Here is a 72,089-nt window from a genome sequence, read left to right as displayed (position 1 = left end):
AAGATAGAGTATTGATAGAATCACTTTAAAAAGTTACTACAGGACACAAAGCCACTGGATTGCATGGCTTACTTGAAATTGCGGTGCACTGAAGGACAGAGTATTTCACAATCCTGAAGAGCAAGTGCATTGTTAACATTTCCTTCTTTGCCTCTTCCTGCCATCACTGGTCTTGTGTTCTTGCTCAAAGCATACAGGGCACATGTTAACTGATATTTTTGTTTTAGCTTACACATGCAAAAAATGCAGAGATTTTTGTGGTTTGGATGTTTTCATGAGTGAGACAGACACTGCCAGTTTGGAAAATACTTTGTCCCTTCTTTGCTTTCTTCCTTTCATGTTATTTTGCTTGGGCTGCTACTCTTCCTGAGTAATTCACCTGCTTCTCTCTAGGGCAGAGATATTACCGATAATGATACAAAATATAAAACTCCAAAGCACCAGCAAGCAACTTTACATTTCTAAACACTGATAAGCACGAAGAGGAGAGTCTGGAAGGTAACCTTGAACTCACATGCCTCAGGTTTTCAGCTGCTCCTGAAATGTCCTATAAATCCCCCAACATCTAAGCAATGTTTTGATTAAGGCCTGACTTATTTCTCTTCCCTAATGGCTCTAATGAACATTATTCTGAAGTAACAGTAATTTCAATCACTTCTATCTAAGCAAGCATGTTTAGGAATGAAAATGTATTTAAAATCCTAATTGTATTGTACAATTGCTGAACTTAGTTGTAATATCTGGAGCAGGATCACCATACAAAGCTGCGTGATTTGTCATGCTAACTAGGGATGAGGACAGTTATTGTGTAACCCACTTGGTAGGCAATCACATGTTATTAACAAATTGTTCATGTTAGGCAATTGTTAAAACTACTGGAACCCCAGCAGGTCACTAGCACAGGTACTTGAAGTGATGTGAGACCTGGTTCAATAACATGTGGAATGCTGGAACAACTTAACCAATCCAGAGTGAAAAATGGTAGCAGAATCAAAGTGAAAAAGTACAAATGATTAAAAACTCTACCAGAGCTGGGCTGCAAAAATCAAGACGACAATTAGTTGGCTGCAGAGAGATACAGAAAACTCTAATCCATTATTACCATGTATTGATTGCCTGGATTTTTGCAGCCCAGACCTGATGGGTAATGGTGATAGGTTTCCTTCTTGGAACAAAACTGCTTATGTTCAGCAGATACAGCTTCTAGATCAAGTACTATGAGTCCAATAAAATAACAGATATAGAATGGGCAAGACCAACCAATAGGGATGTGGGAAAGAGACCATATTCCAAGAACCAACAGAAAATATTTATGCCTGATTTCATAGGCGGCTAGTCACAATTATGAAAATGTGATGACACACTGTAGTGACATCATAACACAAATGCCACTCTTTCATATTTACATCCCAAGATCAAACCCAAATATGTAAGCTACAGGACTTGTGTTGTAATGCACATTTCATCTTACACCTGTCCCTGATTTCTCAATCCACCCCTCCACATACCAAACTCAACTGCTGACCACCATAGATTCCCTTGGTGTGTTTCTGCTCATAAGAAAGGTCTTACATGTATACAGTATATTACTCATAAGTTGTGATTTGTGGATAAACATTCCACCAGGGCATGAACTGAGTGTACCTCTGCCCACTATGGCCATGTTCATATTCCCCACAAATATGATAAATAAATTGAAACTGACTTGTGGTCATTTCAGCTGACCAAGGACACACCTAATCCAACCAGTGCTTCTTCTAACTGACTAGTAGGAAAGTATGAAGAATGGTATTGGTCAGTGCCCCATCTCTTGAGCCACTGTAGGTTCCAGTTTAACAAAAATTACTTCACCCCCATTCAGTGTGAAAAAGTAGTAAATTTCTATGTTGCTATGATGGGAAGCTATTGGGGAAAAAAGAAAACATCCAACCTGCCTTATCACCATTCCTTTACTGCATATGGTTCATGGGGTCACGAAGAGTCGGACACGACTTAACGACTAAACAACAACAACAACAAAGGTGAAAAAGTAACTTATTGGAACCCAGGAGTCAATAGGAAAATATATTGCTCATCAGCACAGAAAAACTGTGGTGTTGTAAAAAAAGAAAGAAAGAAAACAAAAGCCAGTTTCATCCCAGTGGCAAGAAAATCATGAAGAATCAGAAAATCAAAAAGAAACTGCCAAAAGTATGCAATTGTACATTTCTGAGGATGGTCCTGAACAAGTGCCAAGCCATTCTGTAGAGATGCCCTATCTTTCCCAAGGCTGAAAAGTGACTAAGTTGGCATTTCTGTAACCAAGGAGATATTTTCTGCCACCTGTGGGAATGAGTCCCTCCTTTATGAGGACCCATCATTCCATCTCAAGATTTCTAGAAGTACTTTACTGTTCATAATTATATATTCTGGGGAGCTCTGGTTTTTCCTCCAAAGAGGGGTCCTCTAGGGGAGGGGAGCAGAACGCTGGTGGATAAATCCATTGAGATACACATTTTTTTCCCCCCTCTCTATCTCTCCAGCTTGTAACTCCCTCTTATTGATGCACGTTCAACCTTTAGGAGGCCCTGAATAGCCCTGCAGCATTAGGGGTTTCTGCAAAAGTTAAACATGATCTCTACAGGGCTGTGCTGTTGGGTCACATAATTGTATGCAGGTTTCAAAATATCCCTCAGAGGCATTCTGCTGAGCCTATGGTAACACATGCAGATGTTTATTACTTACAGCTTTGACTCTGCCGTCCCTTAAACTCAAGCCTCCCCATCTGAGCTCTCTAATCCCCTTTTAAACAATAAGACCAGGCTGCAAAATCTCTTCACATATGAATCTTAAGTGTCTGTGCTTAATCTTTCCTGTTTTCTTGATCTCTTATAAAAATAGCAATTTCCTAACAAACTGACACTTCTACTTCTTGCACCCAGAGAAACTGATTTAACAGCTGGTCCATTTAAAGAAAATATCATGAAGTATAACACTAATTCAACCGCCTCCCCCCTCCAAATAATCACGTGAATCTGTGTTATTTATTTTCAAATATAAACTTGGTTTAGAGTAAGTTCTGGATGAAGGTTTGGGTCAGTTCTTGCTTATTCACAAAAGTGTGTGTTTATGCACTGCACACATGTATTGTATGTGAGAAGAGAGAGTGGTTTTTTTCCCACCCGACTGAGGCTACAACTGGACTGAAAGATCTATCTGGAACACATATTAGAGAGAGAAAGTCATACTTTTGAACACTTTGATAACTAACATCTCCCTGCATCCTAAAGTACATTTGTGTGCCTGTATTCTAATTTGAGCCTCCTGTCTCCATTACTAAGCCTACTGCAGGATCATTACCCTTCCTTTAGAGCTACTAGTGAAGCCCAAATAAGTTCTGAGGTACCCTAATAGCTCTAAATGAAATGTAACGAAAACACTTTGGCAAACAAGGGCCACCAGTCTTCTTGCGTCTTATTTAGTTCTATACTATTTCTACAGACTGTTTTCAACTATTCACCATTCATTTGACCATTTTCCTACTCGTTACTAAAGATTCATCCTTATGTTCTCCCTAACCACAGCATGTACATGCATCATTTTTTATGCTACTGCCTTTGTCTCATCCCCAGCCCACATCTAAGGCGGCTTAAAGTCATCTAGCAGTTCCCATTTTGAAACAGTGTTTTCCACCTTTTACTGATAGAGTTTTGGCCATGGGTATGATCTAGCGTGCCTCATTAACAATGTGGTTACTGAAATGGTCAGGGAAGGGATCCTATAGGCATCTTTAGGCTCCTATAGACACACCCTTTCTCCGCTGGCACTTGTCATTGTCCTCCATGGCCCCTTAGAGGCTCAGGCTGTGGGAAAAATCAGGTGCCTGGTTTCCACAGAGACACATAATGCCCATGTAATGACTTACTGATACTTTCTGCAGCTTTTCTCAAGCATTATGTGAGCATCCTAGACACATATATTTAGTGCTGTTTTGAAAGAACACCTAACCTATGTTTAAAAATAGGTTTAAACACAGATCCATGTAGCACTGAGGGTTGATTTAAACCAGGAAAGAGAGTCAGATTCTGCCAGCTGTTCACTGCTGGTTCTATCTTCAATTAATTACAAATGTTTTGCCTCCTCTGCCAACGAAGGTGTTTTAACCATACTTTTAAGCCATTTTTACTACTTTGATGGGACAATGGCACTGTTTTGACTATTTCATGGCTACTTCCAGGTACGGCCAGACATAAGCACTCACTGAGAGCGCAATTATTCCTTTGCAGCACTGTGGAGCTTGCTTGTTGCCAATTGCTCTCTCTCCTGCTTCTCCCTATACCCTTCTTCCACACCTGTATCATGTCAGCGAGGCCATTTTGGGACACAGGGTGAATATTCTTACAGAACAGTGCTAGACCTGTGTTCAGAAATAGCCTGACAAATCACAGGTACGGAGCACATCTGTAAGCCAGACAGTTCGACAAGTAGCTAAACATGCTGGTACAAGCACCTACTTACATTTACTGAACCCCATCCCACTCCATGTTTGGGAGGTTGATTGGTGATTGTTTTCCTACTGACAAATGATGTTTGTGCTTGGGAGTGGGGACAAAGCTGGGAGAATCCAACAAGCTCCACATTAGAACAGGAAGGGGAGCACCAATCAACAGCTTTGTTACTTGGGGCAGAATTAGGCTTGCATTTGGGCAGCACATTTCATGCCCGCATTCTTTTCTGACAGCTCAAAGACTAGTGTGTGTGGGGGGGGGGCACTGTAATGCAGCCCTGGAGCTACGCCCATAGTGTCCTCTGGCATCATCCATCCATTTTGTGGCAATATCACAGTAATGAGGACAGGCTTCTTACTGCTTCAGCTATAGTTGGGTGATGTTTGAAGATGCTCTAAGTCCAGATTTTAAAAAATTAACTTGAACTAGTCCTGCCTCTTTCACAAATCTTGGGGTAGTACTGATGGTGTTGCCATCTTTCACTTAGAAAAAGTCCACTAAGAAGGAAATGTTTTTCATTGATTCCATCAGGGCTGAAGTGTGACAGCATTTTCACAATAGTGATTGATAGAGTCATCCAGCCATTGTAGTGGTACACCATCTACCTCATTAGTGCTATATCACCATGGCTGGATGATGGCATTAACTGTTAATGCATAAATAGGCAGGATCCCCACTAGTAACTTATTAGCATCTTTGAGAGCTGTCCAACCATTCTTGTGCTGACATTATAGTAATGAGGACAAGTTTCATAGTGCCTTGGTGATGGCTGGATGACATTAGAAGTTGCTATAATTGGGGAACTAGGAAAATAAAATGTCCATGAAATTCTCATACAGTGAAGGGTAATATTCTAGCAGATTTTGTTTTGATTTTAGTTAGTTATGAGGTAGTCAAGGAGTATATTTAAGTGTCCTTTATTACAATTTCTACTGCCATCCTTCTGGTTTCTCATGCTATAGGAACATCTTCAATGCAAAATAACATCAGAGAATTCCTGTCATAGACATTTTTCAGATTGTAAATTACAAGCCTCCAGGGACATTGTAGAATGATGGCACTTCCTTGCTGCACTCAATTTTACTCCCCAATGCTTCAAAAGCAGCTTAAATTTGGTCCATACTTATCTTCATCATTGCCAACCTTGAATGCTAATAAAACCAGAGCCAACTGTGACCCAATCACTGCCCTGGTCAATTGGTCAATTGGAGAATAGAAAAATGGCATTTAATCAGTGCCCTGTCCTTCAACATTTCATGCTGAGCTGTTACAGAAGAGGGCTGTGAAGCAGCTGAGGCACTACCCTACTGTATCTAAATTCATGTGAAATAATACTTGGGAATGCTCTGATGGCTGAGCCTACCCAGGGAAGGCTGGGTTGAGTCCATGAATGAAGAAAGAAGGTGACATGAGAGTTCCTGCCAGTGGGAACCCAGCCAACCCACAAGCTCTCCAGAGCTTCAATGTTGTGAAAAGGAAATTGCTTCAGCTGTGATTTGTGATGCACTGCAGCTGAGCTACACATAAATCCCCAATGGATGAGCAGAGATTATAGCATGGAATCACACAGGATGGTACCATGTGGGGAATGGTGCAAAAACTATGTATTGAAGTACCCAGTGCAACAACAGCAATAGTAAATTATCAGCACACTCTACCACCTTGCAATGAAAGCTCAAAAATGCCACCAGAATAAATTCTCAAATACTCTGAGAATGAGGCAGAAAAGCAGAAGCTGCTTTTCCTGAGGGCAAAATTAGAAGGCAGATGTTGGCAAATAGTATTTTTCTAATTTGCTTAATAATTGGCATTCCTTATTTCTAATATCTCTATTCTGTACTTCTTGGTAACAACGCCTGTCAGTACTAGCAAATTACAGTGGTGATGAACCCTTGGCACAGTATTACCCTTACTCTCAAAGATGTGTGCACAGAATTGCTGCCCAACACACTGAGACAGCAGAGATCTGTGATCAGAATGTCTACATTTTCTAATGTCTCTTCAAAGCAGCCACTGAAGATGAGGTGGAAAAGCTGAACCGGTTCAGGTGCTAGAGCAAGGAGAGCTGATTCTTTGTCTTGTGCTATATATATGCAAAGCTTTGCAGGGATGAGATAGATAGATAGATAGATAGATAGATAGATAGATAGATAGATAGATAGATAGATAGATATCCTTCTAATATCATCCCTGCAAAGCTACTGTATGACCAATCAGGGAAAATATCCAGATTTTATTTATTTATTTATTTATTTAATAGAAGGGCCTGAAGCACACCAATTCTGCCTGAATGTACTGGATGGGCAGAAACAATGGGAGAAAGGTGGTCCCTCAGGTAACAGAGGTCTAGCTGAACCAGAGAGAATCCATGTTTGAACAGAACGTAACTGTTTTGCAGGCTTGCCCTGCAAATAACCTTTTCTAGGGGTCATGGTGGATTTTGAATGTAATGAATTACATTGTAAATACTCGATCGAATGAAGTACATCCACTCCATCCAAACAGGTGCATAAAAGTTCACTAGCATGCTATGGTGGACTAAAACCATGATGTGTCAAAGACCAGGAGTAGATCAAAATATGACTGATGGGTGATGTTACCAAGGGTCAGGAAATGTACTTCTATGACTGAGAACTGCTGAAGAAGAACTAACCTGTCTTCTAAATTGTAAGAATATTCCATGACAAGACTAAAGAAAACCAGTAGGTCAGATTCCCATAGGAGGCAAAAAGGAACTCTAAAAGAGAAGTGTGTGAAGCTTGTGTGTAGAGTGTAAAAGCATCTCCATTCCATAGGTCGCATTTTATTTGCTGCTTTTCAACTACTATTTCTCCTGCTATCATTTTCATACAGGGAAATCTTTCTGGAATCAGAGGGCTACAAGACCACTGATTAGTAATTTAGATAATCTCTCTATTTACCACGGTTGAGAACTGTGTTGATCAGCACGGGGTATCTCTAATTAGTCAGTTCTCTAGAACTGAGAAACATATTAAAGAGAGAATTGTATTCAAGGTTTGACTAAATTAGCCTGTGCAATTTTTGTACAGTACTGTATACTGTTGTCTCCTATAGAGATTGTGCCCACTGGAACAAAAATCCTGAGAGGGAGGGAGTAAATTATCTATATTTTCCCTTTCCCAAGAGTGATGGAAAATTCAGGCAGTCACTAGCAAGGAGCGCAATGCACAACAAACATTGCATAGGAGGGAAAACTGATTTTATACTTCGGGAATTTTTTCTTTTGAAATTGAGATTAACTTTAGGACCCGGAGATATTGGAGATTTTGAATTTTGAAGCAATTTTGAGAGTTTTAGGGAACATTGAGCTTTTGTATTGCCAGCCTGATTCAGAGTTTGTATAGTTGTTTTTGGAGTGGGGAAAATATGCACGTATTTCAAGGATGTTATATGCTGTAAGCAGGGTGATGTGCCAATGGTTCAGGCAGAGAACATCTCTTCTGATCCTGGTTCCTAAAACTTTCTTAGTGATTTATGAGACTGTGGGACCCAATCCTTGGGCAAGAGAAGCTGTTGAGTGTTCTCATCAAGTTGGATCTATGAACGATATGCTTGAGAAGTGAAAAAAACTCACATCAAATGCAAACCACTTCAGTGATTAGAGGTGCAAGCTTTGGACTGTGTTACGAAGAAGTTTCACATAATTAAGAAAGCCATGGCTGAGGAGAAACAGAAATTCAAGAATATGGAGGCACTTGCAAGGAGATTGGATTGTGACTTGCAACAAGGCATACCACGTGACCTCCACCTAACCCAGCAACTTAATCAGATTTTATTTTGCAGAGTGAGATATGGGAAAAACAATCTCAGCATCTTCCCAGATCACCACTCAGAGGAGGAGTTAGAAAAGGTCAATAGCCTTCAGACTGCTGAAGGCTGAGGTTATGTATAAGCCAAAGAAATAGAAATATCCATAGGAACCTGCATGGACCAGGACAAAGTTATTGGGTTTTAATCTTTCTTCTCTCTTTCTCTCACCTCGCTTGTGTTTTATCTACTTTGTGAGATATTCCTATTATTAGCTGATATGGATAAATGGTAATCAACTCAAGTACATCCCTCCCTTGATTAATCAATGTTTTTGTACCATTGCTAATGTTAATGGATGGGATTTGGGTTATTGGATGCCTAACTAGTTGGTAATTCAGTTTTGAAGTTCCCCAGCTTTGTACCAACTTTTTTTCCACAGCCACATTGGGAATGAACTTGACTTTGCTCAACAAACTTCTGCTTCACTAGGAACCCACCAAGCATTGGGACATCTTGTAGAATAGGAAAATGAGACACGAATCAAAGTGCAACATGACCATCCAGATTTTCTGGCACTTTTCCATGAAATAGCAAGTATAGATTAATACCCTTTGTGGGACTCTCTTTTACAGTTTAGCCCTACTGCTGAGGAAGTAATACAACTGATGATTCATCCAACTGTGATAATAATGGGAATACACGTAATTGTCATAGGAGTTACTGTTTGGAGTGTGTTGGGGGAACAGACACTGGCCAATAAAACAATCCAGAAAAAATGTATTGCTGTTGTTACTATGAATATGCAGGAAAGAAAAAAATGTTGGTCTCATAATAGTGATGTGGGGAATAATTATGGCTACAGTACAATATTGCAAGCAACAAGTAAAGTATAGTATAGGTCACTGATCAGCATAGATTTCACTGGAACATGTGTGCAATATCACAGTTGTGTTTGACAATTGGCTATCCAGAGGGGAGGGGGCGGGGGGACTGTTGGAAGGCAGCTTTGAACATACAGAAACCAAGGGCTAGCTGATCCAGAGAAGCTCCATCTATGAACTGAATGAAATGTAACTTCTCTGAAAGCTTGCCCAGCAAATAAACTTTTCTAGGGATCATGTTAGATATGGAGCTTAATGAACTATATGATGAATGCAGTCTGCTGCAGTCTATACAGTCCATCAGAATGCACAGGTCCAAAGTCCCCTTCCAACAGTGGATGGTTGACAAAAATCATTAACCAATGACTACTGCTCAAGAGAAACTGAATTAAGGCTACTGTGATGCATGAAACGCTGTGCAATAATAAACTGCTTGGTTTCATGAGATACTTTGTTGTTTTGGTGCTTCTCAGTGTATAGCTGTGACAGAAACAGCCTTCTGAAATCAGAACATTAAAAATAAGGCAGTCAGGGCAAGTGAGATCAGGAAGACACACTGAAGGTGCAAGCCCAGAAATATGATTTTATTCTTAGCAAATCAGCAGCACCTGCATGAGAAACAAGAATATGCAATATGGAGCAAGAGAGAGAGATCCACTTCACATAGCAGCAGCAGCAGCAGCAGCAGCAGCAGTATTGGCACCTGTTCTTTCAAGCTGTATGGTAGACACATACAAACGTACCATGAAATATTCCCAAGCGAGACAGAAAAGGAAGCTTCTCTTTATTTTCCTTTTGAGTCTCACTCTCAACAGGAAGAATTTCAATCAGTGACCTTCTTCAACAGGAAGAATGTTAACTACTTTTGCCATCTCCTTAGGACATTTCAAGGCATCCTTCTTCCACATAGCTCCATAGAATATACAGAAAATATTCAGACATGATGCTAGTCAAGGTGGTTTGGCAATATCATCTCCATTTGTTTCTATTACATCTGACATACACACACCCATCAAGGTTTTCCATGAAGGATACCTTCTTCCATCATACAAGGATACCTAATTCAAAAGGCCAGGTAATCCTCTAAAAAGCTCAGAAAAAGTGACAAGCCATTTAACACATCTATCTGAGATAAGATGGATCAGTTTTCAATAACCTGGGGCTCCTCAAATTTGTGGATTGCAACTCCTATCATCATCAGTCACTATTGCAATTGTTAGCTTGAAGTGATGGGAAATCTGGAGTGAATAAGTTGGAAAAAACTGGAATAGGTAGCAAGATCTTTATCACATACATGTGGCTAGCCATTATCATAAGCAAGTAACAACAACATTCTAGGATTTGGTGAAATCATAGCATGCATTGAACCAATACCGCACTGCAAATGCCATAGAACATTTATGAGACCTGAACTATCATGGAAGTACCATGATATGCCCAAGTCCTTGGCAGTTAATGAAGACTTCAACTGACCTGAATAGTTAGCCACTGAGAATTTTTTAAACTAAATGTATGCATCCCTAACAAAGTTGCTAGAAATGTACTCCCTGATCATATTGAATGGATGTTTTCATAAATTTTCTTGTCTGCAAAATGGAAACAAAAAACCTACAAGCTAATGGTAAAACTTCTCTTCCTTTTCAAAAATATAAAGTCTATTTAGTTTCTTAGGTGACCCATCTTCCTTTTTCTTCCACTCTAATGGATAGAACTTTAGAATAGGAAGTATCTTAGAGTGAAGACTTTTATGTCTTAATGGTGCTAAGACATAGCTGGACATTTGTTGCTCCCTGAGCAGAGTGCTATCAGCAGGATGTAGGATGACAGGAGGCTTATAAAGTACTGAAACAATATCATAGCTAATGCTGAGATGCCTCTTCAGGCCTGGAGCTGGAAACTGGCCAGCCATGCTGCAGTATTCACAGTTGAGCAATAGTTTCAACTAAGTGTGTGCAAGTGTTTGAATTTTTTAGATTCTTTTTGTTGCTGTTGTTGTTCAGGTGAGGGGGTACAAAAAGCAAGTGGAAGAAGCAGAAATGTCCTAAAATTAGGCTAGGCATTGTAGCCCTGAAGTCAATGGTCTAAGAGTCCAGCTGAACAGGGAAACTGCAAACTGAATACATTAGTCATCACACCCTCATGGTGGTCTTTGGTTCTTCTCTAACTTTAGGTAGGCCTGCTGAGGTCAGAACTAGGAGCTGTTTGGGACTTCTAAACCATTCAAGGAAACAAGTGCTGGTCCTTATACAGAAGTGTCTGATGCAAGCCATATTGACACAAAGAATGACAAAACATGCATCATGACATCTCAGTCCAACCCCCTGATGCAAGTACATAAATCAAAGACATTGTACCAAGACATCATGCCACAGATTTCATCCCTTACCTCCATCCCCAGAGGAGGCAAAGATATTAAGCCTCACTAATTAAAGATGCTTCAGCAGAACAAAGATCAACATTTTTAACATGGAGAGTTATGAGCCATTAGCCATTTCCTGCTATTCATTCTACCCACCCCTCTAGGTTGGTGGACAGATAGTTGTTGCCAAGGATCTAGGAGTTCAGAAGACTTCATTGTTGATCCTGTGGATTCTTCTGCCTTTAGCAGCAGTCATTCATCTCATATAGGCTTCCCAAGAGGTTTCCTTCTTACTGTAAGTGGCACTAGTAATGCTCTGAATGGGAGCAGACCTGAACCTGGGCCTGACTCTAATCCATGCTGCCTATCTACCAAGCTCTGGGTAGTACATGTCTGGTAATACAACATGATGGGCAGGTGAGTGAAAGGTGCTGCTGAGACATGGTAGTATCAGCAGCACTGCAGATGTGGCTCTGCTTCTACCATGATCTGGGTCAGCCCAGTTTGTTGATAGGTGTGGAACCTCATTTTAATTTGAGAAGCCAGTGCTTCCCTTTATCACACACTTGGCAAGAGATTCCACTGAGTTTCATGGGGCCACAAAACCAGCCTACAGAGAACTGCAACCAATGTGCATTAGTCAACAGTTTGCTCATCCTGGAGGAATTTTTCCCAGATGGAAAGATTAGAGCTGATGAGAAAGATGTTCCAGTCAGATGAGAAAAGCTCATTGGGCCTTATTCTGAGTCATCCCTTGGAATTCTTTGGAGCTCCTGTTACCAGCAGAATCTTAGTGTGGGGCAGCGTCCTGAGGCTTGTACCCCTCTGAAATCATTTAAGCAAAAGGGCTGGGAGGATTCTCGCCATAACAGAGAATTGCTAAAGGAATGTTTGGTCTTTCTGGGGGAAAAAAATCATAGACGATGTTGCAAAATTATAGGAGGGAAAAAAACAAAAAAACAAAAAAACGTGGAGAACATAATAAACTAATAAATTGTCCAACAAATTTAATGGAAGCCTTCCTCAGAGATACAAAAATTCAAACTTCTCTCTCTTTCTCTCTTTTGATTTGGGTGTTGTTCTTCTTCTAGCTTCCAAGGGGGCAGAACTGAGCAAGTTTCAGGAGGGGGCTTAAACTGTTTTGAACCTGGTAGTATAAAAACTTACTTGGATTGTTCTGTGCTTATCTCTAACATTTTAAATAATTTTAAAAATAGAACTTTGGGGAACAATTGATGTTTTGGGAATACATAATTTTTCTTTTTCTTCAAAGGGGAATTCATCATGTGTTGTGCAATTATTTGTTATAGTATTTGACCAATCCAGATCCCCTGCTATTAGTAAAAAACACTGAAGGGACTCAAGATTAAGCTCTTAAGCTTCATTTCCTTTCCTTTCTTCAACCGAGCTTGTCACTAAAATGCCTCTACACCATGGCATGTGGGGCACAATTCAAATCATAGTTATTATTGTGGCAAGAGGCAGCAACACAAAACCCTAAAAGAAATCATAGTGAAGTTGTTGGTCCAAACAGTGCAGTGAAGAGTAGCCATGGTGGAAAACCAACGTTGCAGTTGCAGAAAAAGACATTGGCTTGGAGAAAAAGGATCATCTAAATCTTGGGTTAGCTGATAATATTGAGTGCATCAATTAATGAGTGGAGCTCATCCCGCACATTTGCCAGGGAATGACAGATCTTCTGTGGGTTGTCCAATTGCTCAATACTATATGTGTAAGGATCATATTTCACAGAAAAAGGTCGCTTGATATGTGCTGCATAGACCCTAAAAAGAAGAGGATAAACATCAAAGTCAGTAACATAGATGGACTACTGCAATATTAAGAGATAAGGAAGCAGTGAAAGGCATATTGGGTAAACCAGCTTTCCTTAGCCTGGACCTTGAAGAACAACAAGGCCATTGATTATCTAGGAGTATAGCAGCTGTGTATAGTGCTGTCTAGGATTATGGGAATGAATCTGGGAACAAAGGGTAAATATTGTCAGTAGTCACTAGATATATAAGGTTCAACTAAATTCAATTTTTAGTCTAAAAATATACAAAATTCAGCTAAACCATCCCTGCACTTTGCCTAAATTTAAATACATTCTAAGCAAGCTGATGTTTCCACCATACTGTATATAAAATAGAAACAAACTTTCCATTTTTCTTTCAATAAATTGCACTACACATTTTTATTTCTTTCTACATTTTTTTGATTATACCACAGGGTTGTTGTTGTTTTTTTAACCTACATTATGCTTTGGTAATTTAAACACACAACAGGTCCCTTGTTTGCTGAAGGTCAGCCAATATCATCTATGACTGTAATATATTTGAATAGAGCCAAAAGCTACAGTCCAAAGTAGCTGGCCATTATGTGACCAAGGATGGAAGCCACTGAACTGGTGAAGGATATGAAACTAATTGTAAATAGCAAAAAAGCTATGAGCTGGAAGCTAAGCAGGTGCAGACTTTTAAGTCACACAGAAGTGACCAGGCTGAACTGGAAAACTCCTTTCTCTGCTAATCGCACACATACATATAGTTACAATCACTCTTATTGTGAAAAAAAACACCATGTTTTAGTTGGGATGATATTATATATCCTTTTCCCCCTTCATCTGGTGGAGCTTTAGCTATAACTGTTGGAGTTGTAGCCCACAGAACCTAATGTGGCAAGAAGGAATCTCTATAGGAGTCTAATAATTCCATATTATTTATGTTGTGGCACCATCTAGTGGCACTGGGAAATCACATGAAGTTGCCCAAAACACCAAGCAAATGCTAATCCCTTCTCTTCTGTTACTATGCAAATGCCTTTGATCCCTAATTGCTACTGATAGTTAGATTTATCTTTGGATGCTATGTGTAAATATTCTTTGAGAAGAAATGATGAGAATAGTCTGTGAAAAGTCTGGCTCCAATTATAGTGTTCCTTCACAAAATTCAGGCAGAGAGAAGCTGTAAGACCATATTACTTCTTACATACTAGTATGTGCAATTATAGCCCATCTGACTTCTCACCTGTCCATACATTTCACACATATACACTTCTCATCCCCCTCTTTTAAAAACATTGGTGGAAATGAGAATATATGGAAAATCACTTTCTTCCCTAACAATAAACTTCCTTGGACCTTTAATGAGATTCAGTGTATAATTTGTAACAGCAACCTACTTACAGTAAAAGCAAGTTCCCCTGAATCATTTGAGAAAAGTGTATTATTTGGATAGATGTAATCCCATAGAAACCCTGGTTAATGGGGATACCAGAATGGGGATTAAAAAAAAAAAAGATGTTAATTAGATGGCAACCAAGAGTTTTCTGTGACTCTTTGCTGTCATTCACATTATTGCTGTCCAGTTCTGTGACCCATTATAATGTAACCAGCAACCATCCCTGATAAAATGTGATAACCATATTGTAAACGTTTGAATATCTAGAAGATCATATCATTACAGTGATGCATAATAAGTTGACTAATTTTCATGATTTCTTAAGCACCTTTTTTGCCACCAAGGCTATTTAAGTCACTAGTTAGATATTGCTAGGGTCCTCTCATCAGCTGTTTCTAAGTGGACCAGGAGTTATTTCGGCCCAACTGGAAAGAACATTTCTCTTTGGGGAAGTAATTAATTACAATCTTATGCATACATACCTGTAAATGTTATTGAATGAAATAGACATGTAATGGATGTCATCGTTGCAAATATTTTCAAGGTCTTTTTAATATTTGTGTATATATTTATATTATGTTTTAATGTTCTAATTCATTTATGTTTGCCATCTTGATTATTTTGTTGGATGGAAAAATGAGTGATGGTAAAATTAACAAGGAAATAAACTAACAAATCAATCCTAAATGCATGTATATGTGGCAGATTAAATTCCATTTATTCCATATTTAGCGATGTTGTAATTTAGATTTCATTTTAACAAGCAACACTAAAAACATCCTTTTAAAGATTTGGGGGGGGGGGATTTTTATCTAATTATTTGGCAATGACGGAAATCATTCATAAATTATCTGTAGCAACCAGAACTCAACACTGGTGTAACTAGACATATGGATCCTCACTGTTCGATGATATGGCCAGCGATGACTCTTACCTGAGTTTAGCTTTAGCATCATTAAAGCTCTCTGATACGAAATAAACAGGCTGATAGGTCTGATCTTGATAGGGTTGCACAGCGGTAGCATCAGGGTCAAAGTCCCGTAGTTCAGGTTCATCTGACAGAGAGTGCTAAATGAAAGAGGGGAGGGAGAGAAAGCAGGAGAACCCCGTAATGCGATGACTTCAACAAGAGTAACTGGTCCGCAGAACAGGATCACCCAAGCTCAGAAGCAGCTGCTGTACTCTTTAATTTAGCTCAGTAGGGGTAGAGGAGGGCACCACTTACTATCAGCTCTCCATAGGAAGAGAGGAGGCCGGCTCCATAGGCTTTAATGATTCCATTTTGCTTGCAGAGCCCAAACTCCACCGTGAACCAATAAAGCTGCAGAGAAAAGTGAGATTGAAAAGATCCCATTGATTCAAAATGGTTAGGATTTTCTCATCTAAATTAGACAGATAAATGTGGGATTTTTATTGCATCTGTCCCTTTTGCATTGCATTTGGGAAGTTAACTGGAGGCTTTTCTAGGAAAAATGCATTTTTGTTGTTGTTGTTCTTAAAAGTCAGTCTCTGTTTTCTATTTGTCATGTTTATGCTGGAGTTTTAGAATGTTCTACTAATAATACTATCTTCTGTTCATGCCAGTCCTTATAATGAAAACCTATACCAGATTTTTCTTTCCCAATCTGGGCCTTGCCAGCTGTATTGGCTACAATTCCCAGAATTCCTGATTAGCATAGCCAACTAGCATTTAATATCAACACTTACAATCAATAGCAAAATCTAACAGAGGCAATTATATCTCTATTTGTGTATCCTAGAATTAAGGACTTACTGTTGCAAGTTTTTCAATCTCCTCATCAGTTGCCCCTAATGATGCAAGCCCAATTTCCTAGGAGCAAAAGGAAAACTATCATGTAGTTATTGTGTGTTTTTCCCCCTGACCATTATATGTTTGGTGTGCACAGCTCAAATTTTATGGATCACACAATAGGTACCAGTAGATCAGGTCAAGACTCTGCATATTACAACTTTCTAACCTCATCTCCTCCAAAGACATAGTAGAAGTCCCATAATTCACAGCCAGACTGGCAAATGGCTTCTAATTATAGAGTGGCAGTCTTCCTGTATACTGGGTAGGAAATTATAACCATGGCTGGTCAGGAAACAGCTGGCTGTGCTGCAGCCTAATTGATGAGATCTTGTTTAATCTGTATTTGTAAAAGCCCATCGTCTATTGATATTAACTCATGGGAAGTCTATAAATCAAAGTAAACTGAATACAGATGGGATCACATAGTTGATTGCCTGCTTGCAATCTTGAAATAGGTTATTTAGAGGTATTCTACTGCATATATGCCAAACTGTATTTACTTTTACAATTCTTGTAGTTGTTATCTCTATTTTGACATTTAGGAACCTCTGGAGTGCTGAGATTCTACTTGGGGTGCCCTGGATGCATTCATGTGGCTTTCATATGGGCACTACATTTTAAAACAATACAAATTGGACTCCATCCAAAGAAGGGAAACCTTGCAGCAGATAGAGCAGATTCATTTTCTGCTCTTGGACAAGAACAAATGGGTAGAAATGGTAAGAAAGGAGACTTTGACTAAACATGAAGGGAAAAAACTACCCAAGGAATGTTTAGGACAGAAGTAGGCAACATTTGAGGGGTTGGGGCACAGCTCTGCCTTCTGAGCTTCCAGAAATGCCAAGAGGCCATTTGGTGATGTAGCGATATCCCCTACAATGGTGGGGACTATTAGCACCTTTTTTGGGGAGGAAGGGGTTGCTCAGTAGAAATGGGAATGGAAATGACTCCCATCTCCATCTTGTCCATGCCCCAAATCACTTTTTTCGAAGTTGATGTTGCACCTTTTTTTGGCGCAGGAGTTTTGGGGACAGATGGGAGCAGCTCACATCCTTGAGACCTTTTGTCCCCTCCCCCATCCTTAACATTCTGAAAAACAGCTCCCTTTCAGCTGAAATCAGCTGGAAAATCAGCTATTTGGAATCATTTGAGTGGCTATAATACTAAAATTTTGATGGGGGGGAAATCTGAAAACCATAACAAAATTTGGTCATTTGGACACTGACACTCAACAATAAGCTGTCAGGCATGGGTGGGGAGCCATGAGGTGCCAGAGGACACATGTGACCTATGGGTTGCCTACTCGTGCCACAGGACGTGATAGCTTATCTATTTGGGTAGACACTTAAATGAAGAACCATTTCTCAAGGATGCCGTCATTGAAAAGGAGGTGATGAGTAATCTGAGGCCCAAAGTGCTCTTTTTAAAACAGCCTTTCAGTATGAGAAATGAAAGGTAGTAGGTTCATCAAACCTCACCCATGCTTAACCCACTAGTTAACAGTAAAAATCAAAATCCCCTTAGCCAACCTTACCACAGGAAAAAAAAAATCTGAAAACCTCTCTTTGACAATGCTATGTCCCTTATGTGTTTTGGCTGCTGAAAAAGTCATTTTAGAAAAGGGTGCTTCTTTGATCTGGGAGTGCCTTCTGGTTGAGTTGCATTTCCATTCCATAATCCCACCCAGCATGGCCAATGGCTGCTGTACTGGTTTTCTAGCAAAGAAGAGATTGTACCTTCAGCACAAGGTGATCCACCCTTTGCTCACCTGAGAGAATTGTGCAAATGTCTTGTCGGCCAACATTGGTACATGTCCCAGAAGTTCATGGCAGCAGTCCCTTTGGAAAGAAAAACAACCAGTTCTCCTCTGACTCTGAAACAGCAAGCCAGGCATTAAAGAAGCCAATCTTATGAGGCAGTACTCACGGCTCTGGAGAGTGCATGGGAGAAGAAGCATGGCGGATGTACTGTGTACACTGAAACACTCTGAAGGCTAAACTGGCTAAGAAGTCCCGGGCTGAGAGAAGGCCAGCTACCGGTCGGAGTTGGAACCCAGTTCTCTCTGAAACAACCCAAACCACCTTTTATATTTGGTTGTATCATTTAAGAAAGGATGAACATTAGGAGCTCTACTGGGTCTTATCAAAATATGGCTGTATATGCTTCAAATATGATTTGGGAGAAGTGCTCTGGAACTTGTACAAGGCCTAAAAAAAGTTGTGGCTGCTTTAAAGGTCACATTAACTTTAATGATTTGATTCTTTAAAACAGCCACAACTTTTTTCAAGGTGGGGGCAGGCTCTCCAGGAAACCTGAAAATAGTCAAGCTGCTTTAAGGGATACCAGATGGTAATGGGTGTTGAAACATTTCTTCTTAATCATTTTCAAAGCATAGACAATGCTACTTTTTAGTGCTGTACTCTGTGGCCACTCAGGTACACCCAGAGCTGAATTTTTTGGAGCTGTACAACTGGCCACAATTTAAAAGCAAAACAAAACCACCAATTATTCTTAAGTAGTTTGGGGACTAACTTATTAAATAGCTCAACCACCATAGAAATGAACAAACATAAGCTCTAGCTTGTCCATTTTTTATAAATATGGAACAAATCATACAGTTTGATATCATGTCTATAATCAATGTACTTATAAATACCTTCTCCTTTTTAATGTAGAATTATGATTGTCTTGTTTTACAAAAGAATACTTGCATTTACCACACATATTTCCTGTGAGTCTATTTTTAAGTTGTTTCTGTAAAGTAGTCTGAATATTTTGCTGTCTTCACAAGTGATCCAAGTTACATCGTTAACTACAGGTTTCTGATTTTTGAAAATAGTTTTAGGAAAATGTGGAACTTTCTGTAAATAATCTCTGCAGTCCAGGAAGCTCTTGAAATCATTAAGATTTGCAGAAGCCACTGATCTCCTGCAGGCATCATATTTGAAATGAGTTAGTTTTGGTTACTACTTAGAAGATCTCTTGACGGGGGGATGGCCAGATTAGTCTTTTTCTACTCTACATTAATTTTGCACATATTCTTTTGAAAGTCTTTTCTTTCTATAACCATATTATTATTAGGAAATACAGTATATTTCTAATAACGGAATCCTGTAATGTCTTCTTGGAAATCAACTGCATTGACTTATGGTGATTTGGGTCACCATAAATGTTTTAAGGATTATAGCCTAAATGTTTATCTTTTAAATAACAGATTTCTACATTTCCTCCTGAAGTGCAGTTTTAATAACCTATTTTGATAGGGCTTCTTGAGCAAAATCTGCATTACAAAAATTTGCAGAAATGCAAAATCCCAATGGATAATTGTTTTGATCCATACATTAGTCCAGAAGAGGGAGAGTAGATTAATTCTTCTCAGAATGTGCAAAGAATGGATTCCTCAAGCATCCTTTTTCTTTACATGGACAATAATCTTATGGAAGTTCTCCTCTACTGAGCATCTTCTATAGAAGCTTCCTATTGAACTCCCTCTTGCAGAGACCATAATTACCTTTTGATGTTTTTATGAACAATGAACTTTGCCAAACCTTGGCAGACTGTTTTCTCTAACTGGCCAAGGAGATGTGACATAGAACATTCTAGGGCAATTTCTTCTGAGTGCAAAACTTAAATTTAATGCTTATAAAGGGATAAATATCAAGAATGTGATGATGATTTAAAGAACAGTGTTTTACACTGACTTATAGCTTTTGTCCTGATAAAGAGTTGAATTCAAAATGTACCTAGCTATTTTTATCTGCAAACTATCTGTCGTTCTCCAGTCACCAGCTCTCTGGTTCCAGGGAACAGTGCTTCTAAGTTTTAAATGTGGTCCTACATATCTAGATCAGGGATGGGCACTCTTTGACTTGCAGACCACAAAGGCCCTTCAACCTTTTGGGAGCCCCCTAGAAGTACTGCTGAAATTGGGCAGCAAGTCTACTAAACTACAGAAATGCAAAGCTTCAAGTAGGGTTAATACTATAAAAATGTTCCAGTTCTCTAAACGTGACCACATACTTACCTTTCAGGAAGCGGGAGACATCCTCCAGTTGTGGGATATTGTTTTCACTGTAGCCACTATACCTCTCCAGTAAATGGAAGGCATCCAGGTGTTCTTTGCAGGCATGAGTGGGATAAAGACTCTTCAGTGTACTATACACTTCCCTCCTTCAAAAAAAAATAGGTAACCAGAGTATGTCCAGAGTGTTTGCATGGAGAAGGATAGTTACCTTAGAATCCTGCAATTTCTTTAGGATTAAGTTGATTTTTTTATTTTTTTATTTTGGGGGGGGTGCCTTTGAGTCAGTCTTGATTCCTGCAGACTGCCTGGACACATCCCTGCAGTTTTCTTGGCAAGATTTCAGAAGTTGGCAAGATTGCCTCCTTCCTAGGGCTGAGAGAGAGTGACTGGCCCAAGGTCACCCAGCTGGCTTTGTGCCTAAGGCAGGACTAGAACTTACAGTCTTCTGGTTTCTAGCCTGGTGCCTCAACCACTACAGCATCTGGAATAATATGTGATGCTTAAAAACATATATAAACGTAAGTAAAATACAGTGCAAATGCCTGGGGGAGAATCTTCTTCTGACCCAGAGTGACTGTGAGTCATCTGATACCTTAAAAATTCAGATGGAAATGGTGGGGCAGATACCTTATTAGAAAATGTAATTTGACTTTCCCAGAAGGATCTAAGAAAAGTTCTAGGAAAGGTTCCTTCACACTTACCAAGTGGTAATCTCCTCTGCTGTGTATTCAACTCGAGGAATTGGGTCTCCACTATTAGAAGAATATAAGGAACAGATATACAAAAATAACAATGTAGCAAATAGTACAGATCAACCCTGCAATGTTTAACTAAGTCTGATCCTTACCCAGTCATGCCTGAAATGTGGCCCAGAGCTACCACAATCTAAAAGATAAAACTTGATTTAAACAGAAGAGATATATCATAGTTAGAATCACAAAACTAATCAATGAATTAAAAAAAAACTTAGTTTGGATCTAATATGAGTACAACAATCATATGTCCTTTATTATGAAGGACAATTCTTTATTTCAGAAAGCTTTTAGATTTATTTAATTATTTATTTTCTTGGTTTTGCTCTTGAATTTTCCTTTGTAAAGCAAAGTTATAAACATAAACAATTACTTTTTTTTTTTTAATTTTCATGAACCTCTTTCAGATTTGCCCTTTTTTCAGGTTTGTCCTTTATTTTTTCCAAGAAAGTATGGTCACTGTAAAGATGAGTACTCATGTACATGGTAGACCAAGCTTTATCTGTTAGATCAGGGTTCCTCAACCTCAGGAACTTTAAGATGGGTGGACTTCAACTCCCAGAATTCCCCAGCCAGCCATTTTGAAACTAACCCTTTGAAACTTATTTTTAAAAGGATGGTTTGAATCATCATGACTGAAAACATAAATTTAGGGGCATAAACATTGTGTGTATAAATATATAAAAATAAAAAATAGTAACAGTGAAAAAAATATACAGGATTTTTTAAACCCATGTCATACAGACTAACCTAGACCATTCAGATAGTATGGAACATCTAGGTTAACGAAAAAGAACTGAACTATGCCTTGATGCATTCAAACCAAAGTACTGGTTGATTTATTACCCATTTGCTAAAGTCAATATCATTGATTTAGAATCTTACTCTTATCATGATTTCAGATGTAACACTGAAGATACAGACTTTGTTCCAAAGAACCATGCAATGAAATCTATTATATGCTATGGGTCTTTTGATTCATTCAGGATTATACCTGAATCATTGTTCATGAATCTACAGCACTTTACTTATAAAACGTCAAACATGGCATGGAGGGAAGAATGAAGAGATGCTCCCCGAGGAATGGAGGCGGGGGGAGGGGGAGAGAAGCTAGGTCTGTGCATCTGTGTATACTGAACTGTCTTAGGTGTGTCTATAAGAACTCTTTGGAACATGGCCTATCTTACTGAGTTAACAGCTGCCCAGCTCTAAAACTCATCTATCTACACCACTGCACATAATTAAACATCATTGAAGAACCTTAGTCCCCTGCTCATATTAAGTCTCTAATGTGATCTCTGGAGTTGTTGCAATGACTCCAGCTTTTCCCAATTTTATGCTTTTGTGAAATGTGTTCCACAACAACTTCCATTATCATAACTGCTATTGATAAGGCTGACTAAGAATTATGGGAGACTTATGGAGGACTCAAGGTTGAGAAAGGTTGGTAGATAAGTACCCGAGTAGATAACTACTTTATTAAAGTGCTGGGAAAATAATTGTTCAGAAGATATATTCAACAAACAGCAAAAGTGAATGTGAAAAGACATCTCAGTTTAAAATTACAAAGGCAATATATGACCACATTATTCTTAACTGCATGTACTGAATTTTCAGAAAGAAGTTGATTTATTTCATTCCACATGAAATTTAGCCACAAATCTGAATTTCTTTCAGCTCCAAGAAGAGAGTAACCAACACTCTAATTCAAATTTGCAGGACTAGGTTGCGGTAATTTGATTCCAGTTTGAATGTGTGAATTGATTGGCAGAAATAGTATCACAGAGCTGGCAAACATGGAACACTGGAAGCAGGATGGAAGAGTGTAAAAGAGAAGAAGTGATGAAGCGGGAGAGGGGAAAAAAGTAAAACTATGTTTAGAGGTGCCCATAGGTAACAGTAGGCAATATGGCAAGTCTTACTGCTTATAGTGGAAAGCAATTTCTGCAATCATTTTCCTTCGCTCACGATATACTTGGTCAGAGAATCCCTTGGAGAAAAGAAAAAGATTATCTCAGTTTTTCACTGAACCGTACTATTGATGACAGTGCCAAATTCTTATTAAAGGTTGTTCAAGATGAAGAACCAAGAGTTCATTCCCTGTACCGTTTGTTTGCTTGCTTGTTTTTGCAAAGGTGTATTTCACATGCCTTATATTAGATCCCATACATTTTTAAAATTAATCCAGTGTCCCTTATGCAAAACACTTTAACGTATGGCACATACTGTACATTGGAGTCCTTGGGGTTCTCTGAGCTTGGTTCTTTTCTTGCAAACGTTTCGTTACCCAGTTAGGTAACATCTTCAGTGCTAGAATGGGATGGGGTTTGCTCTCTGTTATATACTGTGGCATGCCCTGCCAGTGTTGGGGAGGGGGGTTCTGGTAGTACCTTGATTAGGGTATTGTTTACCGCTCGGTTGTATATATATTACCCAGATAAGCAGAGATTAACACCAAGATTAACACCAGACAAACAATCAAGCAGTAAACAATACCCTAATCAAGGAACCACCAGAACCCCCCTCCCCCCAACACTGGCAGGGCATGCCACAGTATATAAGCAGAGAGCAAACCCCATCCCATTCTAGCACTGAAGATGTTACCTAGCCGGGTAACGAAATGTTTGCAAGGAAACAGCCAAGCTCAGAGAACCCCAAGGACTCCACAGTTCAACCCTGAGCTACACATATTCTCTTCTATTGATACTAGACATTAAAGTATGAACCTTGAATGAATGAATATGGATTATTCATTTAGGCTTTCAGTCTGTTATATTGAGTAAGACTATAACCATTAAAAGAAGCTAAGCAATATGCTAAATAAAAATAAATAAAATCAAGATTTTTGCTAGAAATACAATAAACATAAGAATATAAAAATAAACCTGCTGATCAGGCCAATGTCCATTTTAGTCCAACACTTTATTTCTTGTTGTGGCCAGCCAGATATATCTGAAGTTCTTGCAAGCAGGAAATTGAAACATATTCCTCTTCCATCATTGTTCCCTTGCATTTAGAGGCATTATGTTCCTAAGTCGGAGATAACACTAAATCTTCAGGACTTCAAGATTCAAGGATGTCTTCCATGAATTTGTCCAACCCACTTTTAAAGCCACCCAGATCATCATGTCTTGTGATACTGAATTCCATGGGTTAATTATGCACTGCTTTCTTTTGTCTGTTCTAAAACTCCTTCCAATCAGATACACTAAGTTACCCCTGGTTCTACTGTTTTAGAAAGGGAGAAAAACATCTGTCTAGTTTCTCCATCCCATGCATGATTGTATATATCTCAATTATGCTCCACTTAGTTGCCATTTTTCAAAGCAAAATGTCCAAAATATTCTAGAATTTTATCATAGGGAAGCTGTTCAAGATCACTGATCATTTTTGTTTACCTCTTTTGCACTTTTTCAACTGTGTCTACTAGAATTGATACAAAGGAATCCAGGGATGGAGGTACCATCTGTGTAAAAGCATTGCAATACTTGCAGTTTTATTTTTAGTCTCTTTGCTAGTGCTCCCTAGCATAGAATTTGCCTTTTTACCTTTGTCACAAACATACATGACCTCAAGGCAGACAATTTAGATCCCATCAGAGTACATATATGTGAAATTAGGATTTTTTTCTCAATTTGAATCACTTTACACTTACTTAAATTGCACTGCTGAGATCAATAAGAATGGGAATTTCTTATCTCATAAAATAGAATATTTAGGTTATCCTCACAAAGAAATAATTAAAATGGGTTCAGACAGAGAATTAAAGCATGTTTCAAGGAAGAAGATACATGAAAGCAAAATTGTTTACTTACTGGATGATCCAGATCCAAATCAGGGTCAAATTTGGTGACTAAATGGTGACATAGATCTAACTCCGAAATTTTTTTTGGAAACCAATGAACTGAAATCCAAAGGAAGAAAGAGGAAGTAAGGTGAAATTTAAGAAGAGGCTGGTTAATGCAAAGGCTACAAAGTGGTCTTAGTAAGATATGATGGGACTGAAGGGGTGGGGGAGTTTCCAATGTTACCTAAGGAGAGCAAAAGCAGAAATACAAAATAGTTGCTTCTGTTTATATGAGTGTTCCATGTACTGGATTTATCTGCTTTTAATGGTAATATCTCCTCTAGCATAACCTAATAACTATATGCAATTCTATAATCCTCTTTTATCCCCAATCCTTTACTGGAATGTAGATCAGACACAAATCTCTAGGTGAAAGGACCAATGTTTTTTATTGAATAATATGAAGAAACTCCAATGGAATAACAGAAGCTTTAATTTGGGCTTTTGTCACCTGCCCACCAGAAAGCAGACTGGGAATGGGTGGGCCTTGACCACTCCAATCCATCAGCATTGCTCAGTATTGGATGGTCTAGAATAACCTTCCCCAACTTGGTGCTATCCAGATGCATTTGATTTCAGATCTCATAATCCCAGCCAGCATAGACAAGACCATGCAGTTTTGGGGGTTAACAGAATTGCCATCCTTCAGGAAGTTCTGTAAGATCAGGGATGCAGTCCTCTGAATCTCAGTAAAATTAATACGATTTACCAGTTAAATTCACATGTCCAGAAATGTATGTGGAAAATTAGGTAACCCCTTGAAGAAAATAGATGTATATAGTTCTGAAAGTTTTGCTGAAGAATCAGAAGATTGCAATAAAGAAAGCACCTGAAAAGTGATCTATGAAATATCCCTTGCTCCTAATTCATTATCTAAACTACAAAGTCCTTCTTACACTTGTCTTCTTTTGTGCTCCTTACATCTTCTGACACCCTTTTAAGGGAACTGATAAGAGTGCTCAGCGCTGAGCAATGGAGTTCACATCGCACGAAGTATTCCAGATCAGGAGAACCCTCTTGCGCTTTCTTACAGGGCCTTGTTTCCAAATGATGAATTTTGGCTTCAAAGGTCTTTAGAGACAGAGAAAAGTAAAACAGTAACTGAGAAGAAAATAAGGGGATTTCCTCCCAGCTAAAACAAGGAATGACTATTGCATTAAAAACAAAAACAAAAAACTTTCAGTAAACTGGCTATTTCCCTTTTTTTAAAAAAATAGAATTTTTCAATACAATAGAAGTATTAAAAAATTAAAGGAAAAAAGAAGATAGAAGGAAAGAGAAGAAGGAAACAAGTGAAGAAAGAAAACAGAATTTTGACTTCAGCCCTTCTTTCTATCAAGTAATTGCCATCTTACTCTTTCCTCTCCCTCTTTCACCCTTTTTAATCCCCAAATCCATAAATCATCAGTTCAGTCCTTTCTTCTTTCAACAAAAGTCCATATAGGGCTTTTAGTCCTTTAAAAAGTCTCTATCATTTTTTCCCTGACAATGTAAATTGGCTATTCCAAATACAAAAGAGGAGTCTTATATAGCCACCCACCTCCAAAAAAGTAATGCAAAGAAATTTGCACTCATAGAATCTTAAAAATCAGATTTGAAATGAAACTACCATTCTTTGTATTAGGTATAATTACAGAATATAACAATTAAAATATCATAATTTATTAAGATACCTGCTCACAGCTGTGAGGACAAACTGCACAACATTAAAATAAAAACACACTGTAGTATCGACATCTGATAGGGAATTTAAACTTGGAGAATAAGCAGCAATGGCAAAACGAACAGTATAAATACATAATAGAAGTTTATCTAAATTCAAGTAAGAATGGCTTCCATATATACCATCACACAGCGAGGCAAATACAAACATTTCCAGTATGGTTTCTAAACTTTATTTTACTAAATACGGTAAATCGGTTGGAGTACAAAGGGGAAGTCAGAAATTAAATACTTATCTACACTAATTTAAGTAGGATTTTTTTTTCTTTTTCTCTTTTTTCTTTTAGCATTTATAAATAATACAGTGGAGATATTGGCACTAAGTTCAAAGAGACATACTTTTTTTATATCACAAAAACAAAGTAAAGTACTTTGTCTGGAACGGTTTATCTTTTATTAATGTTATACTGAACATTAATTGTATCACTTTAGTTTTCTTTGTCCATTTATTGATATTATCTCTTCCAAAACTATATCTTTGTTTAAATATTTTAAAAAAAGAAAAAAGAAAGGAGTCCTGAAAGGAAGTTTCCCCCTTATTATCCACTGATCATCAGCATGCATGCATTCGTACAGTGCTTCACACAACCTGTTAATGACCATATATGGAATGAGCTATAACATTTAACAAACTCCAAGAGCTCAAAGTGGTCTGCATAGAAAACTCCCTTGATTTTATCCTGAAACAGCAATGTTTTGAGGTAGGCTGGGCTGAGAGAGATTGGCCCCAAGCCACATAGTGATTTTGCATGACTAGGGTGGACGTGAACCTGAGTCTCCCAAGTCCCAGCCCTACACCCCTCAGCTTAACTTGGGGAAGAGAAGATTAAAGAGAGACAGGGCCACTGCCTTCAAAAAGTCACTAGAAGAGTTGCTGGGAGTTGAATGGCATATTATTATTATTATTATTATTATTATTATTATTATTATTATTATTATTCTGAAATCTGCCCCATAGAAGATGAAGCAGACATACAGTATCTCTTCTTAATCTTTAAAACAGGGCTACGTCCAATGGATGGGAATACCACAAAAGTGCATTTTGGCTAAATATTTAGAGAAATTTCAACATAATAGAGCTGCTATACAGTGGAGCAGACAATTGTAGGAAGTGGTGGCTCTCCTTCATTATAGGTAGTCCTTGCTGACCAATCATTCATTCAGCGACCATTCAAAGTTACGATGGTGCTGGAAAAGGAGATTTATGACTGATCCAGGAACTGATGTCATAAGTTGGGCATGGTCATGTGACATTTCACTTTACAATCACGTCACTTAGCAATAAAGTTGTCAGTCCTAATTGCAGTCGGTAAATGAGGACTACCTGTACGTGCATATAAATAAATGCTAGCCAGTCATCTGCCTGAAATACTGTAGTTAGACTCAATCAGATCACCTCTGAGGAATGTTCCAATTCTTAATGTGCTATGATTCTATCACACTCTTCTGTAGAAGGAGAAAATAGCAGGACAGTGCTTTCAGTCAACAGGTACACCATTTGTGCAAGCTATTGTTTCATGACAACTAGAAGCTATATGCTAAAAAGGTCCAGTTCAAAATGCAGTTCTGTCCTGAACACACTCAATAGCTTTAGCTCACCACTACCCTAGTTGCACTATAAGAGAATACAGATGTGCTAGACGAAGGATTTTTGTAACATTGGTGACGCAGCTTGAGAATAGCTAAAGCTATTAAATAATAATGAATGATACTTACTGTTACATCATATAATGAAATACTACTTTTATTAATATACTATTAATTCAATTATATCACATCATTACAAACATGTTAAGATTAATTAAAGTCTGGATATTTTCAAGACAGCTGCAACATTTTCCGTACAGTTTTTGAACAGCCTCAGCACTATGCTCTGGCCAAGGTGCTGAATGTAAAATGTCAAGAGAAGTGATTTGACGTCAAAGACAAATTCCTTTGGGAACTTCTGATTTGAACCTCTCAGCACTACTCCTGTGTAAGTATCGTTTTCCAGGAGAAGCACACTGGAAGGAAGGAATTAAACAGCCCCACAACCAGTTCTACAATCTTCTCATCCACAAAATCTTCACTAAGCCTAAGTTTACTGTCTGCGTAAAATGGATAAGGAAATAAGTAAGCTTTCTTATTTCCACTTTTTCATTCCTGAAAATCTATAAATCTGAATAGACAGAGTGTGATTTATTGATATTTCTTTGGATAGAATGGCAAGGAGTTCTAACTTCCAGTTATCTAACATACACACACACACACACACCAAATAACCCCCAGGTTACTGAAAAAAGACACTTAGGATGAAATCAGGCTTGACTTGTGTGAAAAGATTTATGAACTTGGTTCTATTTATTGATTACAATTCCTGGATTGAGAATGCCTCACCAAAATCCTTAATTCGTAGAATATGTCTTCCTACATGAATCTCTGTCCTGAATTCAGCTCTAATTGGTGTATCAGAATCTGAAGTCTTCCTGCTTCTGCCATAGATATTAAATTTCAGTGGTGCCAAATGTTTTAATTCATGCAAAATTCCTGCTCATACTCCCATATCTATGCTAATAAAAGGGTTTTTGCTGCTACTTCTTCAAGAGTTAAATTATCTCCTCCTTGGAGATTCAGTAGGGGAAAGGTTGGCATTTTTACTTAATCAGAGATAGACCAAGGGAACAGAAAGCAATGTCACAAATAAATTCAATTTAGCTCCATGTTTTGTAAATGCATTGTTTGAACGTGGGATGTAGAACAATCAATACCTCAGCATTAATCTGACAGATCTGATTGCATTACCGTTGCTTTAGTTGTATGTAATGTAAAACAGCAGAAGGAAACCAGCCTGCCCACTGCCTTTTTCATCAACAGGCAAATGTCATTACAACCGTCTGTTTTCATATCTTGTACCTGCAGTGCCAGAGGGATCGGAGAAATGAATCTTTCACTGTGGAAGCCTGGTGTGCATTGGTGTTTACTTTCCATATGCACCTTTTCATGATCAACCAAGAGAGCTTTTCAGCTCTGAAAATTTCTCTTGAAGGATCTCATTGCCCTTTAGAGAAATGTCCTTTAGTCTCGCAAACCTTTGCAAAATCAAATCTCTTTTGGAGGGTTATTATTAACTTTATTCAGTTGACTGTAAAATAATCTTAATGCACATCTGTGTGTGCACACACACACACACACGGAGTTCAATTATAAAAATACATACTGAAAGATAGGAGTCTTTCATAACAAATTACCTTTGGACCTTATCATAAGTACCTTCTGCAACATTTCTGAGCTTTTCATAAGAATTATGGAAACAGCAACTAAATTCTCCCCATCTCTGGTTTAGTTATGTTTGCCTTAAAGATACTGAGCTCACATTTTAGTACTTCAATTGTCTTTTCAGTTTGTTTAAACATTTTCCCACTTAAACCTGTGCTGTGTAATTATTTTTACATTTGGAATAGCCTGTTACAAAAAAATAGACAATGGTAATTTCTGGGCTACTGGCATTATTATTGTTGGTCGCACAGTCAGCCAGATGTTTAGACTGGATTTGGCATTTTTACCCACCTATCGAGTCCTTCCCAAGGACCTGGGATAGGCAGATGTTGTTTGATGATGTTAAAGGTATTGTCACAGGATGTAAGCTGTTCCAAGTAAACCTGCCTATTGCAATTGATTGATGGTCAGTCCGAAGACTAATTAAAGAAATTTTGACAAATTCTACCAGAACTGTGGCAGACTACTTAAAACAGGTTGTGCAGTTTAGGAACTGGATGTTCCATCAAAGTTTTCTAATTTCAAATCTTATCTTAAGTCATTCTCAGAACCTTAAGCTGGAATAATGTATCTTCTCTCTCTCTCTCTCTCTCTCTCTCTCTCTCTCTCTCTCTCTCTCTCTCTCTCTCTCTCTCTCTCTCTCTCTCTCTCTCTCTCTCTCTCACACACACACACACACACACACACACACAAGCATTATTGCTTTAGCTGCCAGCACTTGGTGGGGGAAATGTCTTTGTCCATCATGTCATAGTGCTATTCCTACCCACTTCTGTATCTTCAAGGTATTCCATATGGACCATTGTTCCTCCCAACTCACTGCAAACAGACATCTGTCCCCACTGAGCACCAAAGTCAAGGTCACCTCCTCACCTCAAAGATTTTAAGTGCACGAGATGGGAGTGAAGTCTTCCCTCCTTTGAGTGTGAAGAGAAGATTCAACATGGCTATCCCATCCTTCTCATCAAAGACAATCGTTTCAGTCAGTTCAGTAGCTTCAGCTGCAGCAGCTGCAGCAGCTTCTCTCTCCTTTCTGGCATCTTCAATAAGACTCTGTCGCCTACCAATGAATTGTGGAGACTGGACAAAGAGCACAAGAAAAGAAAATTTAACACAACCATGGAAAATGGTTCTTATCTGTACCCACTATAGGAATAATCAGCCAAATTCTGCTTCATCTAGCCCAAATATAATTATTTAATTAACCTTCTGGTATCCTTCTGGATAATATGCTAGGTTGGGAGTTGGGCACTGTGTTTCAGCAATGTCATTCCTATAGACATAATGTTTCAATCCCTGATGTGGGGGAGAAGAGGATAACCCCTGTCGGTCATACTCTCATCCCTACTTTTTAATATCTACATGAAGCCACTGGGCAATGTCATGAGGCAGCTTGAGGTGAAGAACTTCAACATGCTGATGATACCCAGATATGCATCACTACCTGAGGTTGGGCCAGAGAGGTTGTTGATGTCTTGACTCAGTGACTGGAGGTATTAAGGGACTGGGGATGGGGGGAACAAGTTATAATTAAATCCTGGCAAGACAGAGATGCTGTTTATCAGGAAGCCATCAGATTCTTGATTAACTGCAGTTATCATTGTGGATGGGATAGTATTCCCTCTGAAGGAGCAATTTTATATTTTGGGGTCATTCTAGACTCACATCTGCTACAAGATGGACAAGTGGAGGGCGCTGCTGGGGAGGGGTGGTTGTCCAACTTTGGTTAATGTGCCAGTTGCCACCCTATCCGGAGCAGGAGGCCCTGGCGACAATCACCCAGCCTAAACCATTGTTCTATGTAGGTCTGCCTTTGGAGACTACTAAGAAGCTACATTTGGCTTATAATCCAGCAGCCCATGTTCTAGCTGATTCATAGCATTGGTGTTGCAGGTACTGTCTTGGTAGCCAATGGACTTCCGAGTACATTTCAAATACTGGTCATCACCTATAAAGTCCAATGTATATATAATATATATTGGCACCTAGGAACCTACAGGACTGTCTACTTCAAGTAATGCCAACCCACCTAGTATGTGCCTCCTCATGAGGGATACTGAGGGTTCCCCCCATATGATATTCAGGGATGGGGAGCAGAAAACTATGTTTTCAGTATATGCTCCATCACAATGGAGAAGACCACTTTTTTATTGGGATGGCATCTTCCCTGATGCTTTTTAGGAAGGCAGTGAATAAATTGTTTTGAAGATAATTTAGTTCTTAATATTGCTGAGTTAGATGCTGGGGGAAGGGTGTATAATTTTTATCACAGCTTTAATATATTTGTATTGATTTTTTTTAATGTTTTTTAATGATTGTTGTGACTTTATGTGAACTGCCAAAAGCCTATACTGAGTTGGCAGAATACAAATGTTTCAACAGATAAACAAACAATACCTGTAATACACCATACATTGAAAACATTTTTGAAATATACAGAATGTTACATTATTTCAGGTTGTAAAATCTACAATGGCAATCAATTTCTTTAACATGCTGATGCTGATGTCAGAAGAAATAAATGGATTAGGATTAATAACTCTCAAATAATGGCAGTTAGGAAAGGGAAAAACTTTTTGGTGGGGTTGGTGGGGTTTCCTTTGTAATGCACTCTCCTATAATTTGCACTTCTCAGACTAAGGGATAAAGTTTGCTCCTGCACTTTTCCATATTTTAAAGCATTCTCTATTTTAAAAATGTCTTTTTGACATACAGAAAGAAAAGTGCTTCTTGAAATGCCCTGAAAAAAAAAATGAAACGAATGTATCAAATGTTTTATATTAGGTGAAATTACTTGAAATAAATAATCCATTGCCTACATACATTAGAAGGAACAAGCATGAAAATGTATATGAATTTTGGGGGCAGGAAGCAGAACAGAAATGGTCAGATTTACTCATCTCTATACACATAACCCCCCCCCCCCCCCGCCCCAATGCTGATTGCTGAGGACTTTGGATTTTCTTGCTGTTAAATACGGAGCACAGGAATTAGGGTTCTTTTCCTCAGTGGCACATAAGATGCTCACCTAGCCTCACCTCTGTTTAGCTTTTTTACCTTATACACAAATGCCATATGCAAGGCATTTACAAACTCTGAGGTTGTCTTTTGCGTCCTCAGACAAGGAAAGTTCTGGTCAGTGCTACTTAGATTAAGAAGAAACTAAGTATTCTCTTAGAACCACAATGTAATTATTTTTTCATTAAACAGAGTATGGGTTCAGTAAATCCCAACCTTAATAGGAGATATTACCTTAAATACATTTAAAAAAACAATACATTACTCTCTGTTTCTTAGAAATACACTGGGTGTTGTGCTTTAGATGGAGATTTCACACACGTTTACTCAAAAGTTTTTTAAAAATGTAAAAAGGAGTATGTATGCAGTTGTCTGTATTTTTATTTTAAAACGTGAGTGGAATTTTGCTCAGATTACTTCCATTGTCAGAAAAAAGGGAAGGCTTTAAAAAAAATAGCTGAATGCCCCCTCTCTTCTCAGTTCCCAATACTTCTTCTTGGCTTGGGGTACTGGAGAAAGTATTATTCATTTTATCCAGCTTTTGACATACACAACTGCAAGCTCTTTTTGCATGTTTCTATCTGCCGTTATTTTCCAAAGTGTGTTTGATCTTTTTGCTAATTGTTAACAAGTTTATAGCAGCAGCTTTGTAAGAGTTTGCCCCAAAGGGTGAGGTTGGCATCAATACAAGGAATATTCTCTTCTGACAAAGCAGCTCTTTTCCTAGTCATAAATCCCTGGATTGCACTGGTTCAGGGAGGCATAAGGAGTGAAAACCTCCATCTCAAATATAATCAGCCACCGCTGACATCAAGCAGCTTGCTGAGAAAGAGCCACCCGCTGGAAGAAAGGGCTACCCATCAATGCAACTCAGAAGGCTGCCTTTGGAAAGAGGACACTTTGCATTGGTCTTTTCACAGTGGACAGTGGCCTGTAAGACTCCCATCAGTAAGTTGAAATTTTCTTGGTTTATGTCTTTGCTTTTGGGAGTCACTTGGAAGAAAGGACAGAGCGGGGTTTTGAAATAGTTGCCTGGAAGCTTGCTCAGTAGTTTTCTCCCCCCCCCCCCCCGCCCCACCTCACCCCACCTCTCATCATCCAAATTTTTTTTAAAAATTCTGCACATCAGGGAGCAGCAATGATAGTGGAAGGAGAGTATAAATGCATAAAGAGCAGTTTTACCTGTTCAAAACCACATTCAACCCATGATTGTTGGTTTTCCAGCAAAATACCTTTGCCAAGCATACCACTAATATGATGTTATTTACTTACCATCTCTTCATTGTGCTAACTTTCAGAATGGGAAAATACATTTTGTGCAAGTTTAATATTCTGTAAAGAAGCAAATAAGCAGCTAACCCTAACATCGGCTTTCAAGCTTGGCTTTGTACTTGACTGTGGGGTTCAGTTCAACCCTATCCCCATTTCCATTTGCCACATCACCTTTCAATCATGATTTCATGCTGCTTCTTTGTAAAGATTTTCTCTAGCATGGAATGTTTTTTAAGAACTTCCACTTGTAACACAGGCAGCATTCAGCAGAACAGTACCCAAAGCCAGCTATATTTTTAGCCACAAGTTCTTGATAGCTCCTTATTCTCAAGCCAGCCATTTCCATTAGGCATTTTAAGAAGTGTAGACTTACCTAAAAGCATGAATGAATTGTCTATGCACCATTCCCATTTTCAAAGCCACATATGCAGAAGGGAATTTGTGATTTATAAAAGTATACTCTTGTTAGGCTCATCACTGTGTGTGGAATTGTTGTTAACATGCTGGAGTCAAAAGCAGGGCTAAAAGAAGGAAGGCCGAAGGCCGTTAGATGTTATTGAATAACAATGCCCAACAGCCTGAGCCCAGATGGTAATTAGAAAAGACTCCTCTGTTGGCCCTGGGATTTCTGCAGCCAACTCACATTGGGCTATAGACATTATAGTTGGATTACCATTTCTTCTTTCTTTCCTGCTTTGCAGCCCTATGAAAGGGTTTGTTTGCGGGCTGCATTTAAGCTGCCAGCGGAATCAAACCTATGACAGAGAGAGAGCCCTGGAGTTACCAGGTGTAGGTGTCATTTGCTTCCCTTGTAAATGGTAAACCACCACTGGCTGTACAGGGAAGTGCCCCACATTCTATGAAGTCATATGATGTCCTAGCCTTTGCCATGTCATGACTGATGGCTCCCTTGCAAGGATATCAAGGGGGCATCACCTGTTTCAAAAAGCATTAGAGTTGATACATCCTAGTGGAGTTGCCAAGAATGGTATGGAGGTGATTACTGAGGCTGATGTGTTTATTTCAATGTATATGGCTGCCCATCTCAAAACCATGACTCTGGGCAGCTAACAACACCATAAAAGGCACCATAAACAACAGCATAATAAATACATAACCAGTAGCTGAGACAAAAGCTCATAATGCTGACAAAATCAGCATTAACATAATAATTTCATGGGTTCTGCCATACATACCAACCCCCATGCATGGTGGCTGTTGTTTTATCACTACTACTTTGCCTTTCACTTAGCTGTTGGGACTCTCATGCAGCATTCACACAGCAGCTATCCACTTATGCATGTGCGAAGAAGCAGGCATAAGTCCACTAATCACTGGATGCAATTCTAGTAGCCACATTTTTATTCAATGTGTGAAGGGACCATGGACGCATATATATTTATCACTACCTTTAGGCCAAGCTTCCTGTTTCCATACTAATAAAACTAAAACATTTCACATACAATTATTAATACCAGTCCTCGGTATTGTGCATTTCTGCTTTCTTTAGCATTTGCAGAAATCAGAAGGTAAAGGATGCCACAAAATATTTCACTGTTTTTTTCTACCCTGATATGAGCTCTAATCTAAACAAAAAGGCTTTATGCAAGCCCAAGCAGGGTCTGTTAGAAGATTCATAACAAAAATGGCTAGCTTCATATTGACTCTTGATTTGCAAACTAGAGGTGTTAATTAGAAATCATGCCAAGTGGGTATCTGTGAGATATATTAAAAAGCAGATAGAGATCAAAATGCAGATATGAAGCATTTGAAAGAATTTCCATATGTTATGATAATATTAAATAGTGACTTAAAGGCTCACTCCCATGTTTATTTGCCTCTTTCCTATCATATAATACATCCTTACCCAACCTCATGCCTGATATATTTGATGGATTATAATCCCTATAATCCTCAACCAGCATCACTATTGGTTGATGAGCAGTCTGGGTTTGATAGTTGATAGCTGTAATTGATAGATGTAGACCAACTCAACTAGAAAGCATGAAGTTATGAAAGGTCAATGTGATAGAGCATGTCAAAGGAGAATGCTTATTATGTAGGGTCCTCACTATCCTCACACCAACATCTGCAGTTGCTGTAGAATGCATACAAAGAAACTGGTGAAGCACGATGTTAGAAACAATGGGAACATAGTTTTAGAAACCAATATATACCTACTTATCTGGAATAAATACTATTTATATAATTTACTTCTGAGTAAGCATATATAAGTGTGTTCATATGTTTATTGTGGTGCTGTTGTCTAATCTAAATCGTAATTCTGTAGTAAAAACTTCTGTTGATTTCTCTGTATAGTGCCTGCCATTCCCAAACTAATACCCTCCAAACTCCCAGGATCTTATTGGCCCTAAATGACTGGTTGTTCTGGGGATTGCAATCCTAAATTATCTAGAGGGTATTAGGTTGAGAAAAGCTGCTATATGGGGCTGTTGACTCATGGTTGATTTTTTGGTAACACTGCTACAGTTATTTAACTTGATGTGTTACAAGTCCAAGGCATAGGCAGAGTGAAATTTATTAACGTTAATGTTATTAGCAATAATGCAGATTATGTACAGGTGTTTTTTTTTTAAATGGAATAACCAACACATCTGTGGAGGAAGCCTTCAGTCACCAAAGGGAGGGAATGTTAGGGACAACTTTCAGGTCAAGGCTGCAGGATCCTTATGCAGACGCTCTTGCAGAATGATGTATTTCTTTTAAATTTTGGGAGAAGATCTCCTGTGAAAAACCTACTTTTTTCATCTATTAAGAATAAGATACACCTACCTTCTATCTCTCATTTTTTAAAATTTCCATCAGTGCTCAACAGCCAGTGATTTATCCATTGGTGACCATTTTTGCTAATGCAAACCAATTTCTGGAAGAGGAAAAAAAGGTCACTCTTCCATACTACACTACCTATCAGAAATAGTTTAATCTTGTTTGAAATGCAACTTGCTACATTAAATAACAAAGAGAGGATAATGAAAGCTGAAAGTGTTGGGTCTTGTTCCTAATAGTGCTTTTCTAGTTCATGATTTCAAGCTGATGTTTCATTATAGGTCATGCAATAGCCATCTGGGACCAAAAGACCTTTCCACCTGATTGTATAGCATTGCTTTCCTATTCAGCATTCAGGCAAAAGAAATTAAAGATAAATATGCTAACTTTAAGCCCCCCTCCTTTTTTTTTTTTTTTAGTGTGAGTTCAAGCAATGCCCTTGCGTCTACTGAATAAAAAAGCTGTGTTTTAAAAAGCAGTGAATCTAGAGTGCTTGGATCTAAGAGTTAGCTGGCTAGCTTCACATATGGATAAACCTTGGATCTTGCTGTCTCCTGAATGGTGGGACAGGCTTTATCGTTTTGCTTGTGCAGGCGAAGTGAAGTCCATTCTTTGCACAAAGGCAACAGTGAACATCACCAGTGGGATGGCAGTGTGGTATGCCTGGCACTTGACTGATCTTGCAAGATTTACTTCCTGACTGCAGACAGAGAAAGCAAAACAAAGTCAGGGCCACCCACGTCCCTAAAGCAAAGGAAGGCAATCTAGGATCCTTCTGATGTTTTGGACTACAGTTTCTACAGTTGCCTATGACTGGCTATACTAGCTGGGGTTAATGGAAGCTGAGATCCAGAATACTCTGAGGGTTCCACCTTGCTTATTCCTGCCCTAAACAAAATTTATTTGTTCTTTTGTCACATTTATATAGCCATCCATCTCACACGAAGTGACTCTGGGCTGCATACAAAATCATAAGGACTGTGCATTCAGCCAACACTGGTGCAAAGTTAGAATGAACAAATATTTTGCAGGACTAGAGACATTTTGAGAGCCAGTTTGGTGTAGTGATTAAGGCACCAGGCTAGAAACTGGGAGGCTGAGAGTTCTAGTCTCACCTTAGGCACAAAGCCAGCTGGGTGACTTTGGGCCAGTCACTCTCTCTCAGCCCTAGGAAGCAGGCAAGGGCAAACCACTTCCAAAAAACCTTGCCAAGAAAACTGCAGGGACTTGTCCAGGCAGTTGTCAGGAGTCATTCTGAAACTGACTCAAAGACACCCCCCAAAAAGAGAGAAAGACATTTTGAATTTAAGCTGAGTAAAACTGGCTAGCTGTGTCAGTTCAGTGAGTACAGTGAAATACAATTTCACCTCACAACAATTATTTCTCTAATTGAGACCTTGCATTAGAGAAGGGGACAGATTTTAAAAATCAAATCCACTTGCCTGACTTACTTCACAAGGTTGTTGTGAAGCTTGCATAAGGATAACCCATGTGCACCAACTGATCTCCTTGGAGGAACATCAGCAAAATCATTGATTTCTATTTCAGAATCTCTGGCAGAGATGGCTAATTGCTTTTCTTGACCCATTTTTCTTTTACCTTTCTATCTTTCTATGCTGGTGATAACAAAAAAGAAAAGTGATCTTAAAGTGTATGATTTTAAGATAAATAGCATTCATGATAACATAAAAAAAAAATATTCAGAGGCTGCATGAAATACAGAGAATTTCTCACCACCTGAAACTTAATTAGATATGCAGCTACACAGTTGCACTGACATAAGATTCAGCCTGGTTACTGAATTAAATCCATTTTGTGGATTTGCACAGCACATCTAGCCATAAACTAACTAAATGGGTTAGATTCATAGAACATGCTATGCCACAAAAAATAAAAACCTAACCAGGGTTAACATCAAGCTTAGCATGTTGTAGAAATGCATTTGCTGGAACTTCACTTGAACTATTTAAACTTCTGGTGGGAATACAGCCAGTATTTTACTGCAATGCCCTTGACTCCTGAAACAAATCCTCCCACCTTGGTGTTAACCCCTCCCTCATCCCTAAATATAGAATAATATGTGATCATGATTTTTCTTTGTATAATTTTTAAAGTAGCATGAAATCAAAACTGGAAGATGCTTTTTAAAGGGAGCGGCAGTAGAGAAACTGTCTAATCTTTTATTTAAATGTAACTAAAATGTTGTTTGCAATTTCTTTCCTACCATTCTCTTGTAAAAATCCTTTAAAAAGATATCTAAAGAGCTATTTCAGGATCATTTCTTTTAACCCAGTTTTGGATGTTTTGCAATGTTGACTCCCTGCCCCCTCCTGCCCGCCCCCCGAAATTACTTTGCTCTACTGAAAACTTGAAAACTTCTCTTAGATTTAAAAGCAAGCATTCCATTGTTTTTTTAAGGAAAACAAATCTAAAAATCCTTCCTCCTCAGGCATATTAATCTAGTTTCATAAATAATTTTGATTAAGGTCTTTTACTAATTAATTGAAAAAATGTAGGAGAATGAGTGATTTCGGTTGAAAGCTGAAAGCACTGTTACTTGAAGAACTTAATACATTGATACAATCAATGAACTTTTCTTCACTGAAGTGACTTTTCTACTCGGGATCAGTAGCAGTGTGGGTCTAGAGTAAGTGTGAAACTGTTAACTCAAAGAAAAATCCACTAGGGCCTTGTTTTGCCCACGGTCCACAGAATTGAGAGTTAAAACTCATATTCATTTCATTGGGAGCCATTCAGAATATATTCTATTGGAGGAAGTATAATAGTGATAGGGAATCAACTTTTATTTAAACAAACAGTTTCTCCTTCAGATTCTAACATCCAGTAGCCAAACTATATTATTTTTTGTGACTGTTTCTAAAGAATAACCATGATAAGTTCTTTGTTTCAGGACCATGAAGGGTGTTGCCTTCATCTTTTCTTCCTGCACAAATAATCCTCATAGCGAAACTCATATTTGCTGCACAGTGCAAGGTTCTGTTGGCATCAACCACAGGTTTCTTTCTGTGGTGAAATGCCATTTTTTGGGAGATGGGGCAATTGTTATTGGGTCTGTAATACAGCAACGAAGTATTCTCTGCTAAACATTGAAGCCCTGTAGAAATGTAACCAAGAAAGCAAGAAAAATGTAATCAGTGGTGTTTTATGCTCAAGCTGCAAAGTAGAATAGTTTATCTGACATCTTCACAGCTATTCCAGGTTAATCAACCAGAACACTCAGAAGGTTGGTTCACGAACTTGCACATATATGGAATACTTGATTCCTATATACTTGATGACGGGCAGCTAAAAATGTGAAGTAAATTAGAAATAAGAGATTTACCTTTGATGCTAGAAGTGCAGTGGTCACACATCCACAAAGTCATTGTTTAATTCAGTAGTTAACAAAGAATGTGCATGTTTTTTCTCTGGGAATCAGTTAATATATATAGCTAGCAATGTCTATAAAACTTTGATGCAGTCTGGTATAGTTACATCAAGTCTCGGGGGGAGTTATAACCTTCACTCTGGCATATCTACTAGTTGCAAAATGCAGACTTAACTCAGATGCTGCAGTAAGGAAAAATTCAGTTCAATATTGAATTCAGATTCAATGTTACAAAGCAGGTAGTAAGAATTTGCCGTTGGCTATGCATCACCATTCTCTCATGCAAAAACAAACAAACAAATAAACAAACAAAGCAAGGCACAGATTTGCACCAAATTTCTACTGAACTAAAGTATTATAAAACTCTAATGCTAGGCAATAAAAAGATCTGCAGAGCAACTCAGACTTAGGTAATATAGTAGTAAAAGAAAGCCCCTTGTCATCATTCTCGTTTTACCCTAGCTCTTACTGTGATCCCACATTTTTGCCATTTTATAATATTTTTGTTACCCCCCTCACTTTTTCTTCTATAAATGGCATGTTTTTTTCTAGGCAGCTGCATTCATCTTTGGTAATAACAATTAGCACCAACATTTCTAAGGACTGATCTGCCTAGCTTTGAAATGCTTCCGCAATAGAATGATGCTCATGATACGACGAAGTTAGGTTTCTCTTCCTTCCCTACATTTGTCTGTCTCTGCAAATCAACATCTCATCTTGGGGAAGGATGAAAGAGTCTTTGCTTACCATGATGGCCTCCGCTTGTTTAGAGTCCAGCTCAGATACTGCCCGCCGGAAGCCTTTGGCTGAAGAACTGGAAGTGTTTGGAGTTGGCATCCTTGCTGATGAACTGGCTTAGCTTCCAGCACTGCTTTCCCTTCTTATTCTGGGTTTTAATAGGGCAGGCCTGACGTCAAAGACCCTCTCTGATCCCCCTCTATCCACCTCCCTCCCTTCAGCCTCAGGGAGAGAAAAGAGGAGGAGGGAAGAGATGCGGAGGAAAAAAGCACTTGTGTCCCATTAAATGTAATTGCCACAAAGATGACAGGCACCAGCTCCTGCAAACTCACACTTGGCTCCCTGGCACCCCAAAGTATTTGCTCAGCTCAGTTATTTACCCTGGGTTTTTACTACCGCTTCCTCTAGCCGTATGCACACTGAGTATTCCCAATGAATTGCCTGTTTGTAAATGTGGCTGTATTATCCCTGCCAAACAATAAGTAATGAGGAGAAAATAAATAAGAGCAACATTTTGCTGGTTGCATGAGTCAGGTCATGCGGTTAAAGAAAGGGGATATAAAGAGGATTTGGGACTTGTGTCTGAAGTCATTATTAAGAGTTTGGTGGAGAACTTGGGGGAATTTTTGTCAGGTCAGAAGAGTGAGACATTTGTCCAAAACATATGGAGTAGACAGTTTCTGATCTTCCAGAGTTAGGTAGGAAACAGAGAAGGGCAACTGCTAGAGAGCTCACAAAAGGCAAACTTTCAAGCCTTTGGGAATACACACTTGGGGCTTACCTACATTCAGTCTATCCACAAACACTGAAATAGTGGCTTTATTCTGTGACTGTTCTCCTGCTGTACCACCCACATAATACTCAAGCATCATCTAAATAGAGAGACTGAGGCTCTATCAGAATATAGAGGCTTGACTTAAATTTCAAGGTTGACAAGCATTAATAAAGCAACTCTCCATGTTAAAAATTACAGTAGGGTTGACTGGAAGCTGTATTTACTTTCTTTTATAGAAACTGAATTCTTCTAGATCCCAGAAAGCCTACCTGTTTTTAATATTTAAATTCATTGCCTGATCATCCATATCAAAGCAGGCTTAAAATTCTCCAGATTAAATTAATAAAACATTCACCCCCTGCTTAGTCTGCTAATTATTATTATCAAGTATTCAGATATTTCCATGAGACTGGAAGCCCAGAAATTTTTGATGGTTCTGAGAATGTAGCCCAGTGCAAAATGATCAAGAGTAGGAGAGCAACTCCCAACAACTATTATGAGCGTGGTCAACAACCATGAATGCTGAGTCTTCCCACTCCCTGAAATAAACTGGATACTTTTTAAAAGCTTGATGGGGAGGAGCGGCCTTCTTTCCTTCCTTTCCAACCCCTCTCCTCCACATACACACACGCATACACACGCACACACACATATACCCCTTGCTTGTTTGTTGAATCAATGACCTTATCCACTGGCAATTATTCTAAAGAAACCAAACAGAATAGATAGATAGATAGATAGATAGATAGATAGATAGATAGATAGATAGATAGATAGATAGATAGATAGATAGATAGGCAGGCAGGCAGGCAGGCAGGCAGGCAGGCAGGCAGGCAGGCAGGCAGGCAGGCAGGCAGGCAGGCAGATAGATTTCCACTTTTAAAAGGCAAGTCCAGCAAGGGGAGAGAGTTCTAGAATTCAGGAGCAAATCATCATAAGCTATATATTGAGTTGTGCTTAGAAATGCTGTGTTCAATCCCCGGTTGATCTGCTGCCAGCTGCTCAATCCTATAGAAAACAAGTCTACATACATTCCATAAACAGGCCAAATAAATATATGAGGATCCCTGTTGTACACATTGCTGGCTTTTTATTTTGTCAATAGGGTCACTGGATCAAGAATATGGGTACTATTATCCACATCCTTTCATAAAGTGCAGATTCCTTAGAGAAGGTGGGTAATGGCTAAAAATCACATTTCTCAAGTCTGATTCTATATGGTTTCACATTTTTCCAATATTATGTTGGTACTGTTACGTTTCTGAATGAGCTTGAATTTTTTCTTATAAGACCTACATAAACCTTCTTATAAAAACCTATACTCATTTTAGTAGGCACTTCTTCTAACCAATGTTTTATGCACTTCTAATATACCTAATTTTACATGCAACTGTTGCTAATGTACATTGTGCATTATTTTCCCTTACACATTTCTGTGTACATTTTCATTCTAATATACATATTTTCTTAGGCATGTTCAAGTGGTAGTGTTCAATTTTCAATTGTAAAAATCTGAAAAGCTGCAGATATCACTGTTTAATTATGTTCTAGTTTGCGCAAAGCTTTGGGAGGTGAAAATTAAATAAACTCACATTAAAATGTGAACTAAATGAATTTTCTCTGAAGGTTAACAGTCCCCTCCAATATCTGAGATTGGGGAAAAAAATCCTACATAGGCCTCTCAGCAACAGCCAGATGGTTTCCACCTTTGCTAGACAATAAAATAGAGATAAAATGGGTAGCTGTCACTGTGGCCCAACGTGCTGGTCTTTCTCTCATCTCGATTTGGAGAACAAGAAGGGCCAGAGGCACAGCAAGTAGGAGGAAGGCTTTTGTCAAGTCCAAGTCAAGAGTGGGCAAATTGGCACTGGACATGGATGCTTTAAAGTCTAATGTCATGAAGGAGAAACTGATATGAAGATCCCACCAGTTAGTTTATACCCAGAGCTAGGATGACAGCTTAGTGATTTGAGGCAGAAGTTTTAGCTCACCCCTCTGACTCACTGATTGGTCAATGGGTTGAATTAGAATCTGCTGGCCAAGTTTGTCAATCTTCCTTTTCTTCCTTCATTCTTCCGCTTTCTCAGTGCCTCTTCATGGGTAGAGAGAAGGGGATGTTTTGCAGAGTGAAACTTGCTTGTTTTGTTCCCCAGATTAAAAAAACCCTAAAAGATTGGATATGATTGCTAGAGAGGCTGATCTATATCTTCTTTGGAAGGACAACAGAAATGGATATACAATAGCAGTCTCTTAGAGGTGAGCAGAAATATTTGTAATGAGTAATTCAAGTGAACTACCAAGTGGACCTCCTCATCTTTCCCATTCCATAATCCTCAGCATTCCAGTTGCAAGAAGGAAGAATTGCTGTACTGCAACAGAGAAACTTCCAGCTGATGTTTGCAACCCTTAAATCCTTTGGTATACCTACTAATTTCTTTGCTTTTGTTGCACGTAGCACTAATGTAATTTGGGTATCTAGGCCTATCTTAGCATTTGGGGTTCCGTAGTTGAAGCTGGTAATGGAGAGAGACAAGTTGATAGACTCTGAAGGGAATTATGAATGTCACTTTGTTCTCCAAACAGATTCTCTCTGAAAAGATTATTAGAGTGCAATGCATCAAGGAAGTTATGTGATGTGGTTCCTGTAACAAGCAGAAAAGTGAAAACTACCCTGGGGGTTGGCTTAGTAGGACTGATCAGATGGGAGAGAAACAGTTCAGGCTGTGCTTAAACACAGATCCAAAGGAGATGAAAGAAATGGCATGATCAAGGGCAACAATGTGAATCCTTGGGATGTCTACTTTTACTTCTGAGCATTGTTTTGGAGATAAAAAGAAGGGAAAATACGCCTTCCAGGCATATGAATGGAGACATTATAACCTTAAAATTCTGCATGAAATCTGCCCATTACTCAAGTTCTTTCAGGTGGGTTTTGTGTACTGAAAAGTTCTAAATGATTACATTCCAGGAATGTAGTAAAAACTGTCTGCCTAGTTCTGGCACTGATATAGCATCTTCTTGCTAGTGTTCTCCTAAGAACCTGAGGCATAAGGGTAGGACTATTGTGGAAGACAAGCGTAATGGCAAAGAGGCATGGATGGTCTCCTCCATTTTTCTCTGTGTCTTCTTGTATAAAATGGCTTCTCCTTTCTCAGCCTGTGTGTAGCATAGCCAGGAAAGGCTTTAGATTTCTGACAGCAAACCTCTGCATTAACCTCCTGGTCGCTTGTTGCAATTAACTGTCTTCTCACACAGTTTAATTTAAGAATGTTACCTCTTTCTTTTAGAAGTGCATTGCTAAGGTCAATGTGCAAGGAGGGTGTGAGGGTAAGCTGGTATTGTCTTCTGAAAGCTAGTAGGTAAGAAGTATAAGCGATAAAGGCACTTTATAAGTAATGACGGTTGAATACTATAAAAGCTGGAAAACCCCTTTTGGGGATGAGTTTCAGCACAGGCCATCTGAGGAAAGGTGCTATGCTGTAGCTGGAACTGGGAGAACATTGCTGTTGCTTTTGAAAAAGGGTGGAGCTGCCAACCCCAATTATTGCCTACAACAACAACAACAACAAGTAAATAATAATAATAACTGCTGAGGAATGCAGGTTTTGCCTGGTATTAACACTCTACGACTGAATGATGCCATGTCTTGTTTTATTCCCTTGCTGGTGAATATTTTCTGTCTATGTTATATTTTGTAGCGAACGTTCTTATTTTGCTTTGCTTAACAAATTCTTTCAGCTTCTACCTCGTTGGTCTGCTCTACAATGGAATCTGCAAACCTCCTGCACGTGCCTTCCCTTGGCAAAGCAGCAAGACAACCCAGATACTTTTTTGCTGTGTTTTAATTTTGGGACAGATCCCTGCTAATCATAGATTGCCTGTCCATGTTGTGCCCATGTTGTTGACTCCATTACCTCTAAGATTTGAGGCTCCTGGTATTGCTTCATCAGAGGAGGAGGGGGATAGGAAGACGACGACGACAGTTTGTTCTGGCAAACACCGAGGCTTATATTCAAATCCTGAAGATCCTTTCACAGCCTCTTACCTTCAATGAGGAATGAAGCCCGTGCTGTGGCTAGAAGCTAGCATGCTTTCACCCTTCTGTAATCATTTCACCGACCTACTATTTTTGGAAGCACAACAAACTAATAAATGTGGCACTTGGGGCAGTTTGCAAGAATGTTCTTATAGAGCTTGGCTTCCTTACCTGGGTGATCAGGACTTATGTTTATTTCTCCTCTCTGCAGACCATCCTCAGTTTGGACTTCTAATACTATCATCAAGCAATAACATGATAAGCTCACCAGTGCCACTTTTCCAGGTCTCGTAGGCCTGAGGAGGACCAGCAAATGGCCTGCTTGCTCCCTTTTCCTTAGGTATCCATTCTTTATTCACACCATGGATGGAGCAGGAACATCAGAAGCAGCAGTTGGAGGCTTGGAATAAGCTCAGCTGTGTAGAAGTTAGCAGTACAGCTTTTTGGTCCAGACTGACGGGTAAATATGGCAGTAGCATCACTTCTGAGGTAATTAGCTTTTGCCACTAGGAGCTTCTGCAAGGAATGTCAGAGCTGAAGCTAACCAGACCAAGATGGCCAATTGTACTGGACGTTGATGGCACCCTCTACATTAGATAATAACAAATCTCCAAAATACATGCAATAGCTGTTCACTTGGGTGAAAAGACATTTTCAGAAGTTCTGCCCCTACCCATGCAAATTGTCAGGGTTGGAAATGAGCGTTACAAAACTAAGGAGAATCTAGAAGCAAGATGGCTGAATGACTTGTGAAAAGGACAGTAGATAACACAGAGGAACATGAGGGTGGGGAAAAGGAGAAGCCTCAAGCACAAGAAGCAGCAAGAATAAGGGATAACGAGGAGGAGAATTCTGAGGAAACTTCATCATTTTAAAATCAGGTTATGAGCCTGTAACAGTCTGGTGTCAAGTACATTGCAATGTTTATCACTACATCTTGTGGCAGCGAATTCCAAATGTTAATTGTGTATTGTGTAAAAAAATATTTGTCCTGATTCTTCCAAGATACAATTTCATTGGGTGATCTCTAGTTCTAGCATTTTGGGAAGGGGGAAATGGTTTCTTCTTGTCCACTTTATTCACATCATGCATAATTCTGTACACCTCAATCATGCCCCCTCTCATTTGCCTCCTTTCTAGACTAGAAAGCCCCAAATGTCACAATCTTTCCTCACAGGAAACCTGCTCCAGCCCCTTGATCATCTTAATTGCCCTCTCTGAGCCTATATCCTTTTTGAGGTGCAGTGACCAAAAGTGCACACAATATTCCAGATGCAGTCACACCTCTGATTTATATAAGGGCATTATTATATTGGCATCTCTATTTTCAATACCATTTCTTATTATCCATAACATGTTGTTGGGCTTTTTTACAGTGGAGGTACACTGTGTTGACACCTTCAATGAACTGTTTACCATTACTCCAAGTTCTCTTTAGCTCTGATCCTGTTAGAGTCCTATATAGAAGACAGAGACCATTCCTTATGCAGCCATGAATGCATGAGATTGTATCTCATTCCAGTGCCAACACCTGGACGGAGCTGGTCTTATGCAGTGGCCCAAGGACAAGCTTGACATTTAGTGGAATGAAACAGATGCCTTGGTAATGGATGCTGGGTGACATCAGCAAGGTGTTGCAAAATATGCCATACATTGGATGGTATATCCTTCACCATCAAGTGCCATAGAAAAAACTGCCTATTGCAAATGTCAAAAGCTTTGGTCCAAGCAGCAAAATATTTCTGCCAAAGCTGCTTGACATCTGGTAGAAAGGCTGGATTGCATTCTCCATTTTGAGAGTCAGGTAGTATAATATGAAGAGCCAGTATTGTCCCATCTTTTGCATATATATATATTCTTTAAAAATGTTTAATATATCTTCTGCAAAAAAAAAAATGCATACAGGACAATTACTTGCAGATGATGGGGAGAGGATAAAACCAGCAGAAAGGTTCACACAGGTTTATTTGTGAAGCCCAATCTCCATGTAGTTTCTCTTTACTCCTTCTCTCTCTCCTATAATCTTGAATAATTACAGTCTGTCACTTGAGGCAATTACAGCACAGTTTGGCATTCACTGAAAACTCCGCCATTCTCCCATTACAGCTCCAATCAAGAAAAGCAAAAGCAATAGAGTTTAATAACCCATAATGATTCTTCACAGCTTAGCACCACCAGCAACCTTTCTCGGACTTGATCGACAACAGGAAAAATAGAATTAAAATCCTGCATGGTTACATGAACTTCAGACCCTCTCATTATACAGCAACTCAGCTGCTGATTGCAGTCTGCAAACAGCAAATTCTTGTGTCATCCCAATGAAATGAATGGTCCAGAGGGGGGGCTTTAAAAACAGGCCCCTTCAGAGCCTATGTTTTCCCTCGCAAGTAAACATAGGCTGCTTTGGTTAAACAAAAAAAAAAGTTTTCAAAACCAAAAGCAGACTCAGGAGGCTGCTGGTTGAAATGAATGGAGGAATAATTAGATTCTGCTTAGCCGTTTCCCCCTCAGGAACCTTCTACTCACAGCTCTATCACACACCCACAGTGTTGCTTTTCCTCCACTTGTTGGAGGAGACTTACAGACACAGGAGCAAAATTCAGTGGTAGAGCAGAAGCACCTGCCCTTTGCAATGCTCTCCCTCCAATAGACAATGGCCCCAACCCTGCTGGCCTTTAGCAAGGCTCTAAAAACCTAGTTTTCTCAAGTGTCAAGGCCAAGTTGACTAGAGTTCCCACCTGGAGGATTCTGATTGCCTATTAATTAATCCTTGTTGCTTTTCACTGCATTTTTTTCTTGTTTGTTGATTGTAACCCACTCAAGAGTCCCAACTGAGTTCGGCAGCCATATATATTTCTTACAAACCAACACATTGTGTAGTCCACAGTTCAGGAATTCCTACGAGGGGAAAAAAGAAAAGGCAGCAAAGCTCTTTTACTGAGGAGGATTTTTTTTTTTTAAGAGCAAAATGAAAGAAAGACAACAGGCTTCATCCACTCCAAGGTAAAGTGACCTTCCTGTGACTTATGGAAGGAATTCATATCCTCAACACTAATCAGGACAAACCTTATTAGGACAGATAAACAACCCCTTCGATCTGATAAAATCATCTTCATGCTTGGCCTTCTACTGTCCTGCTATGAGAAAAACATTAGTGGTTTATGTGATATGGAGCAGAAGAATAGCCTGAAAAGCAGGGATTAAGCAGCATACTGATCCCCAACACATAAACACAATTCCTCTGAGAGAATCGAAAACAAAGTAGAGAAGAGAAATGTTATTTCTTCAACCCAGTTTTCTGCCTTCAGTCCTTCCAGTGCAGAAGAGTTCTAGCTGAGTAGAAAACCAGCAGGTGATGCTATCTGAACTCATCTTAAAGTCATGAGGGTCATGATTCAAGCTTACCAGCAAGCCCATTTCCTAGATATCCTACACTTGGATGTAAACATAGAAAAGAGCATTTAGTGGTAAAGGCAATTCTTCATTAAAATTTCTATGTTTTACTCATCAAAATCCAAATTGTTCAATGCGGCACTTTTTATCCTCACAACAATCCTGTGCAGTAGGTTATGTCAACAGATAATTTATATGTTTAGCTGAACATTGGAAATTGCTTAGGAAAGAAATGCAACACACCTCATCACCATGGGTAAAACTATCACCAAGCAGCACGTGTCCCTGCTCAATCCGCTTTCCACTGCTGATAAGCAACTACAAGGATCCTCCCTCTGTTCTGAAGGTCCTTTGTTGTTAATTTCACCTGGTATGGACCACCACCTTTTACACAGACCCAGAGAATGTCTTCACTAAGGATAATCTTCTATCTCTTTTTCAAATCTTTATATAAGGTTTATACCTTTTTATAAAGGTAAATATGTTGCAATGATTCTTCAGGCAGGCAACTAGTATTAATGTAAAACTGAATGAAAAATAGAAATATTCTGACAAGAAGCCTGAATGCTGTTTTTTCCCCCCAAAATGTTATACAACTGAATGTTATTAGATGTTATTAAATTACTCTTAGTTTCCTGAAAATTTGATGTCCACTGATGGGAAGAGTTGGAAGCACTGGGTGACATTCCTTTCTTTTTTAAAAAATAAAAGCAATATTCTGGCACTGTTAGATTATTGGGAAGTGAATTTCTGTTACATACTTCCAAAACAAGAAAGAAAGCATATCTTACTTTTGAAATGGAAATGTTGTAACTGTTAAAATTGACAAGCACCAGAAAAAGGGCAAGCAGTAAACAAAACATTGAAAAAAGCATATTAATGATTCAACAATAGAGCTAAATTCAGCACTTGTCTCCAATCAATATGGAAACATTTAAATATAAAGCAGTTATTTAAAACAGTGACAGCAAGAAAGCAGGACAGTACTTAGAAAAAAGTAATGATGGGAGAACTTCTCTTGGCTACATTTGGAACTAACACTATGTATTTTCAAAATGAATGGATAATCAATCATTGTATATACTCAGCTGATTCCAAAGTTGAGCCACACTGACCCAGACCGTTCACCAGGATGCGATGCCCATCTTTCCACCAACCACACTTACCCAGTAGCAGCTATGAACCATATGCCTTGGTCTCAAACTGAACTTTGTCAAACTTTGTCAGCCCAACAAGGTAGACCAGACTAAGAAACCAATACCATATATGTCAGGATTATTTTTATTGTAACAGCTATAGTAACAGAATCTTGCAAGTCTGAATGTACTTCCCCCTTCCTTACTTTGTCTTCATGTGAATTGGGGAAAATGTTCATGTTCAATATTTTCTCAGCCCAGACCTAAGTCACTCTTATCTGACCATTGCTTTGGTAGCAACTCTTCCTCCTGTCCTTCAAGGCCATTCCCTCTTCCCTCTACAGACTTTATATATAAAACTCACTGCCTAATTAAGGTAACATTTCTGTTTTCTCCACTGAAACTTAGAGGATTATTTCTCTGCTGTTGTCCTATGAATCTATTCCTGTATCCCCAAACCTTGTATCTATTTAATGAAGCTTTCAAGAGTAATGTGCTTGTAATTCTAGATTCACTCCTTTGTTTTTGTAGCATCTAAGGACACTCCTTTGTTATGTACAGCAGAAAACATGAATGGAAGCAAATTTCCATTAGCACCTATAGGATTTTTTCTCATATAGATACACCCCGCAAAAATGTGTATGACTTGTTTTCAGGACTATAGCAGGGAAAGGAGAGACCAAATCTCTTCCTGAAATCCCAATTCAGATTGGGGAGTCCCATTACCTTAAGACCCATTTAAAACAGTAGTATTATATGCAGTGTTTCTTCAAGATGTACATCCTGTCCTATCAGAATATCATTACTAACTGGCTGCAGTGACCAAAACAGACCTAATTTGGTACATAGGAAAAGTCTGAACCTTGGACTAGACTAAATCTCAAGTTTGCAATTGAGATAAAAGGGAAAAATTGTTTCAACACTGGCCTGACAATGGTCAGAGCTTTGTAGTCTAAACTGGAAAGCCAAGGTTAAAATGCTACCCTTTCACTGCTACACCCAACCACTTTAAAGTCCACTCCTTTCCTTTCATGGCATCTTGTGACTGCTCCAAAGCAGCAGGATTTGGGGGGTGACGCTCCTCAGGATGTTCTTTGTTCTCCAAGAACTTCAAGGTTTATTCATTAGGATAGCAGATGCATGTTCCAGGCATATTCAGGAATCTGATGCTAATATGGAGTCTGGCCTCAAGAAGGACCACAGAATGGGTCCCACTCTGAGGTATATTAACTGACAACCCCTAGTCTCAAGCCTTTACACAATGTATGCACATGCACCCTCAAAAATTACATCCACAAACCAAATAGCTGAATTACATCCAACACTTTGTAACCTAGACATAGCTGTATTGCTTACATATGATTAACTGATTATGTAACGTTTTGGAAATCGGACATTTCAAAGATTTGAGTAGATAAGTTATTTTGCAGGGGAGTTACACAATTTTTCAGTTAGACAGAATTCTATATAGAATTCATTTTCTCTGTTCCAGTGTACACACAGAATGGCCACTTCTGAACAAATTACCAATGTGTCAGACAATAAATAATGATCTAATTTTGTTAGAGACTAATTCATCAAATGAGCCTATCAACAGCTGTATTGTGACAAGGAAGCATTAATGATTATAGCTGGCATGTTCATTCACTTTTTTCTCTTTGTTATTCCATCCTATTTCCTCTTTTAATTGCTTTTGCGCCTTCTAATTTTTGACTGAGCAAATTGAACTGAAAAACCCTTGCATTTTTTAAACTTATACTTTCCAGGGTTCTTTTAAATAATACTCTAGGTTTCAGCAAAAGCCATGTTAAGCAGTTTTGATGATTATCTGATTTCTAGTACTATAATAAGCACAGATCCATCTGATCTTCTTTATTCATTAATTCATTCCAGAAAGGTCTCACTGAACTCAGTATGCTTCCCTCTTCCTAGTTGTTCAAATCACATTGGCTATATGGAAGCTGGGGCAGGTCAGTTGCCCTCAACTAATCCAAGGATTCACTAGCTGGAACAAGTCTGGAGAACTCCTGTCATATCCCATAAACAGAGCTTTTCAACAGCCTATTTCTTTTGACTGAATGAACTACAAGGGGGAAAGAACAGAGTTTTGAAGGTTCTTATCTTGTATGCATCCCACAAGATCAATCCCCTCCCCAAAGAAGGGAGGGGTGCATCTTTATTGCCCACAGTATCACAAGGGAAAGAAGAATTGGCTGTAGGGTGGGGCATACATCCATGGGCCCAAATCTCCCTCCCTGATTCCTTCCAATGATGATGCCTCTTCACCTCTGAAAGGACAAGGAGGATGTGGAGGGGAGATTCCACTTGCATATAGCTTGTTTTTAAAGTTGGCTTCTGCAGCTGGTAGTGCAGCTTTTTGTTTTCAATGTCACAGTCTTGTTGGCAATTTCCATAATAAATTATATAAAATTATGGAGAACATTTGCAATTTTGAAAAGCATCAGGGAAAACTATTGATAGCTCATAAATCAGATCCCCCAGTTTAACATCCTCCAGAATCCAGAGAGGATTTTAACTCCTCTCACTCTGTCACAATGTCCATGACAGGAGTTATATGGGACAGCACCGAGATAAGGAAAACTATCATCGATAGATGTATACAGTATACAGAATGCAGAAGCAATGTGGCCCAACTTTAACTCAAAGTTTAAACAAACAAACAAACCAAGTCAGAAAGGGAAACAAATTCTTCATGTCAGTGTTTGCTGCATGATTTCCCTCAAAAATGTGTATTTATATTAACAGCATATATTTTATTTCCCTGCCTTTTACCAGTTGGAGGGTAAGGATACACTCACTCAAAAGAATATAAGAAGCTGCTGAAAACAAATGAATGGACCAGAGGTCAAAACAATTGTAAGCATTACTAATGCAAAGCTTTTGAAAATTAGCTGTCACTGGGGAGGCTGCTTGCCCAGTGAATTTTAACACTTTTTGTAATGTATAAGCAGGACTTCTCTGTCTTTTCTTTCCTTCTTTGTCCAGTTATTTCTTCCCTTCACCTCATTCCCATTCAGTTTTGTTTCCCCTTTCTGTTTTTCCATTCCCAGTGGACATACTCCTCCCCCTTTCTCAGTCCCCATCTTACTTTTTTATTTTCTGTTAGTGTTTCTGTTGGAAGAAGGGGGGGGGGTGCGCATGTATGTGCGTGTATGATGTATTTCCCTGGGTGAATATGGTTTATGAGACAAAGAATAGTTGGTAAATGCCAGTACAATGATCAATTAATGTATAAACAGTGTACCTTATTTTATACACAAATATTTTTAATTACTGCTTAAATTAAATAATTTCTTTCTTTCCTGGACTGCCTGTTTTGGGCATGTGGCTTCTAGGAGATGTAGATACACAGGTATCTCTATACATGCCTATATACTGTACATACAAATATCCCAAATGCACACATTTGCAGGGGAGAAAACTCCAGGGTTGGTTGCAGTAGGGTTGGCAACTCTTGATTGATGAAGGCATTAAGTGGGCTTTTTCTCTCTCTGTGTGTGTGTGTGTGTGTGTGTGTTTCTAGTTTCCTTTTGTTGAGGGGGAAGTGATCATTTAAACACAGGTTCACCTTCCTTCCAGTATGAATTAGAATATCTAAACACCTGCTTATTGTTCAGGCTTTAATATCTGCCACCAGATGTCTGATGTCCTTGATGCCAGTTTTATTTTTGACAGTTATTTTGGCTATGGTTTGGAATTACACTTTTTTTCAGAAAAAAGGAGACCCATAATAGTTAAATTAGTTGTCAAATAAGAGGTCTAGAAAAAAATGCAGGCTAGTGTAATTCTGAGTAGGTGAACTGAGTACTTTCCAGATGCTTTAGACTGCATCTCCTATAAGCCCTGAGTAATATCCATGCTGCCTGAAACATATGGGAAAAGTCATCCAAATGTCTGAAGGACACAACCTCAAGAGAAATGACCGACTAAGTAGGAAAAAAATTTTTAAACACCTGGAAGGGCCCAGATTGGGAAAGGTTGAAATAGAGAATCCAAATCATTTCAGGAACTCAGATTTTGTACAAGTGAAGACTGTGTGCAGGACTCACAGCAGTCTCATCTTACTTTCTTTGAGAAAGTTATTTGAGAAGCTGGGACCAATCTCCCTAGGGCAGCTGATTTTACTTCAACTATTTTTATTAGTATTCTACCAGTGGTGCCTCCATATTATCATTGCAAGCAGAGGATGGTGAGAGGTGAAGCCCAACACATCTAGGGATACTAGATGAGATGGGGAAGATGGTTTAATTTAAAGGTAGAGCAAATGTAACTACTATATGTTGTAAAGTATAATTCCTGATCCAGTATTCATTCTTGACATATAGGGACTTATTTTCCAGTCCATATGCAAACAGCATCATTATAATTCTTATTACAGCCTCACCAACATCATTCCATCCAGATTTGTTGGATTACAATTTCCATCAGCCCCAGCCTGCATGTCTAAATATCTGTGGTACTTGGGATTTTTCTTATTTTCTTGAATTCCCCACGACAATTTCATACTTTCCTGAGGGTGACTAAATTCTGTTCTGCTGCAATTCCCCTTTGCCTGAAGGGAGTTACCATTTCATTTTTTGCAGAGTTCCTCAACCTCAGCCACTTTAAGATGGGTGGACTTCAACTCCCAGAATTCCCTAGCCAGCATGGCTGCTTGGGGAATTCTGGGAGTTGAAGTCCACCCATCTTAAAATCGCTGAGGTGGAGGAACCCTGATCTTTTGGACAGCTCCTATATGACTTCTTTTACCTGCCATTCCATTTTGTCTCACTTGCATTTGCTTTCTCTCCCCCACCTTGGGATGCATGTTCTGAGTCAGAGAAGGTCAAAAGGGTCCACACAAGTGACTTAACAATTATTGCAGACTCGCAGTCTCCCAGAGAATCTAAATTCCTCTCTGACATTTCCAGTCTCAGGCTCCCGCTGACTCAGCTGCTGATTTTGATATTTAAAGAAGGATTACTTTGTTATCTTATGTCTTTAGATAAGAATGGATACTAAGGGAAAGTTCTTTTAACACTTTCCTATGCTCGTGCCTTTGATATTGGACACATATCTGACCAGGTCCCTGCCAAGTCTCTAGTTACTGAGCATCAAGGGGCCAAAGCCATCCCAGCTCAAAGACTGATTTGCACTGCCCCAGTAAAGCCACTGGCAGTTGGCTTCTTTAAAAGCATTTGGAGCAGTGAGTCAACATGGCCAAATGATGCCTGCCTCAAATGAGTGCATTCACAACCATTTAAGATCACATGAGGTGCTGCCATCTCATCTTAACCTTCCAAATTACAACCAAATGCAGAATTGATCACAAATGTATATCCTACCTGGAATTCATGCTAAATACAGTAAATGTTGCAAATCAATGTATTTACCTTTGAGTAGATCACCTGTCTTTATATGCAGAGATCTAACTCAAGTTAAATATACTTACTCCCTTTCCTATTTTTAAGTGATGCCACTAAATAGAGACCCTTCTGTAGAGGAAAAAGAAATAAGTTTACTTGTATTCTCATCCCTTTAGTTAATTCCTGTGGATTATTTTATTTTATTATTTTATTTTTAATTAATGACCTTCAATTCACCAGAGTCTGTTTTCTGAGGAGCAGGTAGTTGTTTTCCTGCACAAATTTCTATTCCAGTTGGAAGTATGGCTGGCAGATATACCAAACATGTTCTTGGGACCCTCAGAGGCTCATTTCACCATCTGTCTGGTGCATTTTAGCATTAGGTAAAACCTTGATCTCTTCAGTCATTCATTTGGAAAGTATGGAAGGCCTGCAGAAATATGCAGAGTTGCCTCCATTCTCTTGATAAGACCCTGTGTTCTGGCAACATTCTTGAGCCAATGCATGACAAACTTAATGCAAAAGAGGGCTGACTTCATCATGTAAAAGATTTGTAATAAAGGATTGATTCTCTTAATGATCAGGAGGATTTCTGGGGAAGCTGGCTCTGAACCCTCCCTCACTTCCTTCTTACCTTCTAAAATACATGTTTGAAGAGAGATTTGCCCCTAAAATCTCACACTTCTAGACTGGTAGCCCCTAATAATCAACATGCATAGAGAAAGACCTAGCTTGGAGTACAACTGAAGCTAATCCTGTGTCTCAGACACTGTGGGGTTATTGTTTGGGGACAATAGTAAATCTGCTAATTGAGAAGATACTTTTAAACATACTGTAATTTTAAAATATTGTTGCAATGCTATTGTATGTTATAATATGGTATTATTTTTCAAACACTGGAATTCCAGAATCAGGTATCCAGACTTTTTTATGGATCTCACCCTTCTGTGAATAATTTCCCCTTTTTCTCAGGAATGAAATGGCACTCTGAGTTTTTATGAAGTTTCATAGAATCATAGGGTTGGAAGGGACTTTGGAGATCTTCTAGTCTGACCCCATAACCATTCTGTTTCCTTCATAACCATTCTGTTATGGGAAACCTAAAAGGATGTATCATGCAGGAACTCAAATGAGAATGTATTGTCTTGCTCCAACAAGATCGTAATGGCAACAGAAGAAACAAACAAACAAAGCAAATAACTAAATCACCAATCCTGATGACTTAAATCCAGAGCCACCCAGGGGGGAGATGGGGAACCTGTGTCCCTTGGGCCAATTTTGTCCTTGCACTTTTTAAAAAGCAGATTTACTGTATAGCCCCACTGAAAATGAACAGATGAAGTTCAACAGCAAACGCTTGAATAAGAGAACCATGATTTTCTTCCTGCTTTCAGCAGAAAAAACAACAACAACCAAAATATGCAAAATATGAAGGCTTCACACAACTAACAAATGAAACAATGACACCCCCACACATCAACTTGGAAAATCTGTCATTACTTTATTACTATTTTATTTTATTTTATTTTATTTTAATGATTTATATGGCCACCTGTCTCACAGGAGTGACTGAGAGTCACTGTTCCTATCTTCAGCTTGCACCCAAAATAGTAATTGTAGTAGTAGTATAGAAGTTATAGTTGTAACAGTAATATTAATACTACAGCTACTCTAAATACAGTCTCTCTGGTTTGCCAAAAAGTCTTCCACTCTTTATCTAGTGACCAACCCAGATACAGATACCTCCTGTGTCATCCTGTAACTACACAAGATAATATGCAGTCCAGATGCATATTAACTTCCTTATAAATTGTTTCCCTGCATCCATATAGATTATTTTTAAAAATCTAGATTGCTTTATGCCTTTCAGCATCAGTTTCCAGGATGGTTTGCAAAGAAAAATAATGCAAATAATAATTTTAAAATGCAACAGTACATATTCATTCAGTACAGAATGAAAAGCAGTCTGAAACATCTTTGACCATTTAGAGATCTTGAAAAAATAATTTAAAAATCCTCTTTGCTTAGAATTGAAAAAACAATGACATCAGGGAGCAAACATATCCACAACTCCATAGAGGGAATATGTCCTTACCTGGTACAATGAGATGCATAATATCTTTAAATGTTTATCTAGTGTAGATGAGAAACTGGACTGAGTGGCTGTAGGTTTGGCTCTTACTTTTTTTTATAAAAAGAACAATGGGCTTACCTTAAACATAAAATGGATTTTTAATCCTTGAGAGAACTAGCAAGACATGAGGATTAGATGAGCCTAGCAAAAGGTTTAGTAGAATATTATTGTTTCACACTTTTTCTAGAAACATGGCAAATGTCACTTCAGCCAGATCCTAAATATCACTAAAAACTAATATAATTTGAAAGTGGAAAAAAGGAAACATACACACACACACACTGAGAAAGAACTGAGTGACTCACAAGCTTAAGTTTCAGTGGTGATTATATTTGGATTCTCTGGCAGAACAAAGATATGTGGTAGGATCTTCCATTAGTTCTCTAGAAGTATTTATGTAATCATATACTAAATAATAATACGATTTAAATATATGTTTTGGAACATATGTAAGATATAATAATATAACTTTGATATCAAGTGCTTAAGAACATAAGAAGAGCCTAGTTGGATCAGAGCAGAGGACCATACAGTTCAGCAATCTGCCTCCTTCAGTGGCCAAGCAAATATATCTTTGGGAGGTCACCAGTCAGATATGAGAAAAATTAGCCCTAACCCACTGATATTTCCTGACAGCTAGTGTCCAGAGGCATGCTGCCTTTGTTTATGCAGATAATGTATTCATTTTGGCCTCTTTCTCTCTGCTGTAGAGTTCCAGCAGTATATCTCTGTGTTAACTTAGGTAATTTTTCATTGGCAATGTCTTAATTATACATTTATTTATAAACCCAGTTCCTAATATGTTGCATTTTTATATAATGGAATATTGTTTTATTGGTATTTTATTGGTTTAAATATATGTGAACCATTTTTAGATGCTATCGCCTGAATGTTAGGAATAATGTTCTTTTAGTTATCATCATTGTACATCTATCCTTTATCATAATGTGGCCATATAAATTGAATACATACATACATACATACATACATAGGCATCTCAGGAGGTGGAGTTGGACCAAAATAGGCAAAATGGCAGACATAGCATCGCAATCCAAGCTGTGCTTCTTTGTATCTACAGCAATGTACAAAGGGAGAGAACTGGATCATGAGGCCACATATACCATCTGGCCTGTTTTGACCCCTTCCCTTACAGACAGTGCTGGCTAAATACATGACCTAACATATGACCATCTGAAGCACGGTTATTTGAATCTATCTGTTATCTCATGTTGATTTGGAACAGATTTAGGGAAATAGCATTTCTTTTCCTGTAATGAACAGCACTATGATCAGATTGTATGAACAAGTATATAAAATAAATGGTATTGAATTAATGAAATTTGCAAGGAAGATAAAGAGACCTGAATGCTTGCAAATGTTCTTTAATAGCCTGTGACAAAGTGGCTAAACACATATTCTGATAAGGAAATTATAGTAAATGACGTTGGAGAGGATTGGGTAAGATGACTCATCCTTACTACCACCAACAACAACTTTCAGCCACAGAAATTAGACATATTAAGTATTATTTTTTTTTAAAAAGCAGAGAATTTGGTAAGATGGAATAAAGTTCTGGAAGAAGAACAAAGCTTTGAGTTCCAGAAGCTAACAGAATTTGGTGGGGGCTTGCTCCCTCTCTGGCAGTTAGATGTTGACTATCTCTTGTTGTATTGAAGCTGGGCCTTTATTGTGCTCAACCTGTATATTTGCAAATAAGTATGAATATTACAAAAAGACAGCATCTTCCAAACCAAATTTGGATTATAGCTCTAGAGTTTCTTATTACTTGGAGAAGCAGGGTGGATATCATAGCTAGATAAAGACTATATCATTTTAGAATGTTCTTTGAGCAGAAATAAGAGAAATAAGACTTTTGTAAGGTCTTCCCTAAAACTGTGGTCAATATTCTGATGACTTCTCAGCTAGACCAGCTGAACAGCATAACCTCTTTGTCCTTCTTCTCATTATAAACAAACTATACATCTTTTCAAGCTTCCCTATAGGCTCTTTATCATGCATTATCAACAAACAGAAGTACCTATTCTTCATCTAAGACCCTGTTAACCCTGTGCCTTTGACTATATCACCCTAACCTAATCATGACTCCTCCAGTTCAACAAAAGTACCCTACATTTATAGTTGCCCTCTGCTATATCCAGGCTTCTATGACTTCTTCTAACTAGAATAGCTTTTCTCATTCTGTTAAAGGAATAAGTCAAAATTGCTCAAGATGATGTAGTGTAGGCCTCATAGCTGGTAAGTGGCAAGAAGATATGGAGACCACTACAGTTATTTGCATTAACATGAAACACAAAGTTTTGAAACACAAAGTTTTGAAGACAGCAATAATGATGTAAAAGCAGCCATTTGTGCCTCATAATATAAAACTACAGTGTGCTCAATACAGTGCTTCTTCCTATGCATAGAAAATGATCATTAGAAGTGGTCATTCATTAAAGATCTATTTATTTCTGAAGTGATCAGAGAAATAATCTTGCAGCACCTGCTGAGAGGCGAAATCCTAGTATGTGTTCAATGTAATTGTTTCAGTATAAGTTTCTCCAGTTTTGATTTCCAAAGAAAATTAAGAGATAGGTATGCATGAAGGAGATTCTCCAATATCTGTGATGGAGATTAACAGCCAGGGATGACTAAGTCCATGCAAGTAAAGAAAAAGTAAAGAAAAAGTGGTAACATCAATAGTGATACCATGAAACACAAACAAGGGAGGGTAAGGAGGACAGAGGAAGAGAACTGAACTGTAAATATTAGATAAGTTTTGCCCATATGTTAGATTTCTAAAAGAGAAATTGCAATGTATTTTTCATGAACATTCAAGTCCTAAAAATATTTTCTTTGAACTAAATCTTTTAAAAAGAACTTTACTATATCAAACTAATTAATAAAAGAAAACATATTTACATACAATGGTTTTAAGAATACAATGACATATCAAAATTGAAAATCATGGAATTTTTTTAAAAAAAGTTACCTTTTAAAACAGAACTTTCCAAAAGTCCTATCCTTCTTACTCTCTGCTTAATGTTGAATCATTCACTAAGCATTCAATTTATTCTTATGAATGCTTTACTGCCATCATATAATATTTTTATCACATTTAGCAACCAACCTTTCATTCAGTACTGACAGAAAATGTTGCATATTCAAATCCATTTGCATTAACATACACTTTCTCTAAATGAACAGTAATCCTCTTTTCCCATCTTCATATATTTCACAGTGATCCACTGTAGAGCAAAATCAGGTCTACACATCCCCTGCCCAGTGTAAAAACTATACTATACTTCCCAAATTTTATTCATTGTCATTTCTTGTATGCTTTAGTCATAGTTAAGCCAAACTACTGAGACAAACGTCAACTAATCATCCTGTAGACTTATATTCATTCTTGCTACCTTTTCTTCTATACAGGGGAACAATAATAGTATAGATGCATACTTCACATATATGTTAAACAAATCCCAGAGCCACTCTTAAACAAACCACAACCCCATAATATACTATTCCTCCAGTTATACCATCTACATCTGCAGCCTCAAAATGTTTCCAATATTCTCAAAGGATATATGATTTCCTTTCCATCATTTTCCCCTTAGACTCTAACGTTTAAAGCATTTCCTTCTACCCTTCAACAGATCACTATCGTTCTTTTACACATCTCTAAAATACTCCTTCTAGCATTCCCTCACTTCAGTTTTACCCCAAATCATGTCATCATTTTTATTTTTAATTCCAATCACTCTACTAAAAGCTCCTTGTTTAGCCCACTTCCAAAACATTTTATTTCCACCAAAATAGCTCTGCATTTTCTCTTTTAATCTTAATTTTTCCTTGCTCTTTAATTACATTGTTTGCGGTGTTTGCAACTATCTTTTTCTTCTTACACACATTATACAGTATTTTTTCTCATTTTCTTTTTTTGCAGGACTTATTCTATTATAGATAGATAGATGATAGATAATTTCTCTCATCCGCAGACTCTTTATTATTCCAGCAAGCATCCTTTTTCACATTTCCCAATAGCATAACTCCACAGATTCCAGGGTATTCTCTAATACAATTCTTTCTACCCTATTCTGACTATTTCCTTGCATCTCCTTTCTTTATGCCTATGTTCATTCTGTTGGAAGTTTAAATATTTTCTTTATATATACTTATATATATTTATTAGATAAAGCCATAGGAAGGTTAAATGCTGCTTTGTTTTTGTGGTTTTTATTGATGTCATTATCGTACATGTGTTTATTATTAGTGTGGACATTTCATCTTTTGTGTACCACTGAAAGTTGTAACAGTTGTAGTGTTATACAAGTCTAATAAACAAAGAAAACACTAAAGAAGAGCACCAAACCCTGTGGGACCTTACCTTACAGTCCTGACTGAGCACTTCTCCCCCATAAGGACCACCTCGAACCACCCACTCAGGTAGGACTAAAACCAATGTTCCAACTCCCAACTCTTGCATAATGCAGAAGGATACTATAGTTGATGGTACTGAATGCTACCTAAAGTTCTATTAGAATCAAGATAGACATACTCCCCCATCCAGATCCTGAAGAAAGTCACCTATTCTGCCCTGTGACAGAAATTGTGGTAATTTCTTATCAAAGTAAATTAAATAAAGTTTATATGCATCCCTAGATTTTAGTATCAGTGGCCCCTGGTACCTGCTACTGGCCACTTGGTTTTCCATAAGCCTTCACAAAGTGATAAATACTAATCATATTGAAATTCAAGGAGGGTACTCACACTTCTAAAATAACTACACTATTTGGATCCTTTTTGTTCCCTGGACTATCCCACAAAGTGAGAAATACGTTGTAGATCCACAGAGATTGGCTGAAAGTTTCTCAGACCATTTCTGATCCACAAGAGAAAAATCTGAAGAGTGAAACTAAAGAAGAAGCAGAAACTCAGAAATAAAAACAGCCTACAGATTGCAGCCTTAATGTAATACCTAATGAAAAATAAATTTCAGTAGCAATGGAAATGGAAATTCAGGCTGGTGGTGGAGGCTGTGTTAAGTCAAATACATCAAATAAATAAATAAAATAATGAGTACTAGAGTGCCTAAGCACCCACGTCATGTCGTATATAAACGGAAGTGGAAAAAAAGCCTAACGTATTTCATCATAGCTCCTATCACATTGCCACATTCAGTCTCAGCAAACATTACCTTCAGTGACAAAAAACTGAGCTGGCATATTGACAAACAGGATCAGGCAAATGCAAAGAGGTCTTCCTGCTGACTCCTCCACCAATGACGCAGCTCCTGCTTACAACAAGTGCATCAAACCACTATCTCTATTAAGACCCTGTTTATTCAGTATCAGTTTGGACTGTGTGATTGACAGAAATAAAATACACGCCACAGAAAAGCTTCAATGTTTTACAAGGATGGCGGAACCATTTGGTCCTGTCCAACCCTCTGTTTTTCTGCTCCTTTTTCGTAAGATTCCATTAAAGAATGTGAAGCATTTTGTTCTCCTTGGGGCGTGTCTGACTTCTTAGCAGTTAGGGCAGTGCTTCCCAAACCTGGATAAATTACCCAAAATTGGGTAAAAGTGGTTTTTCTTTGGGTAACAACACACAAACCCATTACCCATCACAGCAGGGACATTTAAATTATCTTAAGTAAAAAGGACCTTCTGGTAAGTGGCTTTGGGTAATGAAGGAAAAAGTTTGGGAAGCACTGAGTCAGGGAGTAGGCAGAAGGAATTGCCATGGCTCCTCAGGGAAGCTCTTTAGCAAATAAGAGAAACAATAGCCACATGCCTTAAAACAGCTAGCTGAAAATCTCAGTATCAGGGGTGATAAAACGGCGGGAATATACCTCCACAGATATGAATACATAAACAAAATGAAAAGGCCTCATTTCATGATGGGACAGTTCATTTGTTCCTGATTTCTCACTGTCAACCACATAACACCTAAAACATCACCCAAACTGATTTGGGGTTGGATTCTAGCTGTAAAAGTCCTATGGAAATTGACTGAGGTTTAGTCTTGCTTGGTTATCTAGGGAAAGTTGAACCTTCTGGAGGAAGTGGAAAGGGTCTTTGGGGTACCTATGTTTTAGAGCCATACTCCTGGTTGGTGAAAGCCTCCTGGGATATGACATCTAACTGGATTCAAGTAGTGGTGAATGCTTCTTTGCAATTCTGCCAGACTTAAAGGAGGTGGTGGGCCACCTTCTCCTCAAGAAGCCATTGCTGGATCCAGCAGTATTAGATAATTTTCATCCAGTCTCCAACTTTTTCTTTCTTGGGAATGTTGTCGAGAAGGTAGTAGGCTGGAAGCTCCAAACAGCTCTGTGGAAAACAGATTACCTAGACCCATTTCAGGCCAGGTTATAGCACTGAGATGGCATAGATCATACTTCTAGATGACCATTGAGAAGTTCATATTGGGGGATGTATCCTTCCTAGTTCTCTCTGATCTTTCAGTATTCTTCAGTACCATCAATCATGGTATCCTTCTGGGTTGGCTGCGGCGGTTGGGAGTGAGAGGCACAGTTCTTCAGTAGTTTTCCTTTCTCCAAGGCTGGTATCAGGCAGTTGGTAAGGGGGTAAGTACAGCCCTAGGCACCTGTTCTGTGGAGTGTCATAGGGCCCAGCTCTCTTCCTGTTCTTATTTAGCATCTATCTGAACTCCTAGGAGAGATCATTTATTGGCACAAGGTGAACTGTTACTGGTCTATTGCTGCTTTCACTTAATTCTGCAAAATAGAATTGCTTTTAAAAAGCGATAGGGATCAAGATCTAGATATGACTGTGCAATCTTAAAAAAACAAAATCAAAAGAAGTGCTTCAGAAGAACTCTCACCAGCATGAGAACAGCATCTTTCCCTATTAATTAAAGTAGTTCAACTTTTTCCAGGTTTCTGTATGAGACTGTAAAAAAGAAGTGGTTGCTTTAAGAGACTAACTTTAATGAGTCTGCTCCTTAATACAGGCATATTTTCAAAATATGCACAGCCCTAAGACACCCCCCCCCCCCAGAACAATATAGTATAAACACAGACACACAGAAATATTAGCCTCCGTTTTTGAGGCACATTTTCTGCAAAATGCAGATTGAGTTTCTGAGGCTGAATGACAATATTAATGCAAATAATTGAAAATATCAACAGAGGAAAACAATGTCCATAATTTGCACTCTGTCAATAGATTTTTACAAAGGTTTTAGTCCCTCTTTGATCAAAGACCCAGGGCTTGTCTTTCTCCGTCTCTCGTCTTCTTCTGCTCTTTTTTAATTGGTGTTAGTCACCAGGCCCTTTAATGGCTCAACACCATCATGCCAATTATGGCTTTCCACAAATGTGTTCTTGCTTAGTTGGGCCCTGTAATTTGTAGCCCTGTCACACATCTGCTTCCGTGACATAAAATGCTTGCTGATTGCCTGTAGAAATGACTATGCTGACAGTTGGCCAGAAAAGAGCAAGTGAAGAAATGGTAGCTTGGTCTTTAAATTGTAACTATAGTCCTTCAAAGTGTAAATAGACAATTAAAGCAGGGCTTTTCATTTCCTTTTGGTCAGGGGTTACTTTTTCTTATGATAATATACCTATATTGCCAAGTTGGCTCCCTCTTTACTTTTCCTGCCTTTTCTCTTCTCTCTCTCTCTCTTTTTTTTTCTTTTGATTTGTTTTTTCTTTCTTGGATTATAGCAAGCCATGTTGGAATATAAGCCTTGCCCTGGGAATGTTGTGGGGATGAATGAACCACTAAGGGAGGAGGAGGTTCAGAAAAGATTATTCCACCCTGAGAAGGAGTAGAAAGAAACTCAAAATAACTCTGCCTTGATGTTATTTGCTACAAGATGTAGTAGAGAGAAACTCTGGTTGTGTTTCAAGTTCTGTTATTCTATCCTATAACAATAAAGAGCACTTCTGAAATCGGTGACCTTCCCTACCCTGATGAGCTGACAGAAGCTCCTTTCTATTTGAGTCTTACCCCTGAATTAGAGACCCTAACCAATGTGGCTTCCCAAGTGATCTTCACCATGCCAGCTAGTTGAGAGACAGTTGCTGACCCTATCAGCCTACTGCCACCATCTCAGGACGATACTTCTACCACTCACTTGGTGGCTGCTATGAAAACTGCTACTTCCAATCACGCAGGTATTTTGATTCATGCAAGCCATAACGTAGGAAAACAGGGTGATCCATTTGCCTTGAAAATACAGAAATCGTTTTTAATATCCACACAAGACCAAAAATGAACCAGAACCAGGCAGAGAGAGGCCTCCTTTCCCATTTGCTTCAGCTTCCAAATATCAAATTGTGCTCTTCTAGCAGAAGTCCAGGACCAGCTCCATCCCAGGAAAGGAGAATGAAAGAGGGAAAGAGAGAGATTGTTGTAAAATGCAACCATGAGTCCTTCTTACACCACATGCAGAATAGCCTCTGAGTTCTGGAATCTTCCTAATGCTTATGATGTACCCCTGTTCTTCACTCCTGAGCTGAGCCATAGGCAAAATGTTCTTGAACTCCCTTGCTGCTTCTCACAGTGGAAAAGAAATAAACTGTATATGTGTGTGCACAAGTGTAATTTTTTCAAAAAGATTTTACTGATGCTCCTATGCCAGTCACAGGCTCAGTCCACTAAATCATATTCTCATGGCTGGTTTTTGCCACCGCGAGGAGAGGCTGTCACTCTTGAGTAAAGTTTAACAAATGTACCAGTCTCATCATTGGAAACATATTGAAGGGAATGCAATTTCTAAAACCTTAAGAGCACCAGGGCTTCCTGGAGCAGTAAGGAACTGGTAGCAGGTTCTTTCAGTAAATGCTAAAGGGCAGGGAGAATGTGTAGCCTGTTTAAAGCTGCATCATTTGCTCAATAAAATTACCTGAAATGAAGTCTATAATTGGATGCTGATGAAAGTCAGGAGATCAAGCTAGGGGAGGCCTCTTTGGCTCTTTTCTGCTAATGACAATATACTCCCTTTCCATTTAATTTGGATCCTGTTTTGGCCCAAGGCTGTTCGCTATAAAACCAAACAACGTGAGGACCTGCCTTTCTCTATCTGCTTCTGTTACATCCACCTGGGACCCTGGAATATGTCACCAGACAGTGATGTGGAACAGCACAAAGTGTCAACGTGCTCAGTCTCCCTTGCATCCTCTTTTAGGAACAGGCTTCAGGCAATTTCCCACCACCACCACCTTTCCCTCTCCCTCTCCCTCTCCCTCTCCCTCTCCCTCTCACCCCTCCCCCCATCAGATTGCCTCTGATCCATGTTTCTTTCAGCTGACACAGCCCCCGAGGTGTCAGTGGCACAAGCTGTTTCATCAGCAGTCTTCTCCTTTCTTTATAAGCTGTCCCTTCAGGCCTGGCATTTTCTGCACTTCTGACCTTTGTAGCCAGAATATATGTACATTTGCCAACGTACACCAGCTCAGCAACCAGCTATCTTATGCCCTTGTGCAAACAATGGCTTATTTGCAGGATGGGAGAAATGGTCAGAGAGAAGATGGGGGATATGAGTAGGAAATAAATTCTATCTTTCTGTTTCTCTGCATTTGAACTGCTTTGTCTCTGTGATTTTAACAAGAGAGGGAGAGCATTAGCAAAACTGAACCTGAAAACGTGGCTTGTGAAAAGTTAACTTTTCTCAGAAGCAGAGATATGGAGGGTTGTAAACTTTTGGGGGGGATGGGGTGCCTTTGAGTCAGTGCTGACTCCTGGTGATTGCCTGGACAAGTCCCTGCAGTTTTCTTGATTAGATTTCAGAAGTGATTTGCCCTTGCCTCCTTCCTAGGGCAGAGAGAAAGTGACTGGCCCAAAAAGCTCATGATCTCCTGGTTTTTAGCCCAGTAGCTTTAACCACTATACCAAACTGGGTCTCATAGTAAACTTGCATTACATAAAAAAAGGCAACAAGTTAAAGTTTTTGTGCTGGGATAGGATCCATTGCAATATTTGTAGAACATATTTGCTCACATGGATGCTTTTTTATCTTAAGTTTCAGTTGTCTCAAATCTTTTGCATATCAAGGCCACATTATTCTCTCTCTCTCTCTCTCTCTCTCGGTATAAACATATGCACACACATATACCCACATACAAACAGAGACACAGAGATTTTGTAGTTGAAGATTCAATTGAGAAATGAAAGTCTGGTATCAAGGCAATCATTCAATTGATTTTTCATTGAAACATCAAAAATTAGGAAAAGCTTTGCTGAATCAGACCAAAAGTTCATCTAAAACAGTACTTTCTTTTCCACAGCTGTCAAATCACTTTCAAGAATCTCCTCATACTGACATATGAAGGCTCTCTCTCTTTATTATTCTGCAGCCACTTGGATTGAATGCTAGAAGCCACTGAATCATCCATACATTACTTAGAACCCCCTTCAAGGATCCTTACCAAAGGTACAATTACCACTGTAGTAGTAACTTCTGCAAATGAATTAATTGTACTATAGAGAAATATTTCCTTTTGTCTATCCTGAATCTCTATTCAAATTCATTGAATGACTCCAGAATCTAACATTGTTATTAACACAGGACTGTGAAAATAGTCCAACCTCTGAGGGTGGTCTGCACAAGCTGAATCCCAGTTTAGGGCTGTGAATCCCCCCTGTGAACCCTAGGGAGATTCTCTCTACATCATTAAAAAAAAGTTCAATTGCTCACTCTTCCTTCCTTCCTTCCTTCCTTCCTTCCTTCCTTCCTTCCTTCCTTCCTTCCTTCCTTCCTTTCTTTTTCTTTCTTTCTTTCTTTCTTTCTTTCTTTCGTTCTTCTTTCTTCTTTCTTCTTTCTTTCTTCTCTCTTCTTTCTTCTTTCTCTCTTTCCACCTAGGAAGCCCATTGTCTCTAAAAAAAGACTCAGATACCTTCACTATATAGAAGAGAGGAAGGGGAAACATACAAAAGGAGGAATGGAATCTTGGAAGAAATTAATGGGGGATCAAGCAATAAGAGGAAGTCTTGCAATAAGAGAATAATAAATAACACACTTGATTGCAATCTCAATTTGCAGGAATGGCACACTATTCAATAGAATTAGCCAGGACAACAATGCAGAAGACAGTTGTGAAAGCAAATACTGATCTCTTTCTCACCCCATGTTTTTGCCATCAGGTCAGAAAGCTGTAAATGAAGTGACAACAGCAGTCTAATTGCAAGGGACACTCTAATCTGCAGACAAATATATCCATTACTAAATTCATCACTTTTTGTCACCCCTGTTTCCCATCAAGACATTTTATGCAAGCAAGTGCCAAAAAAAAAAATTATTTAAAAAAATATTCGTGCTGCTGCCACAACATGGCCATTTGCAGCACAGGGAAGCCACAGAACAAGGTGGAGCATTTTCAGATGGTTTTGAATGAAGATGATTAGAAGCATCCTATGGAAGAAATCTATCTTGAAAGGTCTGAATTTTCACCAGATTCAACTTTTGTGCTGAGTGCAAACTTTGAGGAGTGGGGAGCAGAGGAGGAATTCTCCATTTCTATTATGTGTAGTTGGATTTCTATTACCCACTTCACTTGTCTTTTTTTCAAAGCTTAAAAGTCCAAAAATTCCTCAAAGGATTGATTTTTGAATTCTCTGCTGTTTATATCTTTCTTGGTATATATCCCAGGACAAGACACAGCTGCTTTAAGAAGTTACAGACAGGTGCTATGTGAGGGCTCCCATATTCTCCAAAGCACCTTTTTGCCTCTGTATCCAAAGCACTGCACAGCCCAATAAAATCAAATAAAACAATATTCAGCTTCTGGGTGAATGTACCTTTACAACTAATACACTCATAATTTTCCCAAAGTTTCTATCTAAAGATGTTGAAAAGTCTTCCCAGATCTTTCTTGTGTTTAGATACAGTTTCCCCATGACTGCAGAGCAGTTGTTTTACAAGAACTATGTCTGGGGACAGTTAATAATCGTATTCCAATTCTAGGAGTTCAGCAAAGCTCCAACACGTTTCTCTAATACAAAGAGAAACTTGTATTACACATACATTCAATTAGAAAAGCAAAGAGAATTTAACCAGGAAAAAATATCAGCAAGGCAGGAAACTCTAATTGAGCCTCCAGACAGTGCTTCAACATGCTTTGCACTTGCTATGAAACCCGGGCAAATGTATTGATTTATTTGTCAAGTGGTCTATACTTCCTATTAAACTGTTCGATAAGTATTCTGTCTATCACACTGAAGGACAATAGATGGTTTGCTTCTTGTTTATATTCTAAGGATTGAAGATTTGTCAGGGCTCCAAATAAAAGGAAGAAAAAGATGTCGGTTCTCTTCTTAGAATAAAGTTAAGAGTAGTGTCTGGGGGAGCACTTTTTTATTATTAAGTAGTGTAGCCAGAAGTATTTGTGACTCTTGCTTAAGCAGCCCAAATATGAGCATTCTGGAGAACATTCCACAAAGCCTGATTATCTTCTCTCAACTATGCATGCCTTTTTTCTGAATATGGGATTACTTAAGTGTCATAATTAATTGCATTGCTACAGATTAATGTATGCAGAACGTGCATTTTTAAAGCTTGGAAAAGCATGATGTGGCTTTTTGATTCCTTTTGCCCCAATAATAAATTATTTTAGAAGCTAACCTTCACTTAAAAAAGAAAAATCAATAGTTATTTGATAATCTGTAATTAACTTAAAATATACATGGGATTTGATCTCATATATCCTAGGTTTAATTTAAGCGATATGGCAGGGAACAACACTGCATTTACTTTTATGCCACACAGACAAATTTTAGTTACGGGCTACATATATTATTCGAACAGTTTAAATGTGATCTACCAGATATTATAAGAAATTTTAGCAGGGCTAAACACACTTCAAAAATATTGCAAGAAGCACTTTAGAATGCATAACTGCATGAGCACAGCATCTCTTTAAAGCAGCTACATCTTTTTTTCAAGCTGAGCCTGAAAAAGAAGACATGGCTGTTTAAAGAAGTTGATTCATTCTATGCAACACAGCTGCTTTAAAAAGGTGCTAGGCTGATGCTTCCATACATCCTCTTGCAAATCATTTCTGAAACATGCATAATTTAATCCTCAATCTTTTAAAAAAAGCAGTGACTAAACACTCGGAACTTGTTTTCATGAATGCTAATTTTTGCTTAATAATTGCAACAATTAAATGAAAGGCTATGGCAAAATGATAGACCATATGCTTGAAAGATTGAAAGCCCTGCTTCAGTTCTTAAGAAACAACTGATAGAAGAAGAAAGAAAATGGTGCCATTATAAATCAACAGCCCTCTTAAATGTAGCCTCTTAATTTCCTGAAGCCTAATAGTATGACCTGTTCAAATTTCCAGGAGCAAAGAATTTCATAACATTGGGACAGTAGAATATGGAGCATGACCATACTAAGGAGGAGGGGAAAGGGAATAAATATATTCCATTTATTTTTAACCTTGATTAATTGATCGATTGATTGTTATATGCCATCAAGTCAACATCAACTCTTAGCAACTACATGGATAAATTTTCTCCAGGATGAACTGGCTCCAAACTGATCCTTCAGATCTTCCAGTGATGCATTCATCACCATTATAATTGAGTCCATCCACCTTGCTGTTGGTTGTCTTCTTTTTGTCTTTTCTTCCACCTTTCTCAGCATTATAGACTTCTCCAGAAAGCTAGGTCTTCTCATAATGTGTCCAAAATATGATAATTTGAGCTTGGTCATTTGTGCCTTGAGTGACTTTTATCACTAGAGCTTCCAGATTATTTGCATTTTCAGCTATCAAAGTAGTATCAGCATACTGCAGGATATTGATATTTCTTCCTCCAATTTTAAAACCATGCTCATCTTCTTCTTATTCAGCTTCCCCCAGTATATATTTAGCATATAGGTTGAATAAATAAGGAATAAGTATACAGTCTTGTCTCACTCCTTTGCCAACCTGCAGCCAACCTGTTTCACCATGTTCTGTCCAGACTGTGGTTTCCTGATCTA

At 38.6% G+C, this 72,089-nt stretch overlaps 1 protein-coding gene across 1 annotated transcript; it reads right to left on the bottom strand.

Moving 5' to 3' along the window:
* Positions 1-12,950: 12,950 nt before the first annotated feature.
* Positions 12,951-41,392, bottom strand: TH (tyrosine hydroxylase). The gene is made up of 13 exons (XM_007424233.2): positions 41,303-41,392; positions 30,964-31,170; positions 26,010-26,184; positions 25,082-25,170; positions 23,189-23,256; positions 21,216-21,266; positions 20,515-20,660; positions 18,417-18,552; positions 18,259-18,328; positions 16,452-16,508; positions 15,903-15,998; positions 15,612-15,745; positions 12,951-13,282 (listed from the first exon to the last, which is right to left on the bottom strand). Exons 1-13 carry the CDS (start codon positions 41,390-41,392, stop codon positions 13,123-13,125), a joined length of 1,479 nt encoding a protein of 492 aa, XP_007424295.1. The 3' UTR covers positions 12,951-13,122.
* Between the last annotated feature and the right edge of the window lie 30,697 nt (positions 41,393-72,089).

This window comes from Python bivittatus, unplaced genomic scaffold, assembly GCF_059951505.1.
Source record: "Python bivittatus isolate LINGU-HERP-01145 unplaced genomic scaffold, Pbiv_v1 ctg000480_np1212, whole genome shotgun sequence".
Classification (NCBI taxonomy): domain Eukaryota; kingdom Metazoa; phylum Chordata; class Lepidosauria; order Squamata; family Pythonidae; genus Python; species Python bivittatus.
Note: the sequence above shows the minus strand (reverse complement) of the source record. Positions and strands in the feature narration are given on the sequence as shown.

Bases quoted from the DNA above. Each gene is read 5' to 3' on its own strand.
- TH (XM_007424233.2), bottom strand. From the start codon at position 41,392: ATGCCAACTCCAAACACTTCCAGTTCTTCAGCCAAAGGCTTCCGGCGG. The intron at 16,509-18,258 runs GTGAGCAAAGGG...TTTTGCTCCTAG, and splicing joins CATTTGCACAATTCTCTCAG to GAAATTGGGCTTGCATCATT. The intron at 15,999-16,451 runs GTAAGTCCTTAA...TTTTCTCTGCAG, and splicing joins AGATTGAAAAACTTGCAACA to CTTTATTGGTTCACGGTGGA.